The 72,089-nt window shown below is 38.2% G+C and overlaps 1 protein-coding gene and 2 long non-coding RNA genes across 4 annotated transcripts; 2 read left to right on the top strand and 1 right to left on the bottom strand.

Annotated features, from left to right (window-relative positions):
* The first annotated feature begins 15,710 nt into the window (after positions 1-15,710).
* Positions 15,711-16,975, top strand: LOC122196805 (uncharacterized). The gene is made up of 2 exons (XR_006188882.2): positions 15,711-16,527; positions 16,688-16,975. It is a non-coding gene; the product is annotated as an uncharacterized LOC122196805 (long non-coding RNA).
* A 3,780-nt stretch (positions 16,976-20,755) lies between these two features.
* Positions 20,756-21,844, top strand: LOC122196804 (uncharacterized). The gene is made up of 2 exons (XR_006188881.2): positions 20,756-21,447; positions 21,619-21,844. It is a non-coding gene; the product is annotated as an uncharacterized LOC122196804 (long non-coding RNA).
* Positions 21,845-44,236: 22,392 nt separating this feature from the next.
* LOC111892106 (putative kinase-like protein TMKL1) lies at positions 44,237-46,853 on the bottom strand. Of its 2 annotated transcripts, none has more exons than XM_023888174.3 (2): positions 46,072-46,853; positions 44,237-45,195 (listed from the first exon to the last, which is right to left on the bottom strand). In XM_023888174.3, the coding sequence occupies exons 1-2, from the start codon at positions 46,568-46,570 to the stop codon at positions 44,621-44,623; spliced, it is 1,074 nt and encodes a 357-aa protein (XP_023743942.1). In that variant the 5' UTR covers positions 46,571-46,853; the 3' UTR covers positions 44,237-44,620. The 2 variants fall into 2 exon arrangements, with proteins under 2 accessions (XP_023743942.1, XP_023743943.1); XM_023888175.3 differs by having other exon boundaries at positions 44,237-45,192; positions 46,072-46,849.
* Positions 46,854-72,089: the final 25,236 nt, after the last annotated feature.

The following is a 72,089-nucleotide window of genomic DNA, read 5'->3' as shown; positions in this document are numbered from 1 at the left end:
GGACAAGGTGCTAAAACGTTTTATTATGGAGAATTCAAAGAAGGGAGAGTTACCAATCCAAAGTAATGCCAATTTGAGTAAGACTCAAAGTCCGAGTACCGAAGCCGAGATAACGGAAATGAGCCGAGTAGCTTACGCTTCCGCAGTTGGCTCGATCATGTACGCTATTGTTGGATTAGTGTCTAAGTCAGTAACCATATTTGGTATATACTTGACCCGAGTGTGCATGGTCCTTTTGGGTTGCCTTCACCAAAGCAACTTGACAAGGTAATTTGATATGAGAGAGGAGATATTATGATTTATTAATATATTATAAGAATAATATATTAAAGGAGAAATCATATTTATTTAATTAGTATTAGTCATAAATTAATTAGGAATTAATTTGGTGACTAAAAGAGATTAATTAAATAAAAGGGTATAAACTGTCAAATGTGTGATAGTTGAGTTTTGGGCTAGGAAACCTAATGGACTAAGGGGGAATGAAATTATGATGAAGGATCATCATATTTTCGTCCAAAGGCCTCATTCCATAAGGCTCCTTGGACTGCTTGGTGGCTAAGCTGTCCATTAGGGTTTTTGACTGAAACCCTAGCACCCTATAGTATAAATACATGCCCTATGCTTCAATTGAAGGCCACTTGATTCCAAGGAAACCCTAGGGCCGAAATTAGCATCATTCCTTTCTCTCTCTTTGTTGCCTTCTTGCTTCAAGGTGTTTGTGAGCCATTAGAGGCACTACAATTGTGGTGCTTGCTTTCAAGAGTTCAAGAGATCAAGGAAACTAGTTGTTATTGCTATATAACAACAAAGGTATGTTTACTACACTTCTATGTAATTTTCGAAAATTATGGAAGCATGCCAGGGTTTTATTTTGTGTTCATAAAGTTGTATGTCTTATAGTGAAAACATAGATCCAACTAGGGTTGCATGCACACATAGGATTGTTTGTATAAAACCTAACAGTGGTATCAGAGCCATTGGTTTTTTGTTTTCAATTGGATTTGATGCATATTATGAATTTGACAAATTAGGGTTTATGGCAAGTAAACCCTAAGGCTTGGTGATTTTCGCAAATTAGGGTTGCAAAACCCTAGTTGGCGATTTTTTTGATAGGGTTCTTAAACTCTTTTTGCCTAGCCTCCAAATTTCGAAATTAGGGTTAAGAAACCCTAGGGATTTCGAAATTCCCTTGCCCCCCAAGATAAGATCCCAAGATTTTAGGGATTTGGATATTGCTATCTTTATGATTATCCATTTAATTGTTTAAACTAGATAATTGAAGATCTTGTATTATCCTTTCCATATATTTAAAAATCTAGGGGATAAAAGGATTAATTAAATTAATAATTTAATTTTATGATAAACCTTAAAGATTTAATAGTTCAAATTAATTGTTTAATTTTGATAATTATTAAATCAAAGTTTTCTTGGTGTTTAAAATTTTTAAATTAAATAGCCTTAATATTCGAAAATTTTAAATACACATTAAGATACTAGTATTTTGAAATGCTTTAAAATACACCCTTATACAATTATGATATTATAAGATTAATTATTATATATGTATAAGAATAAGCTAGTCTTATCGCTAGTAGGCCTCATTCACGAAGCCGGTCTATAAGGTGGGTATAAGGTTGCTGCCTATAAAATGGCGCTTAATGGATGTACACTCACATCTACCGCTTGCTTGACTGGTGGAGGGTCGTTAGCCGAACGGATAGGATAGGGCACTTAATTCCTCATTAAAAGTATAATGGAAATATTAAAGTAACTACATTGTTTTACAAATTCCCACTCTTAGTTACTTTAGGGTAAAATGTGAAAATGATGCTAATCCATGGAATTACACTTCGTACCCTTGTCAAACGTTGATGGAGCGCGTGTGGTTAACCGGCACATCAATTTGGGGATGACATAGGTAGCGAAGGGTGACTCGATGTTTTTCATAGATCAATGGAGCGTGTGTGGTTTACCGGCACATTGATTGGGTGATAGTGACGTTGAGTGCACCACGTTAATTCGCATGGTTATTCACAAATTTGTTTGCGATCCTCGGCATCCCAGTCGCAAATGTGAAATGCATATCGAGATTTAAACATGCCATTGAAAAGTTCAATGAATCTCAAAGATCTAGGAGTTTTCAATACATTTAAAACCTAAATTGCTTTTTCGTTTTTCATGGTGAGAATTAGTGAATCGTCATTCACTTACCTTCAAGTTATTTACTTTTAGAGTACGGCATCCCTTTCTAAGTTGTAAATAATGTTGTTGGATCCTAGCCCTAATTTCTCATTTGGGTGTTTAATTAGGGATTCATTTCTAATCAAGCTTTGTCCCTTTCTTTTTCAGATGTCTGCTAACAACAACAACAACAACGCTTCTGGGTCATTCTCGTTGATGAACTTGTGTCAGAAAGTGACATTTGATGGTTCAAACTTCAACGAGTGGATGAGATACATTCGCATGATCACACGCTACGAGGACAAAGAATATGTCCTCGATGAAAAGCTTGAGAAGATCATCCCAGATGTTGCTACTCCTGAGGAACTGGCCGCCTTTGAGGCCCATGAGCGTGATGCCACGAAAGTTCACTGCATCATGCTGGCCACCATGAACCTCGAACTCCAAAAGTCCTATGAGGACATGTATCCATATGAAATGCATCAGGATTTGCTGGACAGGTATCACCAGAGCGCGAGGCAAGAGCGCTATGAGATCATTACTAGCATGATCACCGCTAAGATGGGGAGTGGAGAATCCCTAACCTCTCATTTGCAGAAAATGCAGAGGTATGTTGATCGTCTTCTCAAACTTAATGTTAAGTTTGATGAGGATTTGGCTATTGACATAATCCTCCACTCCTTGCCCTCCTGCTACAATCAGTTTAGGATGACCTACCATATGAACAAAGAGGAGGTCTCCTTGAGCAAGCTCCAAGGACTCTTGAGGACTGCTGAGAGCAACCTCAAAGACAAATCCGTTGCACCGTCGCCTGCTGTGGCCGCTCCCGTGATGGCGATAGGTCAAGGAAAGGGTAAAAAGAGGAAGGCTCCATGTAAGAGCCACCATAAGGGGAAACCCCGTGATGGTTCGTCATCAAGTGGGACCAAAGCAGGCCCCATTAAACCCTCTTCCGATCCTAAAGAAGCAGAGTGCTTCTATTGCCACCAAAAGGGCCACTGGAAGCGAAGCTGCCCACAATATCTGCAGGACATAAGAGATGGGAAGATCAAGCCCACATTTGCAGGTATGTATTCTATTAAATCTAATAACTCATCATTTGCTACTTCATGGGTTCTTGATACAGGATGTGGTTACCACATTTGTTCTGATTTGCAGGGCCTAAAAAGAAGTAGGGAGATGGAGCATGGGAAGATGAACCTGATTATGGGAAACAGAAGATCGTCGCCTGTGACCAAAGTCGGTGTTTATTCTTTAGTGTTAAGTAATGGGTTAGGAATAGATTTAGAGAATTGCTGTTATTCGCCAGATATGGCAAGAAACATTATTTCTTTTCATGGGTTGTTTAGACAAGGTTTCAGATATTCTTTTGATAATAGTAATGGTTCTATTAATGTTTATTTGAATGGTGTCTTTTATTTCAATGCATTACCTTGTAATGGGATTTATGAATCAGTGATGATTGTTGATAATTTTGGAAATAATGTTTTGAATATTGATTCGTCTACTAGTCTAGACAAAGCATGCTTGTGGCATTGTCGTCTTGGCCATGTCAACAAGAAACGCATAGCCCAACTCCAAAAGGATGGAGTGTTGGAGTCATTCGACCTTAGGGACGATGACACGTGTGAGTCTTGTTTACTTGGGAAGATGACCAAGTCACCCTTTACTGGCACTTGTGAAAGGGGTGAGGGTTTATTGGATCTCATACACACCGATGTGTGTGGGCCCTTTAGATCCACCACAAGGGATGCTTGCCGCTTCTACGTGACTTTTACAGATGATTATAGCAGATATGGATATATCTACTTGATCAAGCAAAAGTCGGAAACCTTTGAAAAGTTCAAAGAGTTTAAGAATGAAGTGGAGAATCAGCTGGGCAGGAAAATCAAGATGCTTCGGTCAGACCGAGGAGGAGAGTACCTAAGTCTTGAGTTTCACGACTATCTAAAAGAATGTGGAATCGTTTCGCAATTGACGCCTCCGAGAACGCCACAATTGAATGGTGTGGCTGAGAGACGTAATCGGACCTTGTTGGACATGGTTCGTTCTATGATGAGTCGGACTTCGCTACCAATAGCTTTCTGGGGGTATGCCTTAGAGACTGCCGCCCATATACTTAACTTAGTTCCCACTAAGAAGGTTTCCAAGACTCCTCACGAGATGTGGACAGGGAAGGCTCCCTCGTTGGCACATATCAAGGTTTGGGGTTGTGAGGCTTTCGTAAGACGAGAGACTCACGACAAACTAGAACCTCGCAGTGAGAAGTGTTATTTCATCGGCTATCCGCAGAAGTCTTTTGGCTACCTTTTCTATAGACCGAGTGACAATGTTGTCTTCGTTGCTAGAAGAGGGGTTTTCCGAGAAAGGGAATTAATAAGCCAAGAAGACAGTGGGAGGCAAATTGAACTTGAAGAAATTCAAGATCAAAGCGATGAAGGAACCTCGGACACTGGCACTCAACTTGAGGAGGAAACTCCTGTTGAACCTATTGACGAGTCCCTACCTCTTCGACGTTCCACTAGGGCTAGCGTTCCACCCCAGTTTTATGGTTTTCATATTACTACTGAAGGGGATACATTTATTAGTGATAGTACACTAGTAAATTTGGATGAACCTAGCAGCTATAAGGAAGCCATGGCAGGCCCGGAGTCTGCAAAATGGAAAGAGGCTATGGACAGCGAGATTCAGTCCATGTACGACAACCAAGTTTGGAATTTGGTTGATAATGTACCGGGTCGTAAGACAGTCGGGTGCAAGTGGATCTTCAAGAAGAAGACGGACATGGATGGGAAAGTGCATACTTATAAAGCGCGATTGGTTGCGAAGGGCTTTACTCAAACTCCCGGAGTTGACTATGATGAGACCTTCTCACCAGTTGCGAAGATAAAGTCTATTAGGGTGATGCTTGCCATAGTTGCGTTTCATGATTATGAAATATGGCAGATGGACGTGAAAACCGCTTTCCTTAATGGAAAGTTGGCTGAGGATGTCTATATGAATCAGCCAGAAGGTTTTGTCGATGTGAAGCATCCGAATAGAGTATGCAAGCTTAAGAAATCTATTTATGGATTGAAACAAGCATCTCGCAGATGGAATCTTTGTTTTGACGAGAAGGTTAAAGAGTTTGGCTTTCTGCGAAGCGAAGATGAATCTTGTGTGTATGTCAAAGCCAGTGGGAGTATAGTAAGCTTCCTCGTATTGTATGTCGACGACATACTACTCATAGGAAACGATGTCCCAACCTTGCAGGAAGTCAAGTCCTGGCTTGGGAAATGCTTCGCTATGAAGGACCTCGGAGAAGCCGCTTATATTCTGGGAATAAGAATAGTAAGAAACAGGGAAAAGAGACTGATAGGACTCAGTCAGGATACATACTTGGAAAAGGTACTAAAGCGCTTTAGTATGGAAAATTCCAAGAAAGGGGAGTTGCCAATCCAAAGCAATACCAAGCTGAGTAAGACTCAGAGCCCGAGTACAGAGACAGAGATAGCTGATATGAGCCGAGTACCTTACGCTTCCGCAGTAGGCTCTATCATGTACGCTATGACTTGTACTCGCCCTGATGTGGCCTTCGCTTTAAGCATGGTCAGCAGATATCAAGGGAATCCTGGTAGGGCACATTGGATTGCGGTTAAGAATATTCTTAAGTACCTTCGGAGGACCAAGGGATGGTTTCTAGTCCTCGGTGGGAGTGATGACTTAAGGGTACGAGGGTACAGTGATGCTAGTTTTCAGACGGATCGGGATAACTTCCGATCGCAGTCAGGCTGGGTCTTTACCCTAAATGGAGGAGCAGTGACTTGGAAAAGTTCCAAGCAAGAGACCGTAGCTGATTCAACGTGCGAATCAGAGTATATTGCGGCGAGCGAAGCGTCAAAGGAGGCTATATGGTTGAAGAACTTCATTGGAGACCTTGGAGTTGTGCCATCCATAAAAGAGCCCATGGAAATTTTCTGTGATAATGAAGGAGCGGTTGCCTTAACCAAGGAACCAAGGGATCATGGCAGATCTCGACATATTGACAGGAAATACCACTTTATTAGACATCGGGTAGAAGAGGGACTCCTCGTTGTGAAGAGGGTATCGTCAGAAGATAACCCAGCAGATCCCCTTACAAAGGGACTGAGTAGGGTCAAGCATTTGCAGCACGCTAGGAGCGTAGGGCTGAAGGACGATATTAGTTTAGATTAGATAGGTAGAAAACTTGTAATAGATAATGTCATATTCAACAAATGATGATTAAATAAAGGTGTGTTATTTATAAGAAAGTTTCTATCTTGTGTTGATTATTTATCTATTGTGTCGATTTTGCATGTTTTGACTTCCTGAATAATAAGATTATTCGAACAGTTCACAATCGCTCATATGTTGGAAGTAGATATGAAGGAAGATTGTCATAAATTTGTTTGTAGATTGTCTGAAAAGTTTTAGACATAGCAAAGGTTTGCTGCAAAGTTTATGAGTGCTTATGAAATTTGTATTGAGCATTGAAATAGACCCACACTTGCTGGTATTACTTCATGAATGTTATCACAAGTGATCGCAAGATGATAATATCATATAATCTTTAAACCTAGAGATATGGTTATTGTTTGCTAGTTGATTATACATTGATAATGCGAAAACGCATCAGTAACTTGATGTTATAAAACGTATTATTGTGTGTGGTTTAACTAGTAAATGATAAAGGCATATTAGTCAACGTTTTCTGTTCCTTTTATTCTATGAGGATAAAAGCGATATCTCGGCCACTTGATGATTTGGTTTGACTTATGTGTCGGGCCCGGTCAGGATAAAGTTGATGTGTTCAACTGAGTTCTATGTCGAACAAATCAGAAATCAAGAAATAGAATGCTAGACAATAAGTATTGTTAGCATGATATCTAGAACAGAGGATTATACGATCCCTTATCTGAAGGACATATTATTGGTCAGAGTTGACAGCGGCTATTGAAAGCTACGATTGCTATCGGGTACGGAAGTTATACGTGAGATATAGTTACTAGACTTATCCAAGTGGGAGACTGTTGGATTAGTGTCTAAGTCAGTAACCATATTTGGTATATACTTGACCCGAGTGTGCATGGTCCTTTTGGGTTGCCTTCACCAAAGCAACTTGACAAGGTAATTTGATATGAGAGAGGAGATATTATGATTTATTAATATATTATAAGAATAATATATTAAAGGAGAAATCATATTTATTTAATTAGTATTAGTCATAAATTAATTAGGAATTAATTTGGTGACTAAAAGAGATTAATTAAATAAAAGGGTATAAACTGTCAAATGTGTGATAGTTGAGTTTTGGGCTAGGAAACCTAATGGACTAAGGGGGAATGAAATTATGATGAAGGATCATCATATTTTCGTCCAAAGGCCTCATTCCATAAGGCTCCTTGGACTGCTTGGTGGCTAAGCTGTCCATTAGGGTTTTTGACTGAAACCCTAGCACCCTATAGTATAAATACATGCCCTATGCTTCAATTGAAGGCCACTTGATTCCAAGGAAACCCTAGGGCCGAAATTAGCATCATTCCTTTCTCTCTCTTTGTTGCCTTCTTGCTTCAAGGTGTTTGTGAGCCATTAGAGGCACTACAATTGTGGTGCTTGCTTTCAAGAGTTCAAGAGATCAAGGAAACTAGTTGTTATTGCTATATAACAACAAAGGTATGTTTACTACACTTCTATGTAATTTTCGAAAATTATGGAAGCATGCCAGGGTTTTATTTTGTGTTCATAAAGTTGTATGTCTTATAGTGAAAACATAGATCCAACTAGGGTTGCATGCACACATAGGATTGTTTGTATAAAACCTAACAGCTATGACTTTACTCGCCATGATGTGGCCTACGCTTTGACCATGGTCAGCAGATATCAAGGGAACCCTGGCGAAGCACATTATACCGTAATCAAGAATATTCTTAAGTACCTTCGAAGGACCAAGGAATGGTTTCTAGTCCTCGGTGGGAGTGATGACTTAAAGATGAGAGGGTATAGTGATGCTAGTTTTCAGACCGACAGGGACAACAATCGTTCGCATTCGGGCTGGGTCTTTACCCTAAATAGAGGACCAACTTAGAAAAGTTCCAAGCAAGAGACTGTATCTGATTCAACATGCGAATCAGAGTACATTGCAACGAGCAAAACGTCAAAGGAGGCAATATGGCTAAAGAATTTCATTGGAGACCTTGGAGTTGTGTCGTCCATACAGGAGCCTATGGAAATTTTCTATGATAATGAAGGAGCGGTTGCCTGACCAAGGAACTGAGGGATCATGGAAGATTGACATATCGACATAAAATATCACTTTATTCGACATCGGGTGGAAGAAGGAATCCTCATAGTGAAGATGGTATCGTCAGAAGATAACCCAAGCAGGAGACTGTAGCTGATTCAACATGCGAATCAGAGTACATTGCAGCGAGCGAAGCGTCAAAGGAGAAATATGGCTGAATAATTTCATTGGAGACCTTGGAGTTGTGCCGGCCATACAGGAGCCTATGGAAATTATATGTGATAATGAAGGAGCGGTTGCCTTGACCAAGGAACCGAGGGATCATGGCAGATCGGCATATCGACAGAAAATATCACTTTATTCGACATCGGATGGAAGAAGGACTCCTCATAGTGAAGAGGGTATCGGAATAAGATAACCCAACAAATCTGCTTACGAAGGGACTGAGCAGGGGTAAACACTTGCAGCATGCTAGGAGCATCGGGATGAAGGATGGTATTAGTTTAGATTAAATAGTTTAGAAACATGTAATAAATAAATTGTAATTGACATTTGATGATTAAGTAAAAGAGTACTTTTTATTAGTAATGTTACTGTCTTATGTTAATTGTTTACCTATTGTTTCATTTTGCATGTTTTAACTTCCTGAATAATAAGAATTATTCAAACGTTCCACAGTCATTCATATGTTGGAAATAGGTATGAATGAAGACTGTCATGAATTGGTGTGTAGATTGTCTAAAGTGTATTAGACATAGCAAAAGTTTGCTACACCGTTCATGAGTGCTTATGAACTGGATTTGAGCATTGGAATAAACCCACGCTTGCTGGAATCACTTCATGGAATTTATCACGAGTGATCGCAAGAAGATAATATCACATGGTCTTAAAACCTAGATATATGATTTATTGTTTGCTAATTGGTTGTGCATTGATAATGTGTAAACACATCAGTAACTTCATGTTATAAAACGCATTGTTGTGTATGATTTGATTAGTGGATAATAAATGCGTATAAGTCGAAGTTTATCTGTTCCTTTTATCCTAAGAGGGTAAAAGCGATATCAGGGCCCCTCGATGATTTGATTTGACTTATGTATCGGGCCCGGTCAGGACGAAATTGATGTGTTCAATTAAGTTCTATGTCAAATGAATCAGAGATCGAGAAACTAACTGTTGGACAATAAGTATGACTATGTTCCATGTAATTGTCCACATGATATCTAGAACAGAGGATTATACGATCCCTTATCTTAAGGACAGGTTATTGATAATATCAAGAGTTTTGAGAACTATGATTGTGAATCAGATCCAGAAGTTGCATTTGCATTTATAGTTATTAGACTTATCCGAGGGGGGGGCTATTGGATTAGTGTCTAAGTCCATAACTATAATTGGTATGTACTTGACCTGGTTGTGCATGGTCCTTTTGGGTAGCCTTCACCAAAGCAACTTGACTGGATGAATAATATAGAAAGAGATGATTATGGTTTATTAATATGTTATAAGAATAATATATTAAAAAGAGAAATCATATTTGTTTAATTAACATTGGTCATTAATTAATTAAGAACTAGTTTTGCGATCAAAAGAAGTTAATTAAACTTAAGGGGTTGAACTATAATTAAGTGATAGTTACAAAGTTAGGCAAGGAAACCCTATTAGATAGGGTGGACGAATTCTAAGGATAAGGCCTTAGGAATTCGTCCAAGATGCGGGCTTCTAGAATTATCCTTGGGCTGCTTGGTGGCTAAGTAACCAGATAAGGATAATCACTGAAACCCTAATTTCCACACCTATATAAAGACCCCTAAGGCTAGGGATTTCGTCCACTTGAACCCTAGAAGTCCTAGAGCCGAAATTCTCCTCTCCCTTCTCTCTCTTGATTCCTCCAATTGCTATTGGTGTTTGTGATTCATTAGAGGCACAAAACTTGAGGGACGCCCTGTGTACCGAGGGCCAGACTCCTCCTATAAATAGGATGTGAGGCCAACCATTAATGGTTGCTAATTTTTCATCCTCCACCCCTTAAACTTTCTTCTACTTTGCAAGAAATACCCCTAAAATCCCGGTATCATCCCAAAGCCCTGAAACAAGTCCCGAAGCCCCGAAGATCCCGTGAAAAAGAGTTTTCGAGCCGAAACTCTGCCCGGGTGAAGCCCGACTTTGGAGAGAACATCCCGGTTTCATCGAAGAATATTACTTTAAGAGTTGTAGTGTTGTCCGAGCATCGTCTTATCAGGTGAGTGTATATTCATTTTCTTCTAACACATAGATACGAAGTATTCTCTATAAAATATGTGTTATGTGTTTATATATTATTTGTTTGTTTGAGATAAGTGTTGAATGAATGTTTTATATAGGTTTTAAGTTGTATATGTATTTTTTATCTACAATTATGTTGGGTGAAACATGGGTAGATAGTGGATGTGTGATTAACTAAAATGATAAGAGGCCTCGATGTTGTTGCTGATTCAGTCATCTAACGGAGTTTAGATGACGACCACAGACTCTTCAAGACAGTCCAGTGGAACGCTGGCAGGCTCGCCCATGTAGGTGTTATTGAACTTGGGTGTTCAACTGCTATACTCCATCCCCACATGGTTTCCTTATTTGACATAAATCGTTAGGAAACCCCCAAAGCAGTTTTGTCGCCTCGATGAAAATCCTTAGGCTAGGTCCCTTGTGATAGTTGTTTTAGGGACTCAAAGTGAGGATAACGGGAATGGGTAATTAGGTTATTGTTGGTTGATGAAATTAATATAATTATTTATTGTGGGTTGAAAACCTTATATGCTCACCAGGCTCCCAAGCCTAACCCACTCAGTTTTCTTTGTATTACAGGTAGTGGCACCAAAGCATAAGTTGGATGACTTATCAAGATATTTTCGATTATAGACCAGTAGTTGTAAATAACTGTTGTAAGGTCTATTTTGTACTGTTTATGCTTTTATCTTTATCGGAACATGACATATCGAGATTTTGTTATATAATGAAAATACATTTCTTTAACAAATGCTTTGAGTAATTTTTATCATATTTTGTTTTGGGAACAAATTCTGAAACTCTTTTAATCAAAGGATTGCTCTGAATTATTTAAAAGCATAAATTAAATCGGTCTTTTCTGGCCATGAATTTGGGGATGTCACATCGCTCATGGTTAATTTATCATTTAAAGGGGGTCGTATAATGACTTGATGTGATACAAACAAAACCGTGTCATACAGATAACGATATTAGACTTTCGGTGACCTACACACGAGGTTGATGTGAAAACATGATTGGGTAGGTGTTAGAATGAAATTTATTAAAATTTCACGAGTAGATATTCAACAGCTCACTAGTTGTCCCTATTTTGCAGGTTTTCTCCAAACTACTGGGTTCATGACTTATACTAGGTTTAGGTTTAGGGTTCACAAGGATTTCTTTGCATATCCTAATTAAAAGTACTTCAACATATGTGTGTTTAATAAGAAACACACAAGTTACTACTCATGTTTCCTGGATTCCATTCCTCGTTCCTATCACGATTACTTTGAATCGATTTGTCGCCTCCTGGTTCTTCAGTCATGGGCAGTTTCACCATCTTCATAACAAGCTTCTCTTTAACTAGTGCTTGTTCTAATTTATGTATCTCACTTACATGAGCATCTTCATTAGTTATTCCCAAGTCATGGAATGAACGGGTCAAGGCTTATGATTTCCGTATAGTAGTTCTACCCGTTATAATTTGTGTTCTTAAACGTGTATGTGACCTTCTTTTGAACTTGGATGGTTCAAACATAAGACGGACGGTTCACAACAAAACGAATTTGACTGATTGAATACCTAAGTCGAATTCAAAAAGATTCGCGAATGGGCGTATTTTTGCAAGGTATTCATGAGATGTCTAACAGAAATATTCGTAGATTATCCTAGCGGAGAAATTAGCATTCCGAGATAAACATCGTACATGGTTTCTATTTATAATACTTATAGTTTCATGAGCATTTGAGGTAAATATTTGCCATATATTCATAAGTGTTCGCTAAAAATTTTGAGAGTTCTAAATGTTATGGATTCCAAGTGTTTTGGTATACCAACAACCGAAACCATGCTTGAGTGTGCATCGGTCTAACCATAATTAAACATAGATGATCAGACTACATCTAGTTGTGGTTGGGCCCATGTACAACCAACTTAGCTGAGGTGTTTGACCTAAAACCTTTCATTATATTAGCAATCAAGGGTTCGAGTTTATATAACTCTATATTTGTAGGTTAAGAAATATACCTAACCTAAGAGAGTAATCCATAGGCTATAGTCGTGCTTTCCTAAGAAGGTACTAGTTTGCTATAGTCAATAGCTCTGATACCAATCTGTCACACCCTCAACCGTCGGGGGAAATGCCGAGGTGCGCAATGTAAATCAGTAATCATAACTATGAACATACATTGAACAGTACAAATATAATCTTCAATTATTAATGAAATAGACATTACATTGACAAAACCATTGCTAAATCGAGACACACGCCTAACAATCGATGTTTACAAATGTGTAGTAAAATAATGGAAAGTCTTCTGAGCGAACCCTTCCGATCTGTTAAATAACCTGAGAATACATGCATTTAAAATACGTCAACAAAAATGTTGGTGAGTTCTACAGGTTTTGACACAAAATATTTTTATAACCAAAAATGTTTTTGTTACAATTCTCTCGTTAACCAACTTTTCTGAATATGTGTCTTTCAATCAAAAGTATAAAAATAAAATTAGTTTAAAAAGTGTATTTATACTCATTTAAAAATATAGTTTGCTCAAAACCAAAAATAAACATTTGTTAAATATATAAGTAAATCAAATTTAATAATAAATCTTTACGTTTCTCATGACAAAAAAATGTTTTTTATATAAAGATTTTGAATACCAATTTATATAACAGAAAACCATACCACTCTTGTGAAAATATAAATATCAAATTTACTCTAGAAACAATGTACAAGCATTTGTATAGTTTCTATGTAAAACTCATATGTTTCAATTTGTAAACTTTGTAAATTCGTGTCGTGGTATTATTTAAGTATTATCTTACTTGATTTAGAAACCAACACTTAACCAGTGTGGCAAACTCTTCCCACATAAATATGGTGTTTCGTGTAATAAAAAAATGTTTATATAAATAACTTACTCATTGTAAGTTAATAAACTTCATTCGGTCATGTCATGATATTAATTAAGTATCAGACTCCCTCCGTCCCAAATTGATAGTCCACTTTTGACTTTTGAAGTCTTTTTTCTTCAACTTTGACCTTATATATTTTTATTTGTGTTATATATTACTTGATAAAACTTATAAAAACGAAATAACATTTAAAATACAATCCATTCATATATTTTGCATCAAGTATTAGCTATAAAAAAACAAAAATATTTAAGGTCAAAGTTGAAGAAAAAAAACTTCAAAAGTCAAAACTAAACTATCAATTTGGGACGGAGGTAGTATGGCTTAATTTCTATTATTGACACTTATTGTTTTGAGTCACAAGCTATCCAACTACCTACAGTCTCTTTCAACTAGGATCACTGAACGAAAACCCCGTATAAACCCAATATCGATTCAATACGGTAACAAGGCAAATATCGGATCTATGATGAGGTCATAACCTAACTGTGACGAACACCTCTGCACCAGCACTTACAAGTTTTAGTGATGAAATTCCACACCCACGTTTGCTCATCCTCGGGGACTTTATCGTGTAGGAAACGCCAACGCCCAAACTCGACTCGTCACCCATGGTTGTAGCTAACAGCCGGTGGCGGGATGTAAACCTATATTATATGCGATCTTGAACTTATACCTGACGTTCATCGTTCCAATATGAATTAACGGTTATGACACAGAAGAATTTCCACTAAGATGTACGGTCTTAGAATTATGACAAACATATCCCATGCAGCTTAGGAAATTATCCTAACTCATAAAGATTTTAGAATAAACGTAGCTCATATAGAACGTCATGTGGGTGTGATGGATCCTAACTATATGTCTAGGCATCCTAATCCTAACTTCCCATTATAAGATATCGGACACCAATAATTATTTGGTGTTTAGGCTTAACTATTGATTAAAGTCTTATGGTATTTAAGATTCATAAGACTTAACATATCTCCAAATTTTATTATCCGTCGTGACGAAATTTCGACAACATAATGGCCGTTTTGATAATATTTTCCAGGTTTTCAACCAATGTAAAACCAACAACTCCATAATATTAATAATTCATGTGATTCATACAATATAATATATCACAAATAACGACCCTTAGTTCTGAAGTTGATCCTGTTATTTATCGCAATAAAATCCATAACTTATTAGAATGAGTTATATTTTTATATTTAACAAAAAAAATTATTAATAAATTTTACATTCATATTTACACTATATATATATATATATATATATATATATATATATATATATATATATATATATATATATATATATATATATATATATATTAAAAGTTAACTTTAAATAACTTTAAACTAATAATTTTACACTTCCACAATCTTGGTCTTCCCATTTAATATGACAATGTACTTTTGTTTTATACTTGAATAATATTTATCGTAATTTGCATATCTTTTCATATTTTCATACTTCCAGTCGATGCTTTAACTCATACATATTAAAATCGTCATCTTTATGATTTACAATACCAACTCGTGTTATTATATTAATCTACATAAAACCTTGTGATTTTTAATATTATTAATTAGTATATTACAACGAGGAATAGTTATGTTATTTAAAGCATTCTACTATAGCTTATGGGATTTATTGAAGATTTATATATTTTAGATTTTTTATTTCATACGCGTTTGACCAATATCAAAATATGATGCTATTTTAACGTATAAAAATATTTAAATCATCAAAACTTAACTGGACACGCATGTATTCTCGCCCCAAATATTAAAGAAGTAAAAGCGCGAGTTCAAATTGTTCGGATTCGGTTTGTTTGAGAAGTGTTGCGTGAGAAAGGGCAAGCCCATCATTCTTGAATTTTTTAAATACTTTCGCGTCCATTTCGTAATGAAATTGAACTATCGGGGATTGATTTGGTAAAAATAATTTCAAATGAGGGGCTAAAATGGTTATTTTTATTCAAAGTTTGAAGATTGGGATTCATTCTGTTAAAAATAACCAAAAGTTTGAAGATTATGACTCATTCTGTTAAAAATAACCAAATGAAGGGTTGTTTGTCGATAAATGGAATCACCTTTTGGGAACCGGGGCCTAATTTGAATAAAGAATTTTACAGTGGGGGGCATTTTAGTCATTTCATAAAATGACTTCAACTTAGGGCTCATAAGCCCCCGTCTCTTTTGTTTTGATCGGGCAAAGGATATGAATTGCTCCCAAAGGAAGTCACAAATGAAGAAGAAGCGTCGAAGCAGAAGGGCAGTCGATCATAGACGCGAAGGGGCAATCGGCGACCAGAAGGGAGCACGATGGTTCGTCGCTCGACTCGCAATCGGTGGCGGCCTCCGGGGTTCGACTAGACTGAAGAAGGAGAAGGATCGAAGCAGCGAGGCGGCTGTGACCTCGGACTAGAAGAAAGAGACGAAGCAGCGGGGCTGTTCGTCTTCGGTCTTGGAAGGAGTTGCGAAGGGATGGTCTCCGGGGTCGGCGAGGCTGAAGCAACGACGACGAGAAGAAACAGCGAGGAAGTCGAGGTCTTCGTCTTCAACTGATCACGGAAGAAACGAAATCGAAGAGGTAAACAGAGGTGGGGAATCGGAGTTGGCGAAAAAGCTCCGTCGAGAGAGGGAGAGCCGGCAGCAAAGGGCTGCTCCGGCGATCTCTTTTCTTTTCTGGTTCGATCGGCATCAACTCACGAAGGAGGAGGAAGGACTTCGGTCCACTGCCTTTGTCTGATCGAGAAGAAGAATCCGGTCGGAAGCAGTCACAAGGGTGGTTCGAAGGTGGTTGCAGATGGGAGTTGTAAGGCGGAAGATGGGTGGCATGGGTGATGGAGGAAGCCGGCGACATAGCAGCTCGGGTGGGGCGGTTGGTTGGTTCAACTTCAACCTAAAAATGAACGGAATCAGTAACAGGTAACCTTCTTGCTTTATTTTCTTGTTTTTGTGATTTGGAATTTCCAACATGATGATGAAACGGGCAGAAGGGTCGATCAAGGGTGTTTTGTTGCTTGAGATTGACAGGAAGAAGATGAAGAACAATTGTATATGGGTTTGATGTTCTTGACAATTGCAGGTGGGAAGAGTTGGAACGAAAGGGGAAACAGAAGGTGTCTTTTTGATGGATTTGTGGTACCTGGAAATCTTGGAAGGATTTTGAGAGTGCGCATTGTACGTATTGGTTCATGTGTGTCTAAGTGTGATGTATTGATTGTGTATTTGTTTAATGCTTCCTGTATTATTGTATTTGTTTTAGATTTTGAAGGCAATAATGCATATGCACAATACTTATACAGTCCTATATCAAGGTTTACTATGTATGATGGTAAGAAATATAAAGAGTTTGGGAATTGTATATAGTAAATGACTGAATGGTCATATATTCAATTAATTGGAATTTGAAATGATACATAACATACATATAAATACGTGTATATTTAGTATTTTTATAGACTTTTAATTAGTTAACATATACACATTGTGTTTAACATAATTGTCTATTTGTTATATGTAATATGGATTTTATAAGAACTTTAGCCACTACATGTTGTATTGTTTTTTTTTTAAATACGCTCTTCATACGTGTATGAATATAAATGCACACGATTTCTAAAATATTGAACTATTTTAACGTTAAGATTCGCAACCACCGAATTCGATTTCCAAACTATTTTCGACATGAATTATCAATAGTAGAAACAATGTCGGAGTCAAAATTTTAAGGTTTCATGCCCAATCTTGTATAATTCTATGGTTTTCATGTCATATGGTTTTCATACCACTGTTTCCTATTGTATATTAACATTTAAAATGAATTCGGATGAAAAATCATAACTCTTTCATTTCAAAATATATAAGTTTTTGAGCAATTAAGTGTCATATCATTTAAACTTATTTAATAAACATTAGTGTATCGTATATTTGGTCAATATTATAGCAACGCTTACGGTAACTGATCGTCAGTAGTTGACCCAAATTGTCAATTGTTACATTATCCCCCCGTTGAAAGGAATTTCATTCCGAAATTCTAAGTGTAGATAAAATATTATAAAACAATTGGTGGAATTTCCGTTTCGTTTGATCCATCAAGATCTTTCTAAAGCCAATTTAAGCTGCGTAACTCTAGATTAGATAACCGGTCCAATAGATGACTTGATATAAATATCATTACCAAATTATGTTAAGAATTTATAAGGTCCTTTGAGTTGCACGTTTAACCTGCCTCATTTTCTGGGTTGTATCATTTCTCTAAAAGAATAGGCGTTTTAAAGTTACACAGTCTCTGATTTGGAAGTCGTGAGACTAGCATCGTTTATTCACATAACTCTCTTGTCGTTTGTGTACAATATGTAATCGTTTTCAGGTTCACACAATATTTTATGCGATCTCTTGAGTGGTTCTCTGATCAAAATTCAACATATCACCTGCACACTCTTTGTTCAATTGCGTACCTTCAATCATTGTCCCGAACATCAATGATTGACATCCTCGCCTATATAAGGCTGCAAATGGTATGACCTTGACGATGGCATGATAACTTTCGTTGCAGGAAAAACTCAATTAATGAAAATGAGTATCCTATGTAATATCCAAAGTCTGTCATACTGGTTCAGAGCTATTACAAATCGATGTTTACGAATATGTAGTAAAATAATGGAAAGTCTTATGAGCGAACCCTTCCGATCTGTTAAATAACTTGAGAATACATGCATTTAAAAAACGTCAACAAAAATGTTGGTGAGTTCTACAGGTTTTGAGACAAAATATTTTTATAACCAAAAGTGTTTTTGTAACAATTCTCTCGTTAACCAGCTTTTCTGAATATGTGTCTTTCAATCGAAAGTGTAAAAATAAAATGAGTTTAAAAAGTGTATTTATACTCATTTAAAAATATCGTAAGCTCAAAACCAAAAATAAACATTTGTTGAATATATAAGTAAATCAAATTTAATAATAAATCTTTACGGTTCTCATGACAAAAAATGTTTTTTATATAAAGATTATGAATACCAATTTATGTAACAGAAAACCATACCACACTTTGTGAAAATATAAATATCAAATTTACTCTTGAAACAATGTACAAGCATTTCTATAGTTTATATGTAAAACTCATATGTTTCAATTTGTAAACTTTGTATATTCGTGTCGTGGTATTATTTAATTATTATCTTACTTGAGAAACCGACACTTAACCAGTGTCACAAACTCTTCCCACATAAATATTGTGTTTTCGTGTAACAAAAAAAAGGGTTTATTTAAATAACTTATTCATTGTAAGTTAATAAACCTCGTTCGGTCGTGTCATGATATTAATTAAGTATTATATGACTTAATTTCTATTATTGACACTTATCGTTTTGAGTCACAAGCTATCCCACTACTTATAGTTTCTTTCAACTTGGATCACTGAACGAAAAACCCATATAAACCCAATATTGATTCTATACGGTAACAAGGGAAATATGGGATTTATGATGAAGTCATAACCGAACTGTGACAAACACCTCTGCACCATCACTTACAAATTTTAGTGCTGAAAGTCCACACCCAAGTTTGCTCATCCTTGGGGACTTTATCGTGTAGGAAATGCCAACGCCCAAACTCGACTCATCAGTTGATGGTTGTAGCTAGCAATTGGTGGCGGGATGTTAACCTATATAAGTATGCAATCCTGAACTTATACCTGACGTTCGGCGTTCCAATACAAATTAACGGTTATGACACACAGGGGAATTTCCACTTAGATGTATGGTCTTAGAATTGTGACAAACATATCCCATGCAGCTTAGAAAATTATTCTAACTCATAAGAGCTTTTAGAATAAACATAGCTCATATAGAACGTCCCGTGGGTGTGATGGATCTCAACACTATGTCTAGGCATTCTAATCCTAACTTCCCATTATATGATGTCGGACACCTATAATTATTTGGTGTTTAGGCTTAATTATTTATTGAATTCTTATGATATTTGAGATTCGTAAGACTTAACATATCTTCATATTTTATTATCTGTCGTGACGAAATTTGGACAACATAACGGTTGTTTTGATAATATTTTCCAAGTTTCAACCAATGTGAAACCAACAACTCCATAATATTAATAATTCATGTTATTAATACAATATAATATATCGCAAATAACGACCCTTAAGTTCTGAAGTTGAACCTATTATTTATCCCAATAAAATCCATAACTTGTTAGAATGAGTTATATTTTTATATTTAATAAAAAAAATTATTAATAAATTTTACATTCATTTTTACACAATTTATATATATTAAAAGTTAACTTTAAATAACTTTAATATGACAATGTACTTTCGTTTTATACTTGAATAATATTTTTGGTCATTTGCATATCTTTTCAAACTTCCATTCCATGCTTTAACTCATACATATTAAAATCGTCATCTTTGTGATTTACAATACCAACTCGTGTTATTATAGTAATCTACATAAAACCTTGTGATTTTTAATATTATTAATTAATATATTACAACGAGGAATAGTTATGTCATTTAAAGCATTCTACTATAGTTTACGGGATTTATTGAAGATTTCTACATTTTAGATTTTCTATTTCATACCCGTTTGACCAATATCAAAATATGATGCTATTTTAACGTATAAAAATATTTAAATCATCAAAACTTAACTGGACACGCATGTATTCTCGCCCCAAATATTAAAGAAGTAAAAGCGCGAGTTCAAGTTGTTCGGATTCGGTTTGTTTGAGAAGTGTGGCGTGAGAAAGGGCAAGCCCATCATTCTTGAATTTTTGAAATACTTTCGCGTCCATTTCGTAACGAAATTGAACTATCGGGGATTGATTTGGTAAAAATAATTTCAAATGAGGGGCTAAAATGGTTATTTTTATTCAAAATTTGAAGATTGGGATGCATTCTGTTAAAAATAACCAAAAGTTTGAAGATTATGATTCATTCTGTTAAAAATAACCAAATGAAGGGCTGTTTGTGGATAAATGGAATCACCTTTTGGGAACGAGGGCCTAATTTGAATAAAGAATTTTACAGTGGGGGGCATTTTAGTCATTTCATAAAATGACTTCAACTTAGGGCTCATAAGCCCCCGTCTCTTTTGTTTTGATCGGGCAAAGGATATGAATTGCTCCCAAAGGAAGTCACAAATGAAGAAGAAGCGTCGAAGCAGAAGGGCAGTCGATCATAGACGCGAAGGGGCAATCGGCGACCAGAAGGGAGCACGATGGTTCGTCGCTCGACTCGCAATCGATGGCGGCCTCCGGGGTTCGACTAGACTGAAGAAGGAGAAGGATCGAAGCAGCGAGGCGGCTGTGACCTCGGACTAGAAGAAAGAGACGAAGCAGCGGGGCTGTTTGTCTTCGGTCTTGGAAGGAGTTGCGAAGGGATGGTCTCCGGGGTCGGCGAGGCTGAAGCAACGACGACGGTAAGAAACAGCGAGGAAGTCGAGGTCTTCGTCTTCAACTGATCACGGAAGAAACGAAATAGAAGAGGCAAACAGAGGTGGGGAATCGGAGTTGGCGAAAAAGCTCCGTCGAGAGAGGGAGAGCCGGCAGCAAAGGGCTGCTACGGCGATCTCTTTTCTTTTCTGGTTCGATCGGCATCAACTCACGAAGGAGGAGGAAGGACTTCGGTCCACTGCCTTTGTCTGATCGAGAAGAATAATCCGGTCGGAAGCAGTCACAAGGGTGGTTCGATGGTGGTTGCAGATGGGAGTTGTAAGGGGGAAGGTGGGTGGCATCGGTGATTGAGGAAGCTGGCGAGAGTAGCAGCTCGGGTGGGGCGTTTGGTTGGTTCATCTTCAACCTAAAAATGAACGGAATCAGTAATAGGTAATCTTCTTGCTTTTTTTTTTCTTTGTTTTTGTGATTTGGAATTTCCACCATGATGATGAAACTGGCAGAAGGGTCGATCAAGGGTGTTTTGTTGCTTGAGATTGACAAGAAGAAGTCAAGAAGATGAAGAACAATCGTATATGGGTTTGATGTTCTTGATAATTGCAGGTGGGAAGAGTTGGAACGAAAGGGGAAACAGAAGGTGGGTTTACTGTCTTCACCCAGATTTTGGAAGACTTTTTGATGGATTTGTGGTACTTGGAAATCTTGGAAGGATTTTGAGAGGGCATTGTACTTATTGGTTCATGTGTCTAACTGTGATGTATTAATTGTGTATAGTGTGGTGTATTGATTGTGTATAGTGTGGTGTATTATTGATTATGTATTTGTTTAATGCTTCCTGTATTATTGGTTCTTCTAACTTCATATACATGTATGTATTTGTTTTAGATTTTGAAGGCAGTAATGCATATGCACAATACTTATACACTCCTATATCAAGGTTAACTATGTATGATGGTAAGATATATAAAGAGTTCAGAATTTGTATTTAGTAAATGCTCGAATTGTCATATATTCAATTAATTGGTATTTGGAATGATACATAACATACGTATAAATAAGAGTATATTTAGTGTTTTTATAGACTTTTAATTAGTTAACATATACACGTTGTGTTTAACATAATTGTCTATTTGTTATTTGTTTAACATAATTGTCTATTTGTTATTTGTAATATGGATTTTATAAGAACTTTAGCCACTACATATTATATTGTTTTTTTAAATACACTCTTCATACGTGTATGAATTTAAATGCACACGATTTATGAAATATTGAACTATTTTATCGTTAAGATTCTCAACCACCGAATTCAATTTCCAAACTATTTCGACATTAATTACCAATAGTAGAAACCGTGTCGATGTCAAAATTTTAAGGTATAATTCTATGGGTTTCATGTCACTGTTTCCCTATTGTATATTAACGTTTAAAATGAACTCGAATGAAAAATCATAACTCTTTCATTTCAAAATATATAAATTTTTGAGCAATTAAGTGTAATACCATTTAAACTTATTTAATAAACATTAGTGTATCATACATTTGGTCTAGATTATAGCAACGCTTACAATAACTAATTGTTTGTAGTTGACCCAATTTGCCAATTGTTACACGTTATTCTCACTTACTAATCCTAATATGATGATCTCGATGGATCTTTTTTAAATGACCTTTATCGGCCGACAACTAAAATAACTAGATTATTCGGCACAAAAGTATGATAATGCCTTGGGTAAATACAACAACACGACAGTACATTAATACATTGTATAGTCATGGCAGACACGACAGTACAATAGCACTTTGGTTTAGCATAACAGTACATATCGGAGGTAGGGTCCATTTGGTATACAGAGCATATTGTTTGGAAATTTCACTTTAAACACCTCACTAAATCCAGCCTAAACATCATCCCTGTAAGTAGATCAATCTGTGACAACCCAAAGTTTATTCCGTTACACCACCCCGTTACCGTTAACGGAATATTCCATTTTATAAAAGTTCCGTTAATTAGAGGTTGCCAAATAAATAAATGTTTTATTTATTTATATTTTTTATGTCGTTATAGTCGTAATAAAGTAAATAAAAACACTTAAATTACATTTCCATATTAATTTGGAAAAAGGTTAAATTTTATTACGACCACTAAATCGGGTGCGACCAAAAGCCCCGTTTAACGACAGTATTGGGTAGTTTCCCATTTAGCCTAAACTCCAGCCACTATATAAGGGGGAATGGACTTCATTCCACCCCTTTTCACCCTCTCTCTATACACTCTCTCATAAAAGTCCGATTTCGCCTAAAATCCGCAACCAAACGCCTCCAAATCGTAAGTTCTTGTACCCTAACTTGTTCAAAACATTATTAGCTGTGACTTTACCCCAAAAATTGACCTAAGAAGCTGTTAGAATGGAGTTTACGGCCTAAGAACCTCCTTAGGCCGTAAACCCCTTAAATGAGGCCAAAATGACCCAAATTTGTCCCATTGAGCCTAGGAACCAATTAAGGATTTAGCTTAAGAGTGTTTGAAGCTTAAAACAACAACTTTTGGGACTTAAAAGAGGGTTTACGGCCCAAGCACATGCTTAGGCCATAAACACCCTCTAAGCTTGTTAAATCATGTCCAAAACACTCCCAAACCCCCCTTAGGCTTAAGACATAAATTAGGGACTTGCTATTTCGGGTTTGGTGCAATTAAACACAATGAAATGAGGGGTAAAAAGGAATTTACGGCCCAAGAACATGCTTAGGCCATAAACACCCCCAAACCATGCCAAATGATAGTAAATGTCCCCTAAATGGCCTTATACCTTCACTAGAAAATGCTAGGGTTGAAACAAGGGCTCAAACTCAAAGTTTAAAGGGGTGCATGAGATTTCACGGCCAAGCCAAGAGCTTACGACCGTAAACTCCCAAGGAGTGGTCATTTGGACCATAAACTCCAAGGGAGTGCACTCTTGAAACCCCAAACACCCCTATAGCTTTGAATAATTACTAGGATTGAAATAAGGGCCTTGAACTTCCATAAAATCAAGAGGGTAGGAGTTCACGGCCGTGAAATCCCATAGGGGTGGTTCATGGGCCGTAAACTCCCATTTGGTCCCTTTAAATGCCTTAAACCCATTCATACCTTTTGAATTTGGACTTATCAAAATTCCACGATCAAGATAAAGCCTTTAAACATCCTAGAAACCCCTCACCATGAGTTTACGGCCGTAAACTCATGGGGAGTTGTCCCTGGGCTGTAAACACTATGTATAGAGTTTACTCTTGGAGAGTAAACTCCATTCCTAAGCCATTCACACCCTTAAATGTTACCTGGGACACCCCAAACACTTAACCAAAGTGTTTTCCGCTCCTTAGAGTGCGTATACTTGTTAGTATTAAATGTACTAATTTTATGTGAACATATGTTAAATAGGTCACTAAGTGTGTCCAAGTCTTTACTTGACACCGAGCACCCAACCGACACCTTCGTCGGATCCACTTACATCAGGTGAGTTCATACCCCTAAATGAACATTTTAAATGTTTTTACATGTTTTATAGGGGGGAATACAAGTTAAACATGTCAGTTATCATATCAATCACATGTGATTGATAACCCGCATGCATAAGGATTTACCACACCGTAAACTGTTTTACCAAGTAGGATACTATAAATGATTTTCCAAAAGGTTTTCACTTGTTCAAAACTCTTACTTATACTGTTTTATCAAAGTTCATTTTAAACTGGTTTATGAAAAGTTTCCAAAGAATTTCTAAAGGTTTTCAAACTTATTTTACCAAAGAACACCAAGTTGTGATTTTCTCCAGTATAAAGGTTTTCTTCCATGTTTTGATACTCCCTCTTAGTTTAAACTCCTACTTGATAACGCTTTCACTTCGTGATGCGTTTATACTTGTTATTGCCTCTATTTCGCTTATACTTGTAGTCGCTTATGCCTATTAGACGCTCTTACTTCACTTGTTGTCGCTTCTACTTCGTGATACACTTATATTTGGTAACACTTATACTTCACGATCCGGTTATTCCACACTGTATGTTTATACTTCACGATTCGGTTATTCCACACGATTCAGTTATACATCACGATTCGGTTATACATCACGATTCGGTTATACTTCACGATATGGTTCCACTTGTTACACACTCAAACGTAGTTAGATGTATGTATGTGCTTGTATAGATGCATATAAATAATGACTGAAGGACTTAGGAAGGCTTGTCTGCCCTATTTCCTTTTCTTCGTTGAGATGTGGTCTGGTGGGATCAGATGTCCGTCCGAAGGTCGTTTGATTCATTAGTTATATATTATGTATAAGAGCATAGACATATAGGTTTGCACTAGTCAGTTCAGTTGTGAGTCTCTACCTCTAGTTCAACACTTATACTGGAAACACACTACCCACTATTTGGGATGCATCTTCGGGACACGGCCTTCTCCGTTGTCTAGTTGGTAACCAGAGTCTACTGTAGGGAGAGCGGACATTGTGTGTATAGATCTATATGGGATTGACACCCCCGCACCCTGACTGCTAGCTACAGTCCACGGCCTACCAAGCCAAGGGGTGACAAATGTCACATTTTATAGACGCTTGCAGGACGTCAGGTACTCTAGTGTCGGGTAGTATGGTTACGAGTATCCCAGGTTACCTTATAATTCATGGCCTTAAGGTAACTGTATTTTACACTGTATTTTACACTGTATGCTGGAAATCCACTCTCAGAGTCACACTGTTTTTAGACCTTGCTAGATGTACCTTTCATTTGATACCGTCTGGGGTCTGTATTCCTTGTTTTAGACCTTGCTAGCTGTATCTTTCATTTGATACTGTCTGGGGTCTGTATTCCTTGTTTTAGACCTTGCTAGCTGTATGTTTCATTTGATATTGTCTGGGGTCTGTATTCCTTGTGTTAGACCTTACTAGCTGTGTCTTTCATTTGATACTGTCTGGGGTCTGTAGTCTCTGTTTTTAGACCTTGCTAGCCGTACCTTTCATTCGGTACCGTCTGGGGTCTGTGTCTCCCTTTGTTAGACTGAGCCAGGCGTGTCGTTTGTTCGATACTCTCCTGGAGCCTATGATTCCTCTTGCCTTAGTCAGCAGTCTTCACTGCTGAGGCATATGTTATTTTCCCTGAGTACTCCTGCTTTCTTTAATAATCTAATTATGTATTTTGATAATGATAGCGATTAAGGGAAAACTACTTTTTACCACATAACTCCGTCCAGTCTTGGTAGAAGACTGCTTTTATTAAAGAAAATATAGGATTTTATGAAAAAGACACTAATGTAATGGACACTCTAAAACTACCATTTTTATTAAAGTTATTTGGATGAAATGACACTAAATACTTATGAACTCACCAGCATTTGTAAAAATGCTGATACTCGCTTTTCAAATAACTTGTATTCTCAGGTCAGCATTAGACAGGTACATTCCCGGAGCTGTTGATGAAGATAGCTTAGTACCAAACTGCACTTATATTATTACCTGTATTACTTTGTTGTATTGTAATGTAAACCATGTAAAACTATTACTATTAATGCAATGGTTGTTGTACTTTGATTACTATAATGCATGTGTTGTGATACTTGACATGACGTCATCCACCCCAGAACGTTTCCGCCGTTCCAGTTTTGGGGTGTGACAGATTGGTATCAGAGCATTGTTTATAGTGAGCTAAGTATATCAATTCATAAAAGATATACAGCTTATAAATACAAAAGGGATAAAACACTCTGACCAAGAATTGTACTTTAAAATATAACCATATTTTACCAAAGTATAAGAAGATCCAGAATCTAAACACTCGAACACAAGTATCACAAGAAGAACAATAATAAAATTCTTTGGATGTTGAGCATTACCGTCAAACCTGGGCAGTTATGTAATTGTAAGCTGGAATAAATGTAACCTGATCAACTACATTTATTCGAGATGCGATGAACATGTGCTCGGGAGTGATAGTGGTGTTGCAACAAGTCTGAAACTTACCAACTAGGAATGCTAGAGCCAAACATAAAGATAAAATACTATAGGAGTATTTTAGAATACTAAAAGATTCACACTAATCCCATAATCATATTCAGAAGATAAGAACACAAACAAGAAATTTAAAATACCATAGGGGTATTTTAGGATACATAGATAACCTTGTGTGAAGAACTAAAAAGATCCTTATTGATATACCTACAGCTACAGAGGGTATACTCCCAAGGCTATATATAATAAGGATCCCATAGGCTAAGAATGTGTGGTTTCGTCCTACTTCCTTTTCCTTGTTTGGATGTGGATATAGAGTAGTATCACATATTTGAAGGCCTATCAGATCTAAGCTATATATGATTTGTATACCCTGTGTAATCGTAGCAGGGTTTGATATGGATCATCCAGTAAAATGTTAATAATCTCTTAGGATTCTTTAGACATTTCCATTCTCGCACGAACCCTGTAGACAACCCTATCCACTTCAGTGCTTGACAGAAGAGTTGATGCAGACCCAGAAGAGGTTCATTAAGAAGATTTCCTGTTCGGAAATAAATGAACTGGGTTGAGACTATTGAATTCACCAAGTGCCTATATCTTTTTAGGGACATTGGTAAGAAATTCGCCTAAACTTTCAAAATTTCCAGTCATCCATCATGAAGTGATGACACCCGGAGTCGGATTCAGGAGTAAGGTGGAGTAGAAATTCAATGTGTCTTCATGAGAAAAGAACCCTAGGTAACTACCCGAAGGAAACCAACGCCGATTCCAATCAAAGATACGAGGCAGACAGAGGGAGCCAGTGCATGGAACCCAAGAAGTGTCTTACCCTCGTGTTCGTCACGCTAATACACCCTTAAAATAATACAATTTAGTGAGTTAGTGGTTACACTACTCACGCTATGTGTTAGGTAAATCGTCGTTTCCCGTTGCCAGTCACACGATTAGAGCGGATCCCCGCACCTCTATTGAGAGTGTTTAGCCAAGAGCTTTCATGATGCCTCTCTTTTCGCGATTTTCATTCCGAACCGTTCTCAAATCTTTCCAGGCCGGAGAGTGAAACCTTTTCCAGTATAAAGGTAACTTAGTAGGAACGACTCGCATCTTATGGCTTTTTCCGATACTCATACTCCTACCTTGATTACCAGGACTACATCATAGGAATGTAGGTTGACACTCAGACAACCAGTACCCGAGACACGGGAAAAATTTACACCTAATACAGTCAGGACAGATATGTCCAGGGTTAGCCATCGTCTCTCATTATCATGTATTCCTTTCCGTGTAGGAAAAACCATGCCTCCAAAGAAGCATAACCAGTCCACAAGCAAGAAACCTCCTCTCTTATTCGATGAAGCTACGTTCCAAGCTGCAGTCTCGGCAGTAGCAGCTGTCATGGCTCACCTGAATGCTAACAACACCAATATTAGCAAGGGCCCTGTTGGGAATTCCAATCCTAGCAATGGACAGCAGCAACCAACACCTGCATGCCCAGCCACCCAAGAACCTCAACCGAATCCACTAAAGAGAAAACTCAAGATCGAGGAGGGAGGTACCTCGGCTCAACGACCTTCCGAAGGGCAACGAGCTAAGACGGTCAATGCCTCTGTCAATCCTTCCCTCCCGACTTCAAGAAGACCATACCTAGGAAACCTCCCCCACTGCAGCAACTGCAGCTACCATCATCATGGTGTCTGTCGGGAACTCTTATGTGCTAGGTGCAACATAAAGGGGCATACTGCTCGTGTATGCAGAACTCCGGTGGAGCGTATTGCATCAATCACCAATGTGACGGCCAATCTAGTTTGCCGACTATGTGGTGAGATTGGACACTTCAAAAGGGATTGCCCGACTGAAGGAAACAACAAAGACACAGGAAGAGCCTAACTCTACTGATTAAGGAGAAGCATCAAGGAACCCGGTAGATTTTTGGTATGTCTCTCAATCTCAGATAACTAAACTGAAAACATTAAAAGACTAATTCAAATGTAAATACTTCCCCATTAAGGCGAAAGTCTCAGCACTGTTATAAAATTTACAAATTCATCAGGTAAAACTATAATGGCTAAACATATACGTTACGGTCACGTATAGTTAAGATGGATAGACCTAGAGTGAGTGAATGCCACCTCATTTCCTGTTCCTCATTTGGTTGTGGATTTAGGGTGGAGTCGCTCAGTCAACAGTCCTCCCCACCTTAATTATACATGACTAGTATATGTTAGGCGATTATAGAAATGCCTCATGAGAATCCATTCATGAAAAGGTACTCTACTCAGAAGCACTTAGGACTCTCTATAGTTCTGCGTCGACTCTATCAGTCCAAGTATCCGCGGCAGTGATACACAGGACGAAACCCGTGACGCCTAGAACTTGTGTTCCTGTTCGGCGCATGACTATATCGATCCTCATTTTATGTCATGTCGAAGTATGCAAATTCCGAAGACTCTATTGATCATGCTTTGACGTAGTGCAACCATGTGTACATCCCTAGTGTTGTGTAAAAAGAACTTTCTCCGTAGCCATGTCGGCAAATAAAGGTTCTTCGGAACCTAAACATAATACAAATAATCAAACCTAATGCGATCCGTCAGTCGTCGCTCTTATCTCAAACCTTCCGAAGTACCCAGGAGAAGGGTACTACGCGCTGTTGACCGACCCCTCTTAGTCATATGGAAACCGAAGCGAAAGACACTGCAAGATACTCCAGAAGACAATGACCATCTGAAGCATACTTCATAGATTCCCCAGAAGGACCCTTCGCACCTTGCACATCAGGTTCGTGAACCCAGAGGATAGAACTCATGAGACTGACCACTATAACCAGGTATATGCATAAAGGTGGTATATAGTCGAGATCAAAAAGATTTAAGATGTGTGCTTCCTCCCTACTCCCTGTTCCTCGTTGGGTTGTGGGTCTGGGGTGGAGTCGCACAACTGAACATCCTGCCGACCTCAATTATATACGGCCTGCATACACCAAGTATTAATGGTTAAGCCAAGTATGAGCTCTACCACGAACCTCATAGTAAAGCCCTTCATCCTATTCCATAAAATAGGGGCCGGAGTCAAGATAACCACTGCGGGTTGAGCTACCGTAATTACCACAAATCCAAAATTTGTTGTCATACCGGTTAAGCCCACGTAGTAGCTAACACCCTCAGTCAGTAAAGAGATTAAAGTTTCAAGTGATGGGAACCTATACTCACTAGATTTGACCTAGACCGAGAAAACTCAGAACCTTCGGAAGAGTAGTTGCAGTAGGTGCTCGCACTACTCAGGCACTTCGTCCACCCTGTTACCGATGAGTAGTGCCTAGGATCCTCCACCCTCTCGCATGGAGGAAGTCGTCGTCGCCCTGTAGACGATAGACTTCATTTTCTGAAGTGACCACTAGAATACCGAGAACCATAGGATAACCTCCGCAGCCAAGAATACTTGATCAAAGTGCGAAAGTAGTTGCGTTAAGCCTCATGACCCAGATACTGAAGAGATTATAGACTTGACACCATCCTTGGTGTTAGTTGAGGGGTTATGCAGGAGCATGCGCTTTCCGCACTAGAATAAACCAAAGACTTAGAGATTCATTGGACTATTAGGTGTTCCACGAATACTATCTCGCGCAGAAATAGTAGAACCACCTCCCGAGATAGTCCAACACTCGTCTGGTGAAACCCTATCTCCCTGACCCTGAGGGTTTCCGTTAGAAATACCTCAAGCATCAGAAGTGCAGGTTCATTTTGCACGAGCTTGAGGTAGACACTCTACAGCAGACAGATAACCGTAGACACGCAACCCATTCGATGACCTAGAAAGCCTCTAAAAGCCAATTGACAGGAAACGCGAAACCAAAGACAACCTGAGCTTCCTAAGAACCAACCTGAAGGACCACACTACCAGTATGAGAGAGAACGTTAGGAACTTCGGAATGGCGATCACGCTAGTGATGATCTTGCCATAGAAGTACACTATGTTCTAGGTACTGAAAAGCTCTACCCTTCCGAGAGCTTAGGACCACCCAAGATCCTTTACGGAGATTGGTCCAACCCTCGTCAGACCACTACTACTTCCGGATATTCCACAAGTTTCACACCCGATCGATCCACTTCTTAGACTTGATAAGTGTTTACCCGACGTCACTCTTCGTATCCCATACATCCAGATAGAAACCAGTGAGAACCCTAAACTCGTAGATACACCAGTCGGAACCCACTAACTACACGAGATGGAATCCGCATCCCGTAGGTGAAGGTTGTTGGAATGACAAACACAGACCAGAGTTCACTTGGGAATGCGAGGACAAACCGAATAGGAAGTACCCTCCTGCCTCTATCATTCATACCTACTACCTTGCCTAGACCTGAATTTCGGGACGAAATTCCCTCTAACGGGGGGATGATGTGACAACCCAAAGTTTATTCCGTTACATCACCCCGTTACCGTTAACGGAATATTCCATTTTATAAAAGTTCTGTTAATTAGAGGTTGCCAAATAAATAAATGTTTTATTTATTTATATTTTTTATGTCGTTATAGTCGTAATAAAGTAAATAAAAACACTTAAATTACATTTCCATATTAATTTGGAAAAAGGTTAAATTTTATTACGACCACTAAATCGGGTGCGACCAAAAGCCCCGATTAACGACAGTATTGGGTAGTTTCCCATTGAGCCTAAACTCCAGCCACTATATAAGGGGGAATGGACTTCATTCCACCCCTTTTCACCCTCTCTCTATACACTCTCTCATAAAAGTCCGATTTCGCCTAAAATCCGCAACCAAACGCCTCCAAATCGTAAGTTCTTGTACCCTAACTTGTTCAAAACATTATTAGCTGTGACTTTACCCCAAAAATCGACCTTAGAAGCTGTTAGAATGGAGTTTACGGCCTAAGAGACACCTTAGGCCGTAAACCCCTTAAATGAGGCCAAAATGACCCAAATTTGTCCCTTTGAGCCTAGGAACCAATTAAGGATTTAGCCTAGGAGTGTTTGAAGCTTAAAACAACAACTTTTGGGACTTAAAAGAGGGTTTACGGCCCAAGCACATGCTTAGGCCGTAAACACCCTCTAATCTTGTTAAATCATGTCCAAAACACTCCCAAACCCCCCTTAGGCTTAAGACATAAATTAGGGACTTGCTATTTCGGGTTTGGTGCAATTAAACACAATGAAATGAGGGGTAAAAAGGAGTTTACGGCCCAAGAACATGCTTAGGCCGTAAACACCCCCAAACCATGCCAAATGATAGTAAATGTCCCCTAAATGGCCTTATACCTTCACTAGAAAATGCTAGGGTTGAAACAAGGGCTCAAACTCAAAGTTTAAAGGGGTGCATGAGATTTCACGGCCAAGCCAAGAGCTTACGACCGTAAACTCCCAAGGAGTGGTCATTTGGACCATAAACTCCAAGGGAGTGCACTCTTGAAACCCCAAACACCCCTATAGCTTTGAATAATTACTAGGATTGAAATAAGGGCCTTGAAATTCCATAAAATCAAGAGGGTAGGAGTTCACGGCCGTGAAATCCCATAGGGGTGGTTCATGGGCCGTAAACTCCCATTTGGTCCCTTTAAATGCCTTAAACCCATTCATACCTTTTGAATTTGGACTTATCAAAATTCCACGATCAAGATAAAGCCTTTAAACATCCTAGAAACCCCTCACCATGAGTTTACGGCCGTAAACTCATGGGGAGTTGTCCCTGGGCTGTAAACACTATGTATAGAGTTTACTCTTGGAGAGTAAACTCCATTCCTAAGCCATTCACACCCTTAAATGCTACCTGGGACACCCCAAACACTTAACCAAAGTGTTTTCCGCTCCTTAGAGTGCGTATACTTGTTTAATTAGTATTAAATGTACTAATTTTATGTGAACATATGTTATCATATGTTAAATAGGTCACTAAGTGTGTCTAAGTCTTTACTTGACACCGAGCACCCAACCAGCACCGTCGTCGGATCCACTTACATCAGGTGAGTTCATACCCCTGAATGAACCTTTTAAATATTTTTACATGTTTTATAGGGGGGAATACCAGTTAAACATGTCAGTTATCATATCAATCACATGTGATTGATAACCCGCATGCACAATGATTTACCACACTATAAACTGTTTTACCAAGTAGGATACTATAAATGGTTTTCCAAAAGGTTTTCACTTGTTCAAAACTTTTACTTATACTGTTTTATCAAAGTTCATTTTAAACTGGTTTATGAAAAGTTTCCAAAGAATTTCTAAAGGTTTTCAAACTTATTTTACCAAAGAACACCAAGTTGTGATTTTCTCAAGTATAAAGGTTTTCTTCCATGTTTTGATACTCCCTCTTAGTTTAAACTCCTACTTGATAACGCTTTCACTTCGTGATGCGTTTATAATTGTTATTGCCTCTATTTCGCTTATACTTGTAGTCGCTTATGCCTATTAGACGCTCTTACTTCACTTGTTGTCGCTTCTACTTCGTGATACACTTATATTTGGTAATGCTTATACTTCACGATCCAGTTATTCCACACTGTACGTTTATACTTCACGATTCGGTTATTCCACACGATTCAATTATACATCACGATTCGGTTATACATCATGATTAGGTTATACTTCATGATATGGTTCCACTTGTTACACACTCAAACGTAGTTAGATGTATGTTTGTGCTTGTATAGATGGATATAAATAATTATTGAAGGACTTAGGAAGGCTTGTCCGCCCTATTTCCTTTTCTTTGTTGAGATGTGGTCTGGTGGGATCGGATGTCCGTCCGAAGGTCGTTTGATTCATTAGTTATATATTATGTATAAGAGCATAGACATATAGGTTTTCACTAGTCAGTTCAGTTGTGAGTCTCTACCTCTAGTTCAACACTTACAATGGAAACACACTACCCACTATTTGGGATGCATCTTCGGGACACGGCCTTCTCCGTCGTCTAGTTGGTAACCAGAGTCTCCTGTAGGGAGAGCGGACATTGTGTGTATAGATCTATACGGGATTGACACCCCCGCACCCTGACTGCTAGCTACAGTCCACGGCCTACCAAGCCAAGGGGTGACAAATGTCACATTTTATAGACGCTTGTAGGGCATCAGGTACTCTAGTGTCGGGTAGTATGGTTACGAGTATCCCAGGTTACCTTATAATTCATGGCCTTAAGGTAACGGTATTTTACACTATATTTCGCACTGTATTTTACACTATATGCTGGAAATCCACTCTCAGAGTCACACTGTTTTTAGACCTTGCTAGCTGTACCTTTCATTTGATACTGTCTGGGGTTTGTATTCCTTTTTTTAGACCTTGCTAGCTGTATCTTTCATTTGATAATGTCTGGGGTCTGTATTCCTTGTTTTAGACCTTGCTAGCTGTATCTTTCATTTGATACTATCTGGGGTATGTATTCCTTGTGTTAGACCTTACTAGTTGTGTCTTTCATTTGATATTGTCTGGAGTCTGTAGTCTCTGTTTTTAGACCTTGCTAGCCATACCTTTCATTCGGTACCGTTTGGGGTCTGTGTCTCCCTTTGTTAGACTGAGTCAGGCGTGTCGTTTGTTCGATACTCTCCTGGAGCCTATGATTCCTCTTGCCTTAGTCAGCAGTCTTCACTGCTGAGGCATATGTTATTTTCCCTGAGTACTCCTGCTTTCTTTAATAATCAAATTCTGTATTTTGATAATGATAGCGATTAAGGGAAAACTACTTTTTACCACATAACTCCGTCCAGTCTTGGTAGAAGACTGCTTTTATTAAAGAAAATATAGGATTTTCTGGAAAAGACACTAATGTAATGGACACTCTAAAACTACCACTTTTATTAAAGTTATTTGGATGAAATGACACTAAATACTTATGAACTTACCAGCATTTGTAAAAATGTTGATACTCGCTTTTCAAATAACTTGTATTCTCAGGTCAGCATTAGACAGGTACATTCCCGGAGCTGTTGATGAAGATAGCTTAGTACCAAACTGCACTTATATTATTACATGTATTACTTTGTTGTATTGTAATGTAAACCATGTAAAACTATTACTATTAATGCAATGGTTGTTGTACTTTGATTACTATAATGCATGTGTTGTGATACTTGACATGACGTCATCCACCCCAGAACGTTTCCGCCGTTCCGGTTTTGGGGTGTGACACAATCAATATAATGACTTGGAATCACTTATAAATCTTATTTATTGGTTCACAATAACGACTATGACTATAAATATAAGTTACACTGAAAGAGATACGAGTGCCGCTTAACTTACAGAGATTTTTTGGACAAAAGTTTGGAAATTGTACTAGCAGAGATTCTACTTGCTAGCTATTACTACTTCAAGGATCGTAGGGCTTTGTCACATACTAAAACTAAGGGAAAACGGGCTCAAAGTTGAAGGAAATTGAGAGAGGAATTTGTAGAGATGTGTATGGAAGGAAAGCACAAATGAGGTATTTTTAGCCAAATTTGGGGTGCATGGCGTGCAAAAGGGGTGCATGTTGCGCAGTTTAAGGCTACATCTCCACAACCACTTTGTTCCACATGTCAGGCTCTCTGTGGTTTGCATTTTCGACTTCTAGAAGCACGTGTCACGCACCTTGCGCATACCTAGCGCACATTGCATAGGGCGCAAATCGCAAATTTTGTAAATTCCATAACTTCTTCATATAGACTCGGTTTTTGACGTTTTTTTTTTCCACGTGTAGCTCTCAACGAGTACTACAACTTTCCCTTAGACTCCATCGGCTAATTATGACTTTATTTTTTGCCCTTATTTTTATATGATTAATGATTTTGCAAAAATCATAATTCTCTCGTACGGACTCCGATTTTGGAGTTCCTTTTACCAAAATTCATATCTTAAAGAGTACTACGACTTTCATTTTGGTGACTTTACCTAAATGTCAACCATTCTCTTCGTACCTTTTAACATCACACATTCCTTGTGCGCGGATGACTTTTATATTTTTATAGAAAATCATATCTAATTCATACGGAGTTAGATTTCTACGAAATTTATATTTTCGGGATCGGGACGAAATGTACTTTATATATATATATATATATATATATATATATATATATATATATATATATATATATATATATATATATATATGTGTGTGTGTGTGTGTGTATGTGCACGCGCTTTGGCGCACTTATTTTTACGACTTAAAGACGATTCAACTAATTTTTCTTATTTTCCTTAATACGAAACTTGTATTATATAGTCTGCAGTGCACACGACTATAGATTATCCTAATCAAGGATTTAATTTTAGTATTACTTTTTATGTGTAACCTAAATTTGCGGGTGTTACAGTTATCTCCCCTTTAGGATGATTACGTCTCAAAATCATCAACAAATCATGTCTTGTATATGACTCTGCACGTTACTTTTCCATCCTATATGGTAATCATAACTCTTATGTCTTTTCTATTGAGTTTCCAACTGTTAGACTTCTTGACTAGTGACGGTGCTAAATTCTTGCATTTTCTCTTCCTTCTAAACTCGATCTTCGTTGGAGAGACTTAACCTAAATTTAAGGTCCTTACTTCGACTACCGTAGCATACCGATGGCTCATGTTCTAATGACCATTCATCGTATGATGCAACGATTAGACTCGGGTCTCTTTGAGTCCGACTCTAAAACGAAAGGTATCTTCCTTCATATTCTAATGTGATATAATAATATTTTAGCATGTAGCAATCTCTAGCTATTGGTTGTTAAGCTCTAATGATGATTTGCAATCTATTTGTTGATTGCTTTTATCCTCTCCTTCTTGAATCTTTAACTATGGCCAGACACTACGTTGAACTTACTTTGTAGATTAGTCGGACTCGAATGGATATGACCTACTGAGGTCTAAATGATATTTATCTTCGTATTGATTACCGAAACAAATGTAATGATGGACAAGAACAAAATAGCTCAACTAATTAGAGACTTAGTAACCTTGTGACTTTCCCTGATACAAGTACGAGTCCTATGCTTTTTGTAGTATAGGCCTCAACGGCTCTACTACCTTTCACACCTACTCATACTCGTCCCAAGTATTGTCTCGTAGTCCACTAAGTTCTACTCCTAAAATTATCAAACAATATAACACATAACACATACTATTGTGTCCAAATAAGCACATGTCCTAATAAACGCTTCTGGGGTTTCTTCCTCGCGCATCCTCAATTACAATTCTTCTTCTACTTGGTTGGCAGTGGAAACTACAGACGATGTGACTACTTCAGGAGTTACACCAAAAGTTCTATATTGATATCTTTCGATAGTTTTCATTCACTATCGTAAGCGTTCTCATTTGGTCAGTCTGCTACGAGTTCTTATCAAGACGTTTTGTACACTAAAGTAGGGGCTCGGTGTACCGAGACGAGAATGTAGATATAGAAGGTTTAGATGCGTAATCCTCCTTATTACTCGGAAAAGTTGTATGCCAACTCTAATACTATAATTAAACATTTAGAAACTTAAACACATAAAATTTCCCTAATTGTAGGTCAGTTACAGACCTTAGATCTGATCAGATAATATCATTTTAAATAGGCAACCTAAGGCATGTTATAATTCAAACCATTTAGCATATAAAAGCAAATTAGGTATCTTATCCTATAGTGAGCTAGTGCTTGTGTCAATTCGGTGTACTACCTAAAATAAAATAGACACTTTCATCACGATCATTGCTTAGCATTCTAAGTTTAAATATATAAATCCTACAAATTCCAAGTTCGCTTAAACTAATGCACTGATACCAACTGTGACATCCCCATTTTTATAGCCAGAAAAAACCGATTTGTTTATGTTTATTAAATCAGAGTATTCTTTTAAAAAGATTTATTATGTGGAATTTGTCCCAAAAGCATGATAATAATATTATTAAAACATTTTCGAAGAAATGTGTTTTATTTATAAAACTCAGGATGTTATCATCAATACAAAAACATAAGCATAAACGAAGACTTACAATGTTTCAATATACTAACGATCTTCATCTTCTTGAATCTCTCATATATCATTATCCGAGTATCTTTATTTAATAACTTGTAATTTAAATAAACTGAGTGGGTCAGGTTGGAAACCTAGTGAGCACATAGGGTTTTCAACCCACAATATTATAATCTTATATTATATATTCTTCATCATTCAAATAACTTAATTACCCCATTCCCGTTATTCTCACTTACTAATCCTAATATGATGATCTCGATGGATCTTTCTTAAAGGACCTTTATCGACACACAACAAAAATTCCTAGATAATTAGGCACAACAGTATGATAATGCCTTGGGTAAACACAACAACATGACAGTATATTAGTACCGTGGATAGTCACAGCAGTATAATAGTACTTTGGTTTATCACGATACTACAAAAGTACTTAGGATAGATACGACATACACGGAAGTACAATAGTACTTGTCGAGAAACGGCTGGCACGACTTACTTATTTTGCACAACTCTCATTAAATCTATCACAACCTCTCATTTATTATTACGCATAACCCTTTACTATCCAATTATATTATTAAGTATATAATTAGATCAAGTAACAGTCATATCATATTGTACAAATATATTAAACACAATGCAAAAAACATACATAACATTTAAGCAATTAGAATACTTGTATCTATGTGTAAGTTTGAAAGTTACTATGCACTCACTTGATAAAGTGGATGACTGGAAAGTTGGACATGGCTTCACTTTAGCACTTGACTTTTCCTTTGACATGACCTAGGTTAAATTATCTCTAAGTCTTAGTTTATTACCTCTTATGATTGATTAATAGTCTAGATTCCTTAACAATCCCAATGTATACTGATCTATAGCTTATAAGGGACAACCAGGTAAGATCATATCGGTGGTAGGGTCCATTTGGTATATAAAGTATATTGTTTGGAAATCGCACTTTAATTAAACACCTCACTAAATCCAGGCTAGACATCATCCATGTAAGTAGATCAATTAGTATAATGGCTTGGAATCACTGATAAATCTTATTTATAGGTTCATAATAATGATTATGACTATAAATATAAGTTACACTGAAAACGATACGAGTATAGCTTAACTTACGAAGATTTCTTGGGCAAAAGTCCGGAAATTGCACTAGCAGAGCTTCTACTTGCTAGCTATGACTACCTCAAGGCACGCATGGCTTTGCCACAGACTAAAACTAAGGGAAAATGGGCTAAAAGTTGAAGGAAATTGAGAGAGGAAGTTGTCGAGATGTGTGTGGAAGGAAAGGAGCACAAATGAGGTATTTTTAGCCAAATTTGGGGTGCATGGCGTGCAAAAGGGGCGCATGTTGCGCATTTTAAGGCTACGTCTCCCCAGCCACTTTGTTCCACGTATCAGGCTCTTTGTGGTTTGCATTTTCGCCTTCTAGAAGTGCGTGTCACGCACCTTGCGCACACCTAGCGCACATTGCACAGGCGTAAATCGTAAATTTTGTAAATTCGATAACTTTTTCATATAGACTCCGTTTTTGACGCTCTTTTTTTCCACGCGTAGCTCTCAACGAGTACAAAAACTTTCCCTTAGACTCCATCGGCTAATTATGACTTTATTTTTAGCCCTTATTTTTATAAGATTTAATGATTTTGCAAAAAAATCATAAATCTCTCATACAGACTTTGATTTTGATGTTCCTTTTACCAAAATTCTTATATTAAAGAGTACTATGACTTTCATTTTGGTGAATTTACCCAAAAGTCAACCATTATCTTCATACCTTTTAACGTCACACATTTCTTATGCGCGACTGACTTTTGTATCTTTATAAATATCATATCTAATTCATACGGAGTCGGATTCCTACGAAATTTATACTTTCGGGATCGAGACACGTACTTTCTATATATATATATATATATATATATATATATATATATATATATATATATATATATATATATATATATATATATATATATATATATATATGCTTTGGCACACTTATTTTTACGACTTACATACGATTCGACTAATTTTTTCGATTTTTCCTTAATACGAAACTTGTATTATATAGTCTGCATCGCGCATGACTATAGATTATCGTAATCAAGGATTTAATTTTAATAATTATTACTTATTATGTGTAGCCTAAATTTGAGGGTTTTACATACATAACATATCAATCATACATACTCTACCCCTAACATCAGGATACAATCAACATATAACCAAAGTCTATGAACAAATCACAAACAATCATACACTAACTCAGGACACGTCGGCTAATGTTGATCCGCTTTGCTCAATACATCGAGCCCTTCGATATTACTCAGTGCGTCGAGCCAATATCACGCATGTATTCCTCAGTACATCGATCCAATAGCATGAAAGCATAAGACACCAAATAGCCTAGCACTACCCACATACATCCTACAATCACACACAAGATAAAGCAAATGATGTACAATATCTATAACATGTGGTGACAAAGTCAACTCAAACCGCAACGTAAAATTCAAGAGACGCCCCGAGAATCCAATGAGATCAACACACTTCACAACCATCCTATAATAACATTTAAAGTGTATTAATACCAACCCAAAACAACAGTCTGTTCAATATCACTTTAACCCCACTAAAACCCGTCAGTACTACAATATTAATCCATATTCTAGAAGTGTTGTCACTTTGATTTCTAGGGACTATTTACACAAGCCCATGTGATTTTTATACTATTTCTTATGAATCTTACAACACATCATGTCATAACAGCTCAAACTAGACCGGTCAATGAAAATCATACTTTTCACACTAACTAGAGTCATTTCTAGGCTTCAGTTAAAACTAATGAAATTTACTAGACTCCAATTTTGGACGTTGGGCACTAGTTTTAGGTTCAATCGATTTTATAGAGTTGGTTATGATTTTTACAAAAAAAAAAACTTGACAAAACAATGACTTTTTACATAAAATCATAACTTATATTTGGGTTAATTTAACATCTTAACCTATTAAGACCTCATGAAAACGACTTAACCCCTAGAGAATAAGGAGTTAACAGTCACAACATGGATTAAGTGGCTAGACTAAGGCTTTCAATGAAGGGCAGATTATGACGTCAAACCTAATGACCTCATGGGATTTGGTCCATAACGTAGGTTTTGCTCCTTATAACTTCCAAATGACAAAACCTACCCCGAAACTCAAAAGTTTAACATACAAGTTTCAAATTTGTTCGATTTAAGTCCATCCCCTTCATATAAAAATGCATAAAGGAATTAAAAATGAACTGAATAATTAAAATACAGAAAAATATTAACATATTGAAAACGGGGCGTTACCAATATATTGTATAATTAGGTTTTAAGTTTATTTAATAAATTTAAGATTATGTAACAACCGAGAGGATTCCGTCATTGATCAATGATATGAAAGAGTAGGAAAAGTAGGTGTAACAACTTAATATTGTAATATTTGATTTTGAGATAATAAACCGCGTAATTAAAATTAATTACATCGAAATGGTACTTAGAGATTGGTTGAGTTTTGACTAAAAGTAAAAAAATGAGATTCGTAGTACTCTTTAAGATAAAAACTTTAGGACAAAGAGTGCTGAAAATGGGATCCGTATGAGAGAGATATGATTTTTTTAAAATCATTTATTTTTACCCCCTTTAGGCACAAAAGTGAAAGTCAAAACTAGTTAAAGCAACCTAAAGGAGAGTTGTAGTACCCCTTGAGATCATCCCATAGATATAAAAGGGGCTTAGATCGGAGCTCACACGAAGAAGTTATGATTTTTACAAAATCTTTTCGTGTGCGCGAGGTGTGCACCTATGCTCGTTGCGTACCTGACACCTGATTCGAGTAGATTGCGAGTGACGTGGCTAATTGGGGAAGTGACACGTGGCCTTCTCTGGATGGAGCGACGATGATCACGTGCAACGCGCCCAGATACTTACGTCGTGCGCACCCCAAATACATGCCTATAAATAGAAGGCAATGCAAATCAATTCTTCACACCTTCCATTCCCTCACTCTCTCTGCATCTCTCGAAGTTTCTGCCCTTGGAGTGATCTACGGAATCCCGAGCCCGATTCAACCCTACACTAACGGTCTCATGCGACTAGGGTGAGTTCATGGCCTCATTTTACTATTTTAAAAATTTTACCCGGGGGGAGGGGGATTACATGTTTATCAAACTGCTTTATTAAAATATATTTATATCTATAAATATGAATCATTTTATAAAGCATTAAACCTTAGGATAATATAACTATAGATATTAAACTTAGTTGTAAGCTATGATATTATGCCTAAGAGATATGATGTCCGATAGTCTAGGAAGACATATTGCTTGGGTGTTATAATGGCCAATTTCATAGGATAATGTAGTACCTAGAAGTAATGTTGGTCAAATATAGGGATATGCATTGTACGTAATTGTTACTCTGTCCAAATACCATGTTTCCAAATAACCATAATTTGGGTATATATATATATATATATATATATATATATATATATATATATATATATATATATATATATATCGCAAAATAAAATATATACACATATATATACAAAATAATTATGAGTTTATATGAGAAATCATTCAATAAGAAAGATAAAAGATAAAATATCTAAGGTTAATGCGTTAGTGAGCTGTTAATAATCATCCAATAGCCTTGATTAAATTTGGTTACCACGAACGTGTAATCGTTAATCTTGTGAGAGTTAGAAAGATATGTATAGATCTATACGGGGATTGATACCCCCACATGTGATTGCTAGCTACAATCTCGGCATGATACTTTCTTATTAATCACTATTCAACGTCCAATGAAGTGTCGTGGCGGGGAAATAACTAGTCAACCAGCGTCGATTATGGGGGCTCGTGATAATACATTACAAACACCTTAGAGATTCAACTACCAAAAGAGATGTTTTAGAGTGATAGATAAAATACGTTAGGATTAATAAAATATCCTAAAGGATAGTAAATTAGGATCGGTAATATCCTAAAAGATAATAAAATAGGATCGATAAAAATCCTACAAAGATAATAAATTAGGAGTGATAAAGTATCCTAAAAAGATAGTAAGCTAAGGTTAATAAAATATCTTAAGAAAGTTTTTTTTCCTAAAAGAAAAAAGATTCTTGATTTAATACAACAAAGTAAAGCAGAAAACTATAAAAGCATGTGAACTCACCAACATTATATTGTACGTTTTCAAAATACATGTATTCTAAGGGAGATGGGTGTGGAAGATAGTCATGCCAAGGTTGAGATCTTCAAGGAAGCTTGCTAAAGTTTATTTTCGTCTGTTTGTTATTCCTAGTTTTGTCCAAAACGTGTGTTTGATCTATTAAACAATGTAATCTCAAATAAATTATAATAAATAAAAGTATCGTTTGTGTTATATTTCTATGGTTCTATATATGTATGTCTCGATTCAATTATCACTACGTCGCACAGTCCGGCGTTTCCGTCGCCGGCCAAGGGTGTGACAGATTATCAGTGTGTTATAAACTTTATATAATTTGTGAAAAATAGATAGATAAGTACTCTTCATTTTTTTTACCATACGATTATTTCAATATAGTTGGATATTTCAATCCCGATTTGATCTAATGATCATGCTCTTATGAAAAGTGAAAAACAATCATAGGTAAGTTCTCAACCGTGTCAACCTGGTTAATGAGACAATTTTTGTAATTTTGTCTCATCCAAGGTGGAACAAGGTAAGAAGGGACTTGCTATTGATCTTTCATCAATGCAAAATACATCAATCTGTTCATCCTCAATATTGAATATAGCACTAGAAAGCTTATAAAGTCTCATCCTATTCAGCAAGCTTATAAATATAAAGTCTCATCCTATTCAGCTGACTTCCGTGGACTACCACTGGAACTAAAGATCAGAAGGGTTCCATTGTTTTTATATTATTATTAATTGCAGCACTAGAAGCTTAAAACAGTTGCAATTTGCAGCATTATGCACTAAACATTTGGCATTATTATGGGACAGAAATATGCACTAAACATTTGACATTATATGGAATTTGCAGCATTATATTAGTTCTAGTAACAAGTGTATTGTTAATTGCATATTAGAATATATTATATAACCAAACAATAACAACCACCAAATAATGGTTTTCGTTTAATTATTTTCTCCACCGCTCATCGCAGAGACAGTTTGGCCCATTCAACTTATCAACCATCTTTTGCCAGCTAAACAATTAAAGAAAATGAACTGGAATTGCTCTTTGAGTGTGAAGTGTGTGATAGAGATATAGATTATAATAAATGGAATACTTGATTTGTCATATCTAACAGTTGTATACCGAATCTACAAAACAATTTAATCCCTTTGAATATTCTCAATAATTCACACAAATCGACGTTTGCTTTTCTTGGTGAACGAATAACACCACCTCCACCCAACAAGATGGGTCAACCACCAATAAAGGCTCTGACTTTGACCTTTTTCCAAGAACAGGTTTGACCCATTTCAATTAAGATGTGTTTGGTCATCATCATAATGCATCTTAGTACAACTCCCAAAGCACCACCACCAATATTGGTTAGCCACATTTCAACCTTCAACATGTCAAAACTTTACTATATATGCCCAAAAAAAAAATTATCTTCAAGATTTTGCTCCAATTTCTTCTAGCTTCTTACATATTTGCTTACTGTCGGGCCTTTCAGTAGGCCCGACAGAGCAGCAGACCAATGCCAGATCAACAAATTTGAGAATTACATCTTCCTTAACATGACTTAATCCTTTAAGACATATATCTGACATCCTTCGATCCATCATTGCATTTCTTATTGAGTTTGGCAAATAAAAATCTTGATCGGGGTTTGCTTTCCCATTAATCGGTTCCTTTCCCGTTACTAATTCAAGTAAAATCACCCCAAGGTTATGAATATCACTTTGTGTACTTGAATCTTTCATTTTAGTCAATTCGGGTGCTTTATAGCCCTCAACAGCAGCATCTTCAAGCATTTCTTGTGATGCGGTTGGATTCAAGAGGAGATGAATCCCAAAATCGGATATGAATGGGTGATGATTTTTGCCCAATAATATGTTTTTTGATTTGAGATTTCCATGGATGATTGGCTTCTGAAATCCCGTGTGGAGATAATCCAAACCTCTAGCAATGCCGATTGATATTTTTAAAATGACTTCCCATTTGTGAGATTCATCATTCTCATCTGCTAAATTAAAATTAAATTGAGGTTAAAGTGAGAAAAGTTAACACGTTTGACATTTTGAAAAGCCAAATTTTGTCAACAAATTGATATGATGCGTTATTATATAAATGGGCAGCATGTGAACTGTGAAGGAGATTAAATATACGAAGATAATATGATAAAGACAAGGATCTAAAATAGATGACTAAAATGACCAGGCAAACCCTACTCACATGCTGTTATTTCCAATCAAATATAAAATAATTTCACTATATAAGTAATAATTAACCCCTACAGACAAATTTTGACTTTTTATGGTCAGAAAAGTTATCTTAGATTATAAAATTAGTCTGCAATTAGGATTCATAAAGAACAATGGTCCTGTTTAATACAATTAGTCTGCAGTTATAATTTTCCAATGTATCAAAAAAAAATCTTGTTGATTTTGACACAAAAAAATAAGTAATGTTGACTACTATTTGAAGTGTGCAATAACACAGCCTTGACCCAATTCAAACAGACATATGATAGAAAACAAATATGAATATCAAAAGCAAAAGCAAAAAGGTGAAAGAAACAGATGATGCAAGAAATCCATAAAGTTCGAATCTTTACCAAAGCAAGGCCATGTACAACAACGATACACGCACATAATAGTTGTACAGTACAACCATTTAACTCATTTCCATGCATAAACTGCTACTTGCAGCTTTTTCTCTCATGAATTTTTAATTTTCTTCTCTTTTTTGTCGAGATTATCATTACCCAAAAGGCGCATCATTTATTCAAAATTTTAAAGAAACCCCAAAAGAAAAAAATCGAATCTTTTTTTTTAATCATGCACAAGAAACGAAAAAGATAAAATAAACGAAATTTTGCGTAAAGAAATTCAGAAATCACCTCTGATAAACTGAGCCAAATTTCCTCTTCTGTAGAAGGGATGAACGAAGAGCTTTTCACCTCGAGGCCCAGAATAAAACCCAGAAAGAGGCACCAAATTTGGATGCCGAATCGACCCCAAAACTTGTACCACATGCATCACATCTTGTACCTTTCCAGTACAACAAGCTGGTCTCAAGAATCTCAACAACAAAACCGAATCACTCAACAAATTAGCTCTATACAAAGTCCCATAACTTGATTTCCCAATCACTTCACCAGGAGCATCTAAAATATCAAAACAAGTGAGATCTTCACCACCTTCGAACCGAATCAAATCCCCTTTCATGTCCACTTCTTCAACATCAATTTCTTTACATTCAGGGTTCGCTTCTTTATCCCATGATTCATCTCTTGCAGACCCTTTTCTTCTACACAACCAAATCAAGAAAATGAGAACAAATAACAGAAAAGAAGAGGACAGTGTGATAACCAGTATGAGTATGTTTTTCTTCTCCATTCGGATCTGGAGAAAAAGAACTAAAGATTGTTGTGGAAGAAGATGAAATCGGATCTGGGTCGGGTTTTAAGGTTTAAGTTTCACCCATTTTGGTGATAAATATTAGAGAAGATCTGGATGGAGGTGGAAGTTGGTGTTTGATGTTTTGTGAAAGATGAACAGAAGTAAGAAGGACAGAATGAATGGGAAAAGAAGCTTTTCTTTCCTTCCTTTTTTGAAGAGCAGACAGAGAAGAGAAGAAAGATGTGGGACATAGTCAATGGAATCATATCATTTTTCTAGGTACATTAAAGAACCCTCTAAATATTAAATATTTACATTGTCGAAACACTAAATACTTTTTTATAAATTGGGATATTTAATTTCTCGTTAACTAAACTACGATGTTTTTAGTTAACTTTCAAGAAATTAATAAAAAAATAGTTTTTGAAAAATGATTAATTCCTTTGCAATATCACATCCAAAATAGATGAGAACGGGTCAAAGCTTTTTTCCTTTAATCCAATAATCCTATATAAATTGGGAGATCTCGTATACCGAAATATCATTCGGAAAAATCTAAAAAAAGAAAAAAAAAACATTGAAACTCAAAGTCTAAAGTTTTACTTCCATGAACCATGTTAGTTTCATATATGCAACTACTTAGATTTTATGTCTATCTATGTTAACACATAGTCTGGAATATGAAGAGAATCTCTAAAATACAGAGAACATGTCCACAATGTATATCCCGATTATGTATGGATTTCAAATTTCTAGTAGTTTTTATTTTTGTTAAATTTTCAATAATCTTATTGTTAACTTGTGTGTATCCCAAATACCATTAGAAATAAACCATGGAATACCACAAAATGCCTGAGATGATATGGTGTTTTATGACATGTGAAGAATTTTTCCGTAATTTGATGTTTTGTTCCGGGATACAAAAAAAGGTGATTTGTGGTTGCAGTTCACAAGTAGTAATCGTCAATTTCTAACCCATGTCGCAAATTTTAATGTTGTTTTCGGGTCATAGCAAACTCTTGTTTTGTTGGGTGGTTTGATCCCCCAATGGGCCCTAGGGCATGTGTTGTTATTCCAGGGTTGATAACGTCAAAGTACATGTTAGAGAAGTCTTTTCAAGATGCCAAGAAATACAAAATCATGTTCTATGCATCTTGGTATTTTGCATCTTTATGTTATTTTTAAAAATTTATGTAACGTCCTAAAATACTAGGTAAAAAATTTTCTTTAAGTCAACCCAAAACAATCAATCATTTGATCCAAAATCCCATCAAAGTATAAAAACATGTCATATAATTATCAGAGTATAAATCAAATCATAAAATGCAGAACACTGGTGGTTGCTTCATGCAATGCAATCACATCGAGCTCTTCCCTTTGGAACCAAAAGAACCTGAAACAATAAACATGAATCGTAAGCACAAAGCTTAATGAATTCCCCCAAAATACCACATACAACATACATATAAACAGGCCCCGCCGAAGCTACATAACAGCCCCGCCCAAAATGATATATAACGGCCCCTGCCCAAATAACACATGCAAGAGTCACAAAGACATCTAGCATCCCACAAACATAATCCAGTGGGCCAACATTGGTGCCTTCGACCTACGAGTACTGTGAAGAGGCTCACCTCGATCTAAACGAATAAATCTTACACACGAGCCGCTGGTGCTAAAGTCTCTCCCACTAAACATATCTAAAAACCAAACCCTAATTAGCAATTAAGGTAAATACCTCAACTCAGCAAGTCCAAATACCAAGGCTAATCCTCATTTGGGCAAAAGACCATTTTACCTTTCTAGGTCCTCAACCCCTCACAGTTGACCGAACGTCAAACTAGTCAAAAGTCAACGGTCAACCTTTCATTGACTTACGTGTGGTGTACACCTAGCTCTACGCATGGCGTAGAGCTTTAACCAAAAAACGGGTTAAAACCAGGCTACGTTGGGCGTAGCCCAGATTATGCCTCGCGAACGGTGCCTTTTACCAAACTTCACATTGAGCACTTAATACATTAAGACCTTTCACTTAAAGCTCAAATCTGAACCTAATGAACATTCTAAATCATAACGTCTCCAACTTTATGCCTTTGCATGACTAAAAAGAGCTCAAATCCAAAACCCTAACTATTTACTCATCCTTATGTTCCATATCCTATGCATGGATGGAAGGAAGGGATCAAGATTGCATTTTTGTGACTTAATACACCCCAAAACGTATAGAAAATGCTACCCACAAGGTCTGGAGTAGTTCATACCCAAATGGACCAAAAATATGGGACAAAAAGAACATAAACTCATAAACTAGTAAGATCTAGCAAAACATTCATCAAGGTTTGAACTTTATACCTTCTAAGGATGGACAAAGGGATGAAAGATTTGGATCCACAAGCTTGAGTGCACCAAAGCTTCAACTATGGTCTTCCTTTAGTATCAAGATGCACCAAAAATCACTCAAAAGCTCCAAAACGTTCTCCAAGGGATTAGGCTTTCGAGATGAGGCTTGTAACATCCGGATTCCCAAGTATAATATTTTATTCATTTATTTTTGGAAGTTGAGAGGGGACTCGGCGAGTTGGTGTTTAGACTCACCGAGTATGGTCGCAGATTCTTATCCGAGTTCACAGCTGGACTCGGCGAGTTCATGAGTGGACTCGGCGAGTCCACGCTGTTTAATGAAACCCTAATTTCCTTGGTTTGGGACATATTTAAAGGCCCTTAGGGCCGTAATTTGCGGCTACCAAACCCCAGAGAGAAACCCTAAGAGATTTAGAGCGTTTGTGAGGAAGGAGAGGCCATTTGTGATCATTTTGTTGGTGTAATTGCAAGAAGGAGGAAACCAAGGCAAGAGGAGGCTGAAGGAGGTGTGATTCTGGTGATTTCAGAGCTCATAGACTTCATCTTGAGGTATTTTTTTCAGACCTTCTTCAGATTTGGTGTTTATTCCTAGAGTTAGGGTTTTCTAACCCCTTTAGAGGATGGATTTGTGGAGCAATTGGTCCCTTCTCGAGTTCATGCTTTGGATCTGGACTCAAAGAGGTCCAGAGACCTTAACCCTTGGGGCTTTTTGGAGTTATTTTGGGAGTCATGAACTTAGGATGCTATTTTGGGACTAAATCACCAAGTAAGACCATCTAGATGCTATTTGAGTGTCAAGGTCTGAACTTTACGTGATTATCATGCTTGGGAAGGTCAGATCTATGGATTAATGGAACAGATATGACCTCAGGAGGTCTATGGAGTTTGTGCATGGCATGAAATCGTCGAGTCAATAGATCAGACTCGACGAGTAGGGTTAGGGTTTCCCGTAAACCACTCAGTGGGTAGACTTGATGAGTTGGGGAAATAACTCAGTGAGTCAGAGGGGGATTAGAGGACTGGAGTTCAAGGCGGAACTCGCCGAGTTGTTCTTGAGACTCGGCGAGTTGAGTCGGGGTGGCCCCGTGATTCATGCCAGGGGTGACTCGTCAAGCAAGGGGAGGAACTCGACGTGCCAAGCGGGACTAAAGAGTTAGTGGACACGTGTAGACTGGCCAAGTCGCCCAAGTGCACTCGACGAGTCGGGTCAAAGTTTGACCGTTGACTTTTGTTGACTTTTAGGGTTTGGTCAACAATGAGACCTTTAAGCCAAGAGAGGGGTAAAATGGTCTTTTACCCTTTTGAGGGTGTTAAGAAAGGCTTGAGCATAGTTATATTTATGAGAGTATTTACTTTATGTGATTAGGCGGAGGCTAGATCATATTTCTACCGAGTCAGAGACTTACCGAGACACTTGAGGTGAGTCTTCTCACTATACGTACCTAGAGCGGTATTATATGTTGACCAGAGGGTCTTATGCGTTATGTATGAGATTATGTGCTATGTGTTATATGTATGTTTTATGATGATTACACACCGGACCAAAGGGTCCAATGATACAGATCGGGTCGGAGGGCCCAACGAGCTATGACCGGACCAGAGGGTCCAACGAGCTACGAGACTGGAGGGTCCCGCTGAGACACATCGACCAGAGGGTCGTATTATAGCCTTGAGTGGCGTATGTGATGTATGCGGTATTTTGGGGAACTCACTAAGAATTTATGCTTATAGTTGTTGTGTTATGTGTTTCAGGTACTAGCGAGGACCGTGGAAAGGCGTCGGCGTGACTCGTACAGACTAGAGAGAGAATTTGATTTTTATGATCTTGGAGATATGTTATGTTTCAAAAACTACTGTTGGAAATATTTGAGAATATTTTTATATGAACTTGATTGATGAAAAATGAAAAATTTGTTTTGAAAATTACGTTGTTACAAGTTGGTATCAGAGCCTTGGTTTGAGGGATTCGGATGCATCTTCGGGCGTATCTGAACTCAAACTGAGGATTTGAGGAAAAATTTTGATAATGAAGTAAATTTTTTGAAAAGAGTAAAAAGATTTTTGAGACAAGCAGAGCAGAGTCGTGTGTACGATCAGCCAGCGCCCGAATGGTGAATCCTCAAAAGTACCCTTACATTATGTGTTATGAGATATGCTATGTTATATTATGCATGCTAGAGTAGGCTAGGTATTCATATTAGGACTAGAGTGGCCTGATTTGTGATGCCTTAGCCTAGGAGATTTCTGTTGCTGAGTTGCTTTGAGAGCGAGTAGATAGCAGTTAGGAACTCATGAGAGGTCTATCGGAGAGTAGCCAATGCATAATGAGAGTAGAGTACTTGTGATCCAGGATCCAAGGAGGAGGACTTGGGGTGAATGCTGATGCGGTGTGGTCAGTAGTATAGGGCCCGTACTACTGAAGACACCGGATTAGTGGGCATTCCATGTAAGAATCCTTTGGACAACGGAGGAAGAGTAGGGTTGCGTCATCGAGTATGAGTATGCTCGATCGAGTCTCTGATATTTATTGTTGTATTTCAGAGGCATCATGGTTGGGACTCGACACACACCTGAGAGCAGTGGTGTCAGCGACGAGGAGATCCGTCGATTGATTCATGAGGAGGTGGCTGTTGCCATCCGGGCTGAGATTCCAGAGATGTTTGGGGACATCAAGACCACATTGATTGAGACCTTTGATGAGCGGTATGCAGCACTGACTGAGGCCGCGGCAGCTGCAGCTACGGCTGCTGTTGCTGCTGCCAGACCTTCGGGAGGTGACTCGTTGTTGTTTCGGGAGTTCAGCAACACGAAGCCACCAGAGTTCAATGGGACGCAGGACCCGATTGCTGCGATGAGATGGATCTCTGACATCGAGGGATGTTTCTATACGTGTTCTTGTCCAGAGCACTTGAGGGTATGGTTCGCTCTGAACCAGCTCCGCTTGGGAGCGAAGGATTGGTGGAAGTTCGTGACGGCGAACTTCACTTTGGCAGAGATTTCTGAGGTGACCTGGGAGAGTTTCACCGCTATGTTCAGAGACGAGTATGTTCCCCCGGTGGAGAGGGAACGGTTGATTCATGAGTTCTTGACCCTCAAGCAGGGTACTGATTCTGTGGCAGTGATCACCAGGAAGTTTCATGAGAGGGCGATGTTTTGCCCTGAGCAGGTGTCTTCTAAGCAGGCTCGTATGAGCCGTTATCTGAGTGTTCGGAGGAGAGATATTCGGGAGTTCGTGGCGAACTCGACTTACCAGACATTTGCTGAGCTCCAGGAAAATGCCCGGAAGAGGGAGATTGAGTTGGAGACTCAGGCCAAGGAGGAGGCCGAGTCACAGAGGGTGGATTGGCGACCGGATCAGTCTCAGCCGGCTGCCAAGCGGGCTAGACCCGCTGATTAGAGATCTGGGGGCGCGAAGGGCCACACTTGTGGGAAGTGCGGTAAGAGTCACGAGGGGTCGTGTAGGGCTGGAGTATGCTACAAGTGCGGGAAGGAGGGGCATATCGCGAGGGATTGCCCCCCAAGTGATTTTCGGTTTGCTTTCATTACAACCAGACCGGCCATCGGAAGGCCGAGTGCCCTCAGCTACTTCAGGGATCTGCGCCTGCTGCTAGGGCTACCGAGGTTCGGCCAGTGAAGGCCGAGGTACCGAAGGCTCGTGGGAGAGCTTTCCAGTTGACCGCAGAGGAGGTCCGCGCGGCGCCCGATGTTGTGGCTGGTATGTGTTATATATTCATCTTTTATTTGAGTTGAGTTATTGTGCTTATATGATGATATGTGTAGGTACTTTTCTTGTGAGTTCTGTGCCTGCTTTGGTATTATTTAACTCGGGTGCGAGTCGGTCGTTTGTTTCCGTAGCATTTAGTCAGCACATTAGTATCCGTCGAGAGGCGTTGGGTCGACCCCTGCGAGTTTCCATAGCTGATGAGCGAGCAGTGTATGCTACAGATGTGATTCGAGGATGTGTCCTTGAGATCTTCGGTGTGGAGTTTCCGATAGATCTGGTTCCGATTGCGATGGGGGATGTATGTGTTATAGTGGATATGGATTGGTTGAGCTGATATGAAGCTGTGATAGACTGCGAGCGTCAGTTGATGACGATACGAGACCCTAGTGGGGGAGTGCTTACAGTGTTTGATGAAGGAACCCGATGTGGGTCAGCGTTTTGTTCGGCCGCCAGGGCGAGGCAGAGTTTGCAACAAGGCTGCAGTGGATTCGTAGCCTATGTGTCAGACACACGAGTGGCCGTTGGGAGGCCAAGTTCGATTGACGAGGTTCCAATAGTGTGCGAGTTTCCGGATGTTTTTCCCGAGGAACTACCGGGTGTGCCTCCCGAGAGGCAAGTGGAGTTCCGTATCGATTTAGTTCCGGGAGCAGCTCATATCGCCAAGGCGCCTTATCGCCCCGCGCCGCCAGAGATGCAGGAGTTATCCTCGCAGCTTCAAGAGCTTTTGGGGAAGGGGTTTATTCGACTGAGTAGCTCACCTTGGGGAGCGTCGATCCTTTTTTTCAAGAAGAAGGATGGTTCGCATCGAATGTGCATTGACTATCGGGAGTTGAACAAGCTAACAGTCAAGAACCGTTATCCGTTGCCGAGGATCGATGATTTGTTCGATCAGTTGCAGGGAGCACCTTGGTTCTCCAAGATAGACTTGAGGTCGGGTTATCATCAGATGAGGGTTCGGGATGAAGATATCCAGAAGACAACGTTCAGAACTCGTTATGGGCATTACGAGTTCGTGGTGATGCCTTTTGGGCTCACCAATGCACCATCCGCGTTCATGGATCTCATGAACAGGGTGTGCAGGCCGATGCTGGATCGGTTGGTGATCGTATTCATTGATGATATTTTAGTGTATTCGAGGTCTAGAGAACAGCACGAGGAGCATTTGAGGGAGATCCTTGGAGTTCTGAGACCGGAGAGGCTTTATGCCAAGTTCTCCAAATGTGAGTTCTGGTTACGAGAGGTTCAGTTTTTCGGGCATCTCGTCAACCAGATTGGGATATTGGTCGATCCGGCCAAGATTGAGGCGGTCATGAGGTGGGAGGTGCCGAGATCACCTACTGAGATCAGGAGCTTTCTGGGTTTACCCGGCTATTATCAGAGATTTATTAAGGATTTCTCCAAGATCGTCATGCCACTCACCAAGTTGACCTGGAAGGGTGCTGCATTTTCTTGGGGTCCGGAGCAACAGACCTCATTCGAGACACTTCGCCAGAAATTATGCGAAGCCCCAATGTTAGCCCTTCCGGAAGGGATGGAGGATTTTGTGGTATATTATGATGCATCGATATCCGGATTGGGAGCGGTGCTTATGCAGAGGGGGTATGTGATAACATATGCATCGAGGCAGCTTAATCCTCATGAGTCGAGGTATCACACTCATGATCTGAAATTTGGAGTGTTAGTGTTCTCCCTCAAGATCTGGCGACACTATCTGTATGGGGTTCGGTGTACGATATACATGGACCACAAGAGCTTGAAGTTTTTGATGGACCAGCCCAACCTAAATATGCGCCAGAGGAGGTGGTTTGATGTGGTCAAGGATTATGATTGTGAGATCATGTACCACCCGAGCAAGGCTAATGTTGTAGCCGATGCGCTGAGTTGTAGGGCGGAGGGCGCCCCGATGCGAGATGTTTGTTTGAGATTGATAGTGATGACCCCGGTGTTGGACGCTATTCGTGGGGCCCAGGCTGAGGCCGTGAGGCCAGAAAGCCAGAAGAGAGAGCGAGTTGTCGGGCTGGTATCAAAATTCGTTACCGATAGTCGGGGACTCATGACCTTTCAAGGTCGGATTTGGGTACCGTCTGTGGGCAGGACGTGTACCATTTTGATGGAAGAGTGTGACAATAGTCAAATTCGGGTCAAGTCTAAGCCGGACAAAGTCAACGAGTCAAACCGGTCAACTCAATTAAACCTTGTATAATAGGGTTTGCATTATGTAATCTCTGTATAACTCACTATCTTAATGAGAAAACATCACTTGGAAAGTTCGTGTGTTTAAATTTCTTTAACCTTAGTGCTAAACAATGAACAAGAACAATAAAACAATGTTGCATACTCATAGGGAGTGTGTAAGATCCTAAAACATGGCATAACGGGGTTTACGGACCTTGCATTGTGAAGCCGGACACTCATATTCGTCACACACGAAACCGCTCTCAATCGTTTTCACTCTATCTCTTCTTATCGAGAATCTCTCCCAAATCTCTCTAAGTATGTGAAATCTCTCCCAAATATCTCTTTGTATGAGAAATCTCTCCAAGAATGTCAAATCTCTCCCAAATCTCTCTAAGTATGTGAAATCTCTCCCAAATATCTCTTTGTATGAGAATCTCTCCAAGAATATCAAATCTCTCCCAAATCTCTCTAAGAATATGAAATCTCTCCCACATATCTCTTTGTATGAGAAATCTCTCCAAGAATGTCAAATCTCTCCCAAATCTCTCTAAGTATGTGAAATCTCTCCCAAATATCTCTTTATATGAGAAATCTCTCCAAGAATATCAAATCTCTCCCAAATCTCTCTAAGAATATGAAATCTCTCCCAAATATCTCTTTGTATGAGAAATCTCTCCAAGAATATCAAATATCTCCCAAATCTCTCTAAGAATATGAAATCTCTCCCAAATATCTCTTTGTATGTGAAATCTCTCCAAGAATGTCAAATCTCTCCCAAATCTCTCTAAGAATATGAAATCTCTGTTGGGTTTTGAGCATTCTAACACTCCTAAGTGTACATGCAACCCTAAATACCTTGGATCTATGTTTTCTCTATTATACATGCAAATAAGAACTTCCAAGGTATTATCCTAATCTAGCATACAAAACAATGACTATAGCAAGATAGAATACATACCTCTTAATCGATGTAGAAAGTCTTCAAGCTTTAAGAGATTAGCCCCAATAGTGTGGAAGCCTCAAATGGAATCACAATCACCAAAACACTTAGAATAACTTGAGAGAATTCTACAACTCATGAAATCGGCTAGCCCTTTTTACTTCACACTCTAGTCCCCGATTTGGTCAAGAATAAGATGCTTATATAGTTAGGGTTACACCATGTAAACCCTAATTGACATGGCCTTTCATTTCCATGATCCATGGGTACAAATACACCATGGAGCATCCATGGACCATCCTATGGGTTTTAGCCCAATTTGATTATCCATGGAGCATTAGCCCACTATACAAGTATGGATGATTTACACAATCAACCCATGTATTTAATTAGCCTTCTTTTGATCACTTAATTAATCCTAGATTAATTCTTGATCAATACTAATTAAATAATCTTATTATTCTTATTATTAATATACTAGAACTTATAATATATTAATAACCATAAGTGTCTTATTTCTCTCTTTATAGTTTATCCAAGTGCATGATGGTATACAACCCAAATGGACCATGCCGGGTCGGGTCAAGTCTTACCAATTATAGTTATGGACTTAGACATTAATCCAACAGTCTCCCACTTGGATAAGTCTAAAACTATTATTGCGTATGACTTCAGGAACCAACTGGCAATCGTAGCTCTCAAAAGCTTATGTCGAACTCTGACCTTGTAGATGAACTCTGACCTTTGTCAATGACTTGTCCATTAGATAAGAGATCATATATTTCTCCATTCTAGATATCATATGGACTGAGACATTGATTATAATCAATCTCTCTGTCCATTTGTTGTTTCCCGATTTGCGATTTATGACGACTGACTAATTGAACAAATCAAATCAGTCCTGGCCCGGCCGAGCACTTCCATTTGTCATCATCAAATCATCGAGGGGCCCACAGATATCGCTTTTATCCCGAAGATAAAAGGAACGGATAAACTTCGACTCATATGGCTTGTTCTACTACTTGTTGAATCATACACAAAGGCACGTTTTATAACACCGAGTTACCAAATGCGTTTACGTGCAATCAATGTACTATCAACTCATAGTAACAACTCATATCTCTAGGTTTGAAGAATATAAGATATTATCGTCTCATGATCACTCGTGATAAAATCCATGAAGTGATTCCAATGAGCGCGGGTTGAATCCAATACTCAGAACTTATGACCACTCATGAGTGTTGTAGCCCTTTGTCCAACACCTTAGACCTCTACAAGCCAACCCATGACAGTTTTAATTCATATCTACTTCCAACATATGACCGACTGTGGATGGTTTGAATAACTTAGTCATTCCGGATGAATAACCTAGTTTATTCGGGAAGTCAAAACATGCAAAGTGAAACACAATAATAATTGAATCCAATATGGTATCAACCCTTTGAACATAAATAAAACACCTTTTATTTATCACCATATGATTACACATTATTCATTGTATACTGTTTCAGCTATCAACTTTATTCTTGAATTTAAAACAATAGTTGTCCCATGCTCCAAGCATGTACACTATGTTTTTTCTAAACACTAGTCATGCCATACACCAAGTATGCATACTATGTTTGTCTATGATCTTTACTTTGTGAACTAGATCTATTGAACATAACTTCAATGATTCTCTTTTCACACTCCCAAATCCTTACCGCAAATGCAAGAATTCCAAATTCATGCCATTTACTGAAATCTGTTAGATTCTAAACTTATATGCGTTGATCCTCTTGTAATGATTATGCACAAAGTCATAAAGACTTGACAACAAACATTACAGAGCATTCCAAAGGAGATCAGTTCCTTGGAAACATCCTTCTTGCATTAAGTTTCCTTAATCTTACACAGATTGAAAAATCTTAACTTTGAAACATTTCCAGATTCCATTCTGACTTATCACTTCTGAACAAGAGTTGCCTCCTTACAGATTATGTCAATATGGTCCTTCCAGAATTATCACTATACTTCCAACTGTCCTTGAGCAACCAATCTTTGGTAAACCTTAGATTGTCCTCGACAATTGTTTAATCCTTTTAGTCATATCCAGTTCTAAACCTTTTCCCTTCTTAATGCCCCATGCATTAGGAAAATTTTAGAAAGGATGAATATAGCACATGTAATCGATCCTATATCCGAAGCATATGGGACACGATTCATGATGTCTCACATAAAGACTAAACCAGTCTTTTGCTATAACATTTCCATTTCAATTTGCCAGGTTCTCATAATTCAGATTATGAAAAGGGATGCCGTAATCATAATCGAATTTTAGAACGCAAATAATGGACTCATATACAAAATTTCCTTATGTTGAGCCATTCCAACATGAAATTCATATATATATATCCTTGACTAAATGATTAAAACCTCACGATCTAAGCTTATAGATTTGAGATTAAGTATAATTTCCTCTCCCTTAATTATAGCAAAACAACTCTTTCCCAATTGAAACTTTTGTTTTCTATAATTAACATTGCTAACTTGCAATACTTATCATAATTATCATGCTCCCACTAACATGATGATTATTAGCATAACACTTATGCTCCCACTAGCTTTGACATGTACTCAGAAATCAGTTGACATTCTTACCAAAGTTCAGATTTCTGACACTAGATTGTTTTGATAAAACTTTATCAAAATCATACACCTTCCCATAGATAGCACACTTGTGTGTCTAAACAATTATGAAGAGGTATGCCGTAATCATAATGGTTAGACCTTTTTGCCACTTCTCACAAGTCCAGGTTAGTGTGCCGGTAAACCACACACGCTCCACTAACGACTTTGAGAATGCAAATATCACAATTGCTATCTAGCTAAAATCTACTTAGTGAAAGTGTTTCCTCACCATCATTTTCATGAATCGGAGAGAAACCTTATGACACTTAGATTTAATGGTGTATGTGTTCTTATCCATGTGAATTTGTCAAAACCATAATCACAAGACAAGGATAATGACAAATCCACACTCATATGGATTGAACTCAATCTTAATTTCTTGCCACCTGGCAGCTCAAGGGCCTGCCATTGCTTCCAAGTTGTTGTGCAACACATTGAGAACTCTAAGAACTCATATGCAAAGCCCACTTTAACTGGAATGGGCACAGAATATGTCAACACGATAGGTTATAAACCGCAAGTCGTGTGCTAGTGAAGAACTTCAGGTTTTATTCTTGATTAGATCTTGAGACTTTCAAGACCTTTAAGACTCCCACTGTCCTCTTGACCTATAAGACTCCCTTGTCAAACAGCCAAGAGATAGTGTGGATTCTAATCAAGACAAACACTTCACACAATTGGCCTTAGTTGGTCTTTGTTTTATCCAAAACATCACAACTTACCAATTCCAAATGTACAAGAGTAGAAAACTTTTACTCTTACATTTGACTTGTGTTTTTAAACCTTCTCTAAGACATGTCACTCAAATTATAATCTTGGAGTATGACTCTAAGACTTGTATTGGAACGAAGTATGACTCATCTTCTTGATTTAACCATTTCAACAATTCAAGTTCCTCTTCTTAGTCATAAGAATGCACTAAGATTTCCTTAGAGAACTAATTGTGCTATGGTTTCTTAATCATTATGATGATCACAAAAACTGATACTAAAGTACTCTCCCATCTTTTCAGATTTGAGAAACTTTTATCCTTCTGCCTAATTTGATTCTTCTTATTCGCTCTGCCTTACATTGGAACCTTTTCCAATGTCTCAGAGTTACACTTAAGCTTGTAAGTATAATCATATTTACTGAGCTTTAGTAAACTATGACGAATAGTCTTATCAAACTTTTGTAGTGGACTTAATCAGTGCACAAGAATGTGTACTCGATCCCTTAGTCCTTTACTTGACTCACACATACATGTGAACAAGTAATTAGTCTTAATTTTCCAAAACTTGAAAGTTCTCATTCATCATGCTATACAACTTGCATGATTCCAAGTTCCGGTCCAATTGAAACTTGGGTGATGAGAATCTTTCCTTATTTGGTAAATTTAGACATTACCACAAATGAAAGAATCAATTTCATATTTCCACTCTTGCTATTAATGGAATCATATAAGCAACAATTTTTCCTCAAATGCCATTGTAAGGATATTTTAAAATAAATAAAATCAAAAATTTTCTTTTATTTTAAAACTTTGCGGAAAAACTTATCCTTACAATCCATATGAAAACTTGTTGTTATCTATTCCTAAGCAATACATCATAACTCCTAAGAAGTAGCTCAAGAATCCGATCTTCAAACTATGCGTTAGAAATCCATCTACGCGATCAGATTCAGCATATTCTTTCTTTAAGTATCTTCACTTTTCTTTGATTCTTAAAACATCAACATGTGACCCAGTCACATCATGTAATAAGAATCTCAGAATAGAAACTTAGCAGAGTTAGATAGTGGACTTTACCTGAAGTAGAGTCAAACTTATTGACTTTAACCTCCTTAGGTAAATTTGGCAGCTTCGCAACCAATGCCCCTCCCTTTGGCAATATAAACATATGGACCCTTTGATAATGGTACACGGGACTATCACAGACTTAGCTTTTCTCTTTACCATTTGGTCAACCGAGTTGACTATGGCCGATCCATTTCCATTGGGAAGAGAATGCTTTACTAGATACCCAATGTCATTATTGTCAATGTCCATCAAGTTTTAAGGAAGTTGATCTTAGATAAGATCATTAAGGGTCTTGTCATAGTCTGTTTCATAGGTGTCCCAAAGGAACTCACTATGTGACTTAGAAAGTGATTGAACCACCAACTTTCTCAAGACTTTGACACCCAACTCTCCCGGCTTGTCAATATGTGACTACATCTCCAAGATGTGACCAAACCTAGACCTTGCCTTGCCAATAGGGCTTGAGTGACCTTAAACTTTTCAAGAACTTGTGGGTTAGTGAGAATAATTGGAGGAGGTGAAAGAAGTATGATATCCATGGGACATCATCTTCATTAGGAAACCTTGTTTCAAGAGATTTGGGAAGATCATAAACTCTTTCTTATCAAAGCCCTTCCCCTTGTACAGCCTTACCAGGCAGGCTGTTGGTAGAGAACGCTGTAATAATAATTGGGCCATGAGAGACTTTTTTAAGTATTGCAAAAGAAAGGGCCTGAGTTGTCATCGGGTAGGGCATGATTACAGCGAGTGTTCGCATGACTTGGGACAAACCTCTAGAGTCTTCTCCTCCTTGCCGCTGCTGGTTAGGGGCAATCGACTCCAGCGTGAAATAAAGACTTTTTTAGGTACAGGGATAAATTCGGTGTCTAAACCAGACATCTTTTGGGAGATATTCAAGATAGTTGATTTAAAGTCCTTAATATGACACCCAATATGAAATATTAAGGCTAGGACCCAACAAACTATTTTATAACTTAGAAGAGGTATGTCGTAATCCAAGCTATAAAATATTTGAAGATAGGTGAATGACGATTCACCAATTTCCACCAAGATAAACGAAATGTATTATTAGGTTTTAATTGGTTTTTGAAACTCCTAGATCTTTGAGATTCATTGAACTGTTCAAAGGCATGTTTCAATCTCGAGTGTGCCCTTCAGGTTTTGTGACTGGGATGCCGAGGATCACAAAACAAGGTGTGAAGTAACCATGCAAATTACTTGGTACCCTTAATAAATTACCCCTCAATCGATGTGCCGGTAAACCACACACGCTCCATCGATACTATGATAAATATTAAGTCACCCTTTACCTACCTTGTTAAGTCCAGGTTAGTGTGCCGGTTAACCACACACGCTCCACTAACGACTTAGACAAAGTGTAAAGTGTAATTTCATGGATTAGCACCTTATTCACATTTTCCTAAGTAACTAAGATTGGGTATTATTAAGAGTTTAGTTACTTAGTATTTATCATTAATACTTTTAATGAAGGGAGAATTAAAGTCCTGTCAAACCCGTTCGGCTAACGACCCTCCACCAGTCAAGCAAGCGGTGGGTGAGAGTGGACACCAATTAAGTTGCCATTTTATAGGCAACAACCTTATACCCACCTTATAGACCGGCTTCGTGAATGAGGCGTACTAGCGGTAAGACTAACTTTACTCTTATACATACATATATATATATATATATATATATATATATATATATATATATATATATATATATTATTAACTTATAATATTATAAAGTATAAGGGTTGAATTTTAACTTTTAAAATTCTAAGGGCTAACTTGGAATTAAAGTATTCATAAGGAAAACTTTTCAAATTCCAAAACTTGAGGGCAAGTTTTGAAACTATTCAAAACTAATTAATTCCATAACTTATGTGTTTAAAGTAGTTTTAATCCAAAAACTCTTCAAGTTCCATAACTTGAGGACAAGTTATGGAAGACTTTAAACTAATAAAAGAATTAACTTTTCTTTATTTTATAACTTATGAAATTAATTAAGGTTACACTTTATTTATTTTTATTTATTAATGAAGTGACTCTTGAACCTCCATAACTTAAGGACAAGACTTTTCATCTTTTGTAACCATTGCCAACTATTATGAGTTTTATGAAACTTAAATGTGACTTTTCATATAACTTGAGGACAAGTTACAAAAACACATTTTAGAATCAACTCTTAGATTAATTTGGATTGAAAAACACATAATCAATTAACTTTTCTATTAATCTAAGCAACTCATAAGAACAAGATAATTCAAATCAAACTTTTTCATGTAATTAGCCTAATCACTAAACTAATTCAAAACATGAATCTATTGACAATTATCTTTGAAAATGGATTAGCATGAACATTACCACATCAAAAAACAAGTTAATAAGTTCAAAAACAACTTAGGGTAATGTTCCTAGTCCATTTCTAGCCAAAAAACTCGAAAATATGCTGTCTGGGGGTCCAACTCGTCGAGTGCAGGAACCAACTCGGCGAGTTGGATCGAATTGATCACTTTTTAGGCATGGACTCTCCGAGTCTCCTGATGGACTCGCCGAGTCTGATGATCAGACAGCACCAAATTCGTTTTTTCAGCTTCTATTGCAGGTATAACAAGAAAACAAGCCTAGGCTCTGATACCACTGTTGGGTTTTGAGCATTCTAACACTCCTAAGTGTACATGCAACCCTAAATACCTTGGATCTATGTTTTCTCTATTATACATGCAAATAAGAACTTCCAAGGTATTATCCTAATCTAGCATACAAAACAATGACTATAGCAAGATAGAATACATACCTCTTAATCGATGTAGAAAGTCTTCAAGCTTTAAGAGATTAGCCCCAATAGTGTGGAAGCCTCAAATGGAATCACAATCACCAAAACACTTAGAATAACTTGAGAGAATTCTACAACTCATGAAATCGGCTAGCCCTTTTTACTTCACACTCTAGTCCCCGATTTGGTCAAGAATAAGATGCTTATATAGTTAGGGTTACACCATGTAAACCCTAATTGACATGGCCTTTCATTTCCATGATCCATGGGTACAAATACACCATGGAGCATCCATGGACCATCCTATGGGTTTTAGCCCAACTTGATTATCCATTGTAACGCCTGTGTTTCCGGGCTTGCCATTTTTAGCAATGTAATAGTCTAGGTTAACCTTTGTAACCCATTTTGAAATAATAAGAATGTATTATTTGAGTATTATGTGTTTTGTGCTTAATTGCTTAATTATGTGGTCTGATTAATTAAGAATAAAAATAAGCGTCAAAATTTAAGTGTAAAATAAACTTATTATCTTTGGTTAATGTTGTAGTAGTTGAAACGAGGTTTCCGAATATATATATATAGAACGCCCAAATCTGACTTCGTATGAGGAAGTTATGATTTATCGAAGTTTCGACTTAGCGGTGTGCAGCCTGTTTTACTCGATTTGAGATCGAGCGGTTTTTAGCCGAAGCAATCTAAATGAGAATCGAAGATCTCATTGTTGGTATCGAAGCGATAAAAAGTTAGGCGAGAACGGAGTTCGTATGAAGAAGATATGAATTTCCGAAGTTTGATAAATAAATTGTATTTATTTTTAAATCAAAAATCCGGCATTATCCGAAGGGGGAGTCACCAGTCCGATCCGACGTACGCCCCGCGTACTCCGATAGTGTCGACACTTCGGATGACGCATGCCATGACGATTTCGGAAGCAGTACGCGCTGCGTACTGCAGTACGCCCCGCGTACTCCGAGGCTCCAGCCTCTATATAAGGGATCCGAAGGCAGCCAATAGTTTTGCCAATTTCTTCTCTTCTCTCTCCCTTTTTGCATCGTTTTGCGTGCCAGAAATACCCCGAAGCCCCGGTATTATTCTCTAGCCCCGAGGCAAGTCCCGAGATCCCGAGAAGTGCGGTTCCCGAGTCGAAGTTCTGCCCGCGAGAAGTTTGATTTTTGAGGAGATCTTCCAGATCTGCTGTGGATTACTACTTCTGCAAGTCGTAGTGCTGTCCGATCATCTTCTGATCAAGTGAGTGTATACTACCTTTCATAAACACGATAATAATGCAAGTGCGGTCTGAGTGTATTAAGTAAATTGTGGTTTATATGTGTGAGGGTATAGTTACTTTCTTCTAACGAGTAACTATGAATTATTTTATATACTTGTTATGTGTATATTTTGTGCTTATATGCGTGAATGGATATTCACTTTATTCTATCTCATAGATCTGAATTGTTTTCTATGGAATACGTGTTATGTGGTATGCCTCATCTGTTATGTGGAATATATATTGAATGAAAATGATATACAGGTTTAAACTATGTATGAAAATATATATTTCTGTCTACTAATATGTTGGGTAGAACATGGGTAGATAGTTGGTGTGTAATAAACAGATGAGAGGCCTCGATGTTGTTGTTGTTGTTGATCTAGTTATTCAGCGGAGTATGGATAACGACCACGGACTCCTTCTAGACAGTCCAGTGGAACGCTAGCAGGTTCATAACCTGTAGGTGTTGTGAACGATGTGTTCACCGGTGTACTCTATCCCCCTCATGGTTGCCTTTAGGATATCCATTGTTGAGGAAACCCCTTCGCAGTAATGTCCGTCCCGATGAAAATCCTAGATTAGGTCCCTTGAGATAGATGTTGTTTTAGGGACGTAAAGTGAGGATAACGGGAATGGGTAATCGGGATAGTGATTGGTTGGTGAAATTAAATATAACTTATTTATTGTGGGTTGAAAACCCTATATGCTCACCAGGCTCCCAAGCCTGACCCACTCAGTTTTATTTGTATTACAGGAAGTGGCACAAGGGCGTAAGATGGATGAATCATCTTGTTGTTTTGTTTACAAGTTTGTATATGTATATATTTGTTGAATGACTTGTAATGTTATCGTTTATGCTTAATGGTCTGTATCGGAACATGACATCCCGAGTTTTGATTATATAATGAAATGCATCTCTTGATGAAATGCTTTGATAAATATTATTTTATCATGTTTTGTTTTGGGAAAAAATTCCGCAACTCTTTCAAATCAAAAGGATTTACTCTGAAATTATTTAAAAGCATAAATGAAAATCGGTCTTTTCTGGCCGAGATTTTGGGGATGTCACAGTTGGTATCAGAGCATTAGTTTAAGCGAACTAGGAATTTGTAGGATTTCTAGACTTAAACTTAGAATGCTAAGTGGAATTTTGAGATGTGTGTCTGTTGGATTTTAGACACGAGCACTAGTTTATTTTAGGAAAGTTGCCTAAAATGCTTTTATGTGCTAAATGTTATATGTTGCCATATATGATATTATTTGTTCGGATCTACGGTCTGTTGCTGACCGGATCTGGAAACCTTATGTGTGTAGGATTCTAAGCGTGCGTCTACGTCATTAGAACTAGCATGTAAACGTTTCGGAGTACTAAGGATGATTTGAATATCTATCGTGAATAAGGATCTAATTTCACCTTATTCGGTGTGTAGGTCAAAAATGGTGAGAACAAGGAGTGACGTTGGAAACGCGGATGAAAACAGGAATCAACCGCCAGTGATTGAGCAGATACCTGTTGTAGCAGCAGCACCAGAACCAATAACAATGGCTGCGGTGCAAGCCATGATTCGGGCTATGCTAGCCGAACAAAGGGAGGAGATGCGACAAATGTTGCATAATAATAGGGATGAACCTATCATACCTATTGAGGAACCCGAATTAATTCCCGAGCAATCGGAGGAAGGGAACAATAGTCGCATGATGAGTCAAGTTGGGACTCAAGGGGAACGAAGGAACGATCCGGAAGGGAGAAACAACAAGGATGGGCGAATGTACAAGAACTTCTTGCGCGCCAAGCCGCCAAGTCTTTCTGGGAGCCCAAAGCCTGTTGAGATAATGGATTGGATCTCCAAAATGGAGATGGTATTTGAAAGTTGCGATTGTAGCAACAAGCAAAAGATCGTCTTTGCAGTTAGACAACTGAAGACTGGAGTCTTGAGTTGGTGGAAGTTGTTGGCAGATACTATGCCACGAGGAGAAGCCCTGAAAATGTCATGGGAGGAGTTCTTGGAACAGTTAAGGGTGCAGTATTGTTCGGAGATAGATCTGATTGATCTGAACAATGAGTTTCAAAACTTAAAGAAGGGGAAGATGAGCATAGATGACTATGCTACTGCATTTACTGAGAAGATGAAGTTGTTTCCGTACCTAGTGCCAACGGAACTCTCCAAAATTGATAGGTTTGCTAAAGGACTGCCTGCCGACTTTGGTCCGACAGTCAAGATGGCAACTACTCTGAAAACGGCTGTTCGTGCAGCTAAGAATGTGGAGGCCCAGCAGAAGGAAAAGGGTCTGGAAAGGATAGATGTTGGAGAAAAGAGGAAGTTCGATGGAACTTCAGGGTCCAACAAGAAAAACAAGTTCTCGAAGTTTGGTTCGAGGGGAGGTGGAGGTGAAGCGAAATGGTGCGACAAATGTAAGAAGAAGTATCATGGAAAATGTGAGGTGGCGAACACATGCTACAAGTGTGGAAAGCCAGGGCACTATGCCAATGAGTGTACCCTCACAAAGAAAGTTTGCTATGGTTGTGGTGAGGAGGGTCATATGTCGAGGGACTGCCCGAAGAAGAAGGAGGCAGCTAGACCCAACATTCCGCCAAAGCCAAAGGCGAGAGCATTCCAGATGACACTGGAAGCTGCTAAAGATGAAGCTGATGTCGCTTCAGGTACCTTTCTCGTTAACGAATTGCCTGCCCAAATTTTATTTGATTCTGGAGCCAATTACTCCTTTATATCGCATGAATTTGGTAGAAAGCTAGCTTTGCCTGTTGTTAGACTAGATAATGCCTTATTAGTCGAAGTTGCTAGTGGCAAGTTTGTACCTGTTAGCTATCGCATGAAAAACATCTTAATTGATCTGAATGGGAATAAGTTCCACGAGGAATTATTGCCTATCGAACTTAACGGTTTCGACATCGTTTTGGGAATGGATTGGCTTAGCGCCAACGACGCTGAAATTTTATGCAAGAAGAAAATAGTCAAAGTAAACCCGCCTGGGAAAGATTCGTTTATGGTGTATGGAGATAAACGCAGAGTGAATTCTGGGATCATTTCTCTAATGAAAGCCAGAAAGTGTTTGACCAAGGGATGTACATCATATTTAGCGTTTGTGATTGATGCTAAGAAAGAAAAGAAGGTGATGCAGAGCATTCCAGTGGTGTGTGATTTTCCGGAAGTATTCCCCGAAGATCTTCCTGGATTACCGCCTGATCGACAAGTGGAATTCCGTATTGACTTGTTGCCAGGAACAACGCCAATTGCAAAAACACCTTATCGATTAGCACCGACGGAGATGAAGGAACTAATGATGCAACTTCAAGAGTTGTTGGACAAAGGTTTCATTAGACCTAGTTCATCACCCTGGGGAGCTCCGGTGTTATTTGTAAAGAAGAAAGATGGAAGCATGAGAATGTGCATTGATTACAGAGAGCTGAACAAGGCAACAATAAAGAATAGATATCCGTTGCCAAGGATTGATGACCTGTTTGATCAATTGCAAGGTTCGAGCTATTTCTCGAAGATCGATCTAAGGTCAGGATATCATCAGCTAAAAGTAAGAGAGCAAGATATCGAGAAGACTGCATTCAGAACTAGATATGGACACTACGAGTTCTTGGTTATGTCGTTTGGACTAACCAATGCTCCGACAGCATTCATGGATTTGATGAATAGGGTTTGTAATCCTTTTCTTGATAAATCCGTGATAGTGTTCATAGATGACATTCTGATTTACTCGAAAAGCCAGGAGGAGCATGGCAGACACTTGCGAGAAGTGTTGGAAGTTTTGAAGAAGGAGAAGCTTTATGCAAAGTTCTCCAAATGTGATTTTTGGATTCGTGAGGTCCAATTCTTGGGTCACGTGGTCAACCAAGAAGGGATAATGGTTGATCTAGCAAAGATTGAAGCTGTAATGAAGTGGGAACAACCGAAAAGTCCCACGGAGATTCGAAACTTTTTAGGATTAGCCGGATATTACCGAAGGTTTATCCAAGGCTTTTCTTCGATCGCTAGTCCATTGACAGCATTGACCCACAAAGGAGCTACTTATGCTTGGAATGAGAAGCATAAAGAAGTATTCGAGAAGCTAAAGAAGAAGCTATGCGAGGCACCGATACTTTCTCTACCCGATGGAGTTGAAGACTTCGCTGTCTATAGCGATGCGTCTGGTGTTGGTTTGGGTTGTGTTTTGACCCAAAGAGAAAAGGTGATAGCATATGCGTCTCGACAGCTGAAAGAGCATGAAAAGAATTACCCGACTCATGATTTGGAGTTGGCAGCGGTAGTTTTCGCTCTGAAAATATGGAGGCATTACCTCTATGGCACGAAGTGCAAACTTTTCACTGATCATAAGAGTCTCCAATATCTCTTTAATCAGAAGGAATTGAATATGAGGCAACGACGCTGACTAGAATTACTTAAAGACTACGACTGCGAGATACTTTACCACCCCGGTAAAGCTAATGTTGTTGCTGATGCTCTCAGTCGGAAAGTCAATCTTGAAAGGAAAAGGCCAAGAGCGTTGAGAATTGAAGTTGTCTCGACTATTTTGGAAAGTATAAAGAAAGCTCAGAGCGAAGCTTCTGAGAAGAATGACAGAAAGGAGGAACGTTTGGGCAAAACGTTGGTGTTCGGTGTAAACAGTCATGGACTGAAGGTGTTCCAAGATCGGATTTGGATACCTAAGACAGGAGGAGTCAGAGATCTTCTGATGGAAGAAGCTCACAAAACCATGTACTCGATTCATCCCGGTAGCACTAAAATGTATAGGGACCTGAAACCCTACTACTGGTGGCCGACGATGAAGCTTGATGTTGCAAAGTATGTGGCTGAGTGTGTGACTTGCGCGAAAGTCAAGACACAACATCAGAAACCGTACGGGAGTTTAGAACCTTTGCCTGTGCCTATGGGTAAGTGGGAAGACATTGCTATGGATTTTGTCACTAAACAGCCCAGAACAAAGAATGGTCACGACATGATTTGGGTGGTCGTTGATCGATTCACTAAGAGTGCGAATTTCATAGCGGCCAAGGAGAAATGATCCATGGAGAAGCTTGCGAATTCTTACGTGAAGGAAATTGTGAGGCTTCACGGTGTTCCGTTAACGATTGTGTCGGATCGTGAAAGCCGTTTCACATCGAGATTTTGGAAAAGTCTACAAGAGGAATTGGGTACCAAGTTGTGTTTAAGTACAGCTTACCATCCGCAGATTGATGGTCAGAGCGAACGAACGATACAAACACTTGAAGATATGCTGAGAGCATGTACTCTGGAATTCCTAGATAATTAGGATGAACATTTACCGTTGGTAGAATTTTCCTATAATAATAGTTTTCACTCGAGCATTAAGATGGCACCTTACCAAGCTTTGTATGGACAGAAGTGTCGTACGCCGTCTTGTTGGCTTGAGGCTGGGGAAAAGCAGTTTATGGGACCGGAGTTGGTTCATCAAACTGCTGAAAAGTTGAAAATAATTAGGGAAAGAATGTTAGCGGCTCAGGATCGTCAAAAGAGCTATGCTGACAAGAAGCGGAGACCGATAACTTTTGAGGTTGGGGATTCGGTTTTGCTTAAAGTCTCGCCGTGGAAGGGACTTATAAGATTTTGTAAAAGGGGAAAGTTGAGTCCAAGGTTTATTGGACCGTTTAAAGTTCTTCAGAGGATTGGGAACCAAGCTTACAAGCTCGAATTACGAGAAGAACTGAATGGAATTCATAACACTTTTCATGTGTGTTATTTGAGGAAGTTCACGGGAGAAGTTCCCGACATAATTCCAATCTCTGAATTGAGAATTGATGAGAACAAAAGGTTGGTTGAAGAACCAGAGGCAATTGTTGACCGAAAGACTAAGAAATTGCGACGCAAGATGGTTGGGTTAGTGCTTGTCCGATGGAAACACACGAATGGGCCAAATCTCACCTGGGAGACGGAGAGTGACATGATGGGTCGCTATCCGCATTTGTTTGTTGATGTGTGATTCCGGGGACGGAATCATTCTAAGGTGGAGAGAATTGTAACGCCTGTGTTTCCGGGCTTTCCATTTTTAGCAATGTAATATTATAGGTTAACCTTTGTAACCCATTTTGAAATAATAAGAATGTATTATTTGAGTATTATGTGTTTTGTGCTTAATTTCTTAATTATGTGGTCTGATTAATTAAGAATAAAAATAAGCGTCAAAATTTAAGTGTAAAATAAACTTAATATCTTTGGTTAATGTTGTAGTAGTTGAAACGAGGTTTCCGAATATATATAGAACGCCCAAATCTGACTTTGTATGAGGAAGTTATGATTTATCGAAGTTTCGACTTAGCGGTGTGCAGCCTGTTTTACTCGATTTGAGATCGAGCGGTTTTTAGCCGAAGCAATCTAAATGAGAATCGAAGATCTCATTGTTGGTATCGAAGCGATAAAAAGTTAGGCGAGAACGGAGTTCGTATGAAGAAGATATGAATTTCCGAAGTTTGATAAATAAATTGTATTTATTTTTAAATCAAAAATCCGGCATTATCCGAAGGGGGAGTCACCAGTCCGATCCGACGTACGCCCCGCGTACTCCGATAGTGTCGACACTTCGGATGACGCATGCCATGACGATTTCGGAAGCAGTACGCGCTGCGTACTGCAGTACGCCCCGCGTACTCCGAGGCTCCAGCCTCTATATAAGGGATCCGAAGGCAGCCGATAGTTTTGCCAATTTCTTCTTTTCTCTCTCCCTTTTTGCATCGTTTTGCGTGCCAGAAATACCCCGAAGCCCCGGTATTATTCTCTAGCCCCGAGGCAAGTCCCGAGATCCCGAGAAGTGCGGTTCCCGAGTCGAAGTTCTGCCCGCGAGAAGTTTGATTTTTGAGGAGATCTTCCAGATCTGCTGTGGATTACTACTTCTGCAAGTCGTAGTGCTGTCCGATCATCTTCTGATCAAGTGAGTGTATACTACCTTTCATAAACACGATAATAATGCAAGTGCGGTCTGAGTGTATTAAGTAAATTGTGGTTTATATGTGTGAGGGTATAGTTACTTTCTTCTAACGAGTAACTATGAATTATTTTATATACTTGTTATGTGTATATTTTGTGCTTATATGCGTGAATGGATATTCACTTTATTCTATCTCATAGATCTGAATTGTTTTCTATGGAATACGTGTTATGTGGTATGCCTCATCTGTTATGTGGAATATATATTGAATGAAAATGATATACAGGTTTAAACTATGTATGAAAATATATATTTCTGTCTACTAATATGTTGGGTAGAACATGGGTAGATAGTTGGTGTGTAATAAACAGATGAGAGGCCTCGATGTTGTTGTTGTTGTTGATCTAGTTATTCAGCGGAGTATGGATAACGACCACGGACTCCTTCTAGACAGTCCAGTGGAACGCTAGCAGGTTCATAACCTGTAGGTGTTGTGAACGATGTGTTCACCGGTGTACTCTATCCCCCTCATGGTTGCCTTTAGGATATCTATTGTTGAGGAAACCCCTTCGCAGTAATGTCCGTCCCGATGAAAATCCTAGATTAGGTCCCTTGAGATAGATGTTGTTTTAGGGACGTAAATTGAGGATAACGGGAATGGGTAATCGGGATAGTGATTGGTTGGTGAAATTAAATATAACTTATTTATTGTGGGTTGAAAACCCTATATGTTCACCAGGCTCCCAAGCCTGACCCACTCAGTTTTATTTGTATTACAGGAAGTGGCACAAGGGCGTAAGATGGATGAATCATCTTGTTGTTTTGTTTACAAGTTTGTATATGTATATATTTGTTGAATGACTTGTAATGTTATCGTTTATGCTTAATGGTCTGTATCGG

Source organism: Lactuca sativa, chromosome 2 (genome assembly GCF_002870075.4).
Source record: "Lactuca sativa cultivar Salinas chromosome 2, Lsat_Salinas_v11, whole genome shotgun sequence".
Classification (NCBI taxonomy): Eukaryota; Viridiplantae; Streptophyta; class Magnoliopsida; order Asterales; family Asteraceae; genus Lactuca; species Lactuca sativa.
The sequence above is the reverse complement of the archived record's forward strand: the minus strand, read 5'-3'. Positions and strand labels throughout refer to the sequence as shown.

Bases quoted from the DNA above. Each gene is read 5' to 3' on its own strand.
- LOC111892106 (XM_023888174.3), bottom strand. From the start codon at position 46,570: ATGGAGAAGAAAAACATACTCATACTGGTTATCACACTGTCCTCTTCT. The intron at 45,196-46,071 runs GTGATTTCTGAA...ATTTTAATTTAG, and splicing joins TTTGGCTCAGTTTATCAGAG to CAGATGAGAATGATGAATCT.